We start from the raw sequence: 72089 nt of genomic DNA, 5'->3' as shown, positions 1-72089 counted from the left end.
AGTGAGTTTCCACTGTCTTCAACTGGCATTTCGTCTAGGTCACAGCAAAGTCCCTTGCACACCGTAATGTTGTGGAAGTAGCAGCATATTGTTCATAATACTGTACTAAATTAGCAAGCAATTCCTTGGACGTAGCTCTTAATAGGTGGAGCTATGTTGTGACTTGGCATGGGAATGTTTTGTGCTGGATCAGCTGCCATATTATTGTATGTAGATCCTGATGCTACATATTTCTGTAAATTTATTAGAACTCCTCTCCTGCGGATGGACTGAAAGGAAGCATTATTTGTACCTCCTGCATGTTGTAAGAGCGAGCAATCACAGAATCTGTAAGCTCTCTCTTGTCTTTTAAACCCTCAAATATATTCATGATTCCATCCCTTTCCATGTAGCAGAAAATTTTTGATATATCCTACTGTCACATAAAATAGAACATTTTTTTTGTAAATAGTGTAGATCAATGAATACAAGGGATGCATACAATTTTGTAGCTTGACATTGTTTATCATCTAAATGCAGATGACTGATTGAATGATATGTTGTGTTTTGGTGCAGTATGTAGGAACAGAGTATGTGCTATCATGTCTTGGTTTCTTCAAACACTACTCTGCCAGAGATTTGCCATCCTCTAGTAGATGCAAAAGAAGTACAAATCTCAATATTTTTCAGTGTGTGGCCCAAGGTGCCTCTTTTGACAGACTGAAAGATGTATCATATAGTAAGTTCCTTGGGAAAATACAAATGGTGTTGCTGAAAACTTTTGCAATGTCAGTGCAACGTTAAACTGCAATAAGAGAGAAAAGTATTATGTTGTACCTTGTCAGTTCCAGTCTTTCTTTCATAAATGAATGATCTTGTATTTGTGTTGTATTGAATAGTTTTCTGGCTGATGAATATTAATTGATGATTAACACTGCTGAATATAATTTCTACACAATTTTATACCTGTAACACTGTGGATAGTAGGTAGAATATAGCTCCATAAATCAAAAGGTCATGTTTCATTTCAATTTACCTTTGAATCCTACAAACTCCCTCCTTAGCATATGAGTTTCCTTTCATCATTTTGGTTCCTGTATATGGTTTTCTTTCTTACATTGTATTTATATTTTATTTCCTGCATAAGTGGCATATCTTGATACTATTGACTGTTACAGTTGGCTTAAGTAGTGTTAATGAGGACTGATGTACGAGGGGATGTTAGTGTCTATTTCTGTCATAGGTCTTAATCTGAGATAAGGATTGCCAATCCCACTCACCTTCAGGTCACTTCCTTCCTCCCTTTGTGAGTTAGCTTCCTTTTTCCTCAGCAGAAACAAACAAAAGCAGCACAGGCAAGGCCAGTCACACCGATCCTTCAAGGCTTTGTGAATGAGTAAAAATAAAATATAGCTCCATAATTGAAATAATTATTATAAGCAGCACAAGCTGGTAAGCTTCTTTTCTCCAGCAAAAAATTTATTAATAATAATAATAAAGCACAGCCCAACCTCCAGGTGTATTGTTGTTCAGAATGCAGTATTTCAGAAAAAGGTAACAGAAAGAAGGAAAGAAAGAAAACGAAATGAAAGAAAAATAGAAGAGAAAGAAAAAAAGAGAAAAAATATATTTAATATAATATTTAAGAGTGGAGGGGGGACGAGAACCTGGGGACCCTCCGCGCGCTAAACGATTCAAATCACCCGCCCGGTAATTTTAGTTCAGCCCTGTTTACACTAGAGGCGCTGGTGTGCAATTCCTGGCGATTTTTGCGCAGCCGTTGCGTTCAGAAGTGAAAAATAACGTTGAGAGTCATCTCTTACTCATTCTCTTTGACCACGTGTAAAGCCCACTAGAGCAAGACTGTATTGATAGTTGATAGTTAGAAATATAACGGGACATTGCACCCAGTGCTCTTTTCAAGAAGTGTCGTGTACTCTGGAGTTCTCACTGGTAATTCATCCTTTCCTAAATTCAGCCCGTTCTACTGACTGATACAAATCAAATCCGTTCTTTAAGTGTTTGTTTTAAGTGATTACACTGAATTAAAATATCAGGTTTTTTGTTCAGGTGTGAGGTATGTACTACATAAGACGCGTATTAGCCATTTGTACAGCCTATTCCGTTAATTTATTGTGCTGCAGATTTTCTTCATTGAGAAATTGTGATTTCTATCATTTACACTGTGTCCACAATCTCTATTGTCGGTAAGGTTCAAGTTCTATAATTTACTTTTGCGAAAATTATACATCTCAATTGGGAACAGTAAGAAGTTAATACTAATCTTTCTCAGTTTCTGCATTCTACATATTTTTAACATTTAATATTTTTAATTTTCTTAAATTTTATTTCTTCTTAAGCATTAAAACTGAATACGCATATAACTGGCATTCTTTTTGAAAACTCCTGGCCTTTGTGTCACAAGTGCCGGCAAATCTGTTCCTCGTGTGTTGTAGCAATATAACGTAACTTACCTTACCTATCAAAATTTTTTGGAGTGAAGATTTTTTCTGAAGGGCTACGCAGGTGAAGAATTGCGGATATTAGTTTCAGAAAGAAATTACAATATGTAGTGCATAATTTTAATTATTGTGTTGCTGTGTTATTTACCTATGTTTGCAATTTAATAGTGACGCTGTGAATGTTGAGTTGTTCTTTACATTGTAGGCTGCGACATATGGTAGTAGGGTTCGAAATTTTGAGAAGTTTCCGTTTAGGATATCATATGTAGAATTCTTGTTATGGTTATCAGTGTTGTTATGGAGATTGTTCTGCATAGTATCAGTCATAGAAAACTTAAGGTCCAATAGGTATGATCACAATATTAACAGTCATGTAAAATTTTGAGTCTTTTTGGTATGTTCATAATATTGACGGTCATGTAAAATTTCAAGCATAATGCTTAGTCTCTTGACAGATAACCTAAGTAGCAATGACTGCAATAAGGTATTATATTTCTCTGGGCTATGTTTCAGAGTAAAATCATTGGAAGTAATCAAGAACCCCAGTACCTTCTAACTACTTCAGTTGCAGTGTGAAATGGACCTGCAAGTAAAAATCGAAGAGGAACCAGCCTGGCTTGAAAGAACAACAAATGCATCACTTATGAGTCTCATGGCAAATAACTTTATAGAGATCAGAATTTAACCCTTAGTAGCTGAATAAGTTTGGCAGGGGCATAATTTACTATGTGCTTCCCCAATATTAACCCCAGCAGTCGCCATTTGCTACATGGGCATCTAGGAAAAGTATGTCTCTCTTTTGTTTCTTTGTCTGGGAGTGTGTGATAATGTGCTACGCAAGGCAGCCAACTCTTAGGAAGTACAAACAACAGTATTTATATACATCTATAGGTCCAACTAGTGAGTGAAACTTTGTTCATGGGGCAAGGAAAGGGGTTCTGGTGGCACATGCCCCCAGATTATGGTCGCCAAGTGGACAATTGGCCTCTCGCATTTACTAGGGAGATGGCAGTGCATGCTATGTTTGATAGTGGCAAAAAGCTGAATTAAAGTTGTGGACTTGATAGTGAAGGAACCTTGGTTACGTCCAGCTACCAATGAAGTTGTGACAGGCAGCGTTTCAAGATTGAGGCATCAGGACATTTCATGAGCTAAGTACCCATCAAATGACTGTTTATTGTTTATTGATTACCTCTGGCATTTATTGAAATGGATTTCTGTAGGCTGTATGGTTATGTTTTCATTCTCCATGCTTTGGTAATGGTATCGTTGTGGGATTGACATCATCTCCTATCATACATTATCCAATTTTAGTGCTAGTAGCTGCTGAACTGAAGGACAATTGTGGGTGCTGGATTTAATTCGGTTATGGCCAGTAGGTCTTTGAATCTCATAGTGAACATATTTTTCCTCCAAAAGAAATTCCAGGTAAGATTTGCATCATTTAAACTTCTTTACAATGTTACTAATGTTGGGTGATCTCATAGTAAAACTCTGCCTTGGCGGAGAAGCTGTGAAATAATTTTGGAGAAGTAGCGACTTATTGTCATCATCTGTCCTTGCTCTGTCTGTTGCTACTGTAAACACAGTAAATTGTAATCTTCTGAATGTGTGGCTTACAGTTCAGTCTCTCTTCATCTGATACCTTACATGGTGATATGATAACATTCTACTTTCATGTTGGCGAGTGTAATTTGGGTCCATTCTAGAGGTATTTGATGAAGCTGAATATCCCAGCACACGTCTGTAGTTATACTGGCATAAAAGTGAATTCCTGCACATCATTCTTGCACCTCAGAGTCTTTGAAAACCTTGAGAGTTGGAAGAGGGATATTCAATGAATAATTGTGACTTGACAGCAAAAATCTACTCCCAACACTGTGAACTGCTAATTTATAGATGTGATATTGTCCAGGAGTTGCTTAAAGGTGAAATTCTGCAGCTTATGCACACTGGTCTCTGAATAAATGTGTGGTGGTTGAGTTCTAAATTACAGACACTACAGAAGAGAACGGTGTCTGAACATATCTGAGATGCGAGTGCACTGCTATTCAAGATCTATACTCTTGACACTTCTTGTTATGTTCTATTCTTGGGTATATAGAAAAAAACAATAGCTGTTACCAACAACAACGGAATTCAAGAACTACAATGTGATCCTACAAATAAATTTCAAAACAAAATAAAACAAGCTATCCAGCAAACAGACTTCATTCTCACAGAACAAGAAAAAGAAAGCCTCACCATCAAAAAATCCCAAACTCCCCACAGTAAGAGCCATCCCCAAAATACACAAAAGCTCATGTCCCATTAGACCAATAGTAAATTATGATGTGCCAAGTTACAATTTAAGCTAACAACTGAAAAAATCCTAAAAGAGAAAGTCTCACATAAAGAAGACAGATAAATTAAAACCAGCCTAGAACTAATCAACCCGTTCCCGCCCGAAAGCGCCCGACTGTTCACTTTGCCTTGCGGTCCTTATTGCCCGAAAACACCCAGCTGCATTATCTGCATACGTGTGCAATCTATGCAATAGTTTTGTATTTTTTGGTGGTGAATTGTTTATTAGGCATTGATGAACATGCAGTACAATATACTAGCCTTAGGAAATAAAAGAAGAGTGAGAATTTGTCTTGAAGTTCTCTATGCAACGGTCTTGAACTTCCGCGAGTGCTGGTCAGCTGTTTAGTTCATAAACATGACGGGATTGAATACTGCGGATATTGAGACTGAGCTGAATAACGGCATAAGAAATGACACAGAATTGTTGAGCAGGGGTGGAGGTAAATTTTTAGTGAGTAAATAACATATCAACAAAGATAATTTTACTGATAACTGTGGTATAAGTGAAAACGGATATCTAGAAATCGGACCAGATGATGATGCGGCTGCAATTCAGATAACACAAACATTTTGTTTCATTATTCAATGATTTTACGGATGATGTTGAACCTATCAATAATTTCAAAAGAGTATTATGAGAAATAGGTTATATTTTTACATATGTTAGGCGGAGACAATCTATTCAGTGACATTACCGATTGTGTATATATTAATGCAGCAATCAAACAGGCGCATTTCAGTAAAATAGAAACAGAATGGGAAGACACTTGCTAGAGGAAATGAAAGTTGATATACAAGGTCACCATTACACTTCCAGAATCTCAACTTTATTGGCTTAGGGGGATTTAGACAACATTAGAATGTGACAAATACAGCCTACCTCAGTGTTGAGTATCTCCAGCACGGGTGGGGGTTTGAACCGACAAACTTATGACTCAATGAATAGAGAAATGGACATGATGGTATGTTAAATGTTGTAAATGATGGCATATTTTCTAATATTATTGAAAATGTGAATACATTGTGATCAATATTTTTTATAATATTTAACCTTTTCTGAAACGGTGTGCTCTGTTTGAATGTTTCCTAATTAATAGGTTGAAACCTGGGGATAAGCGGAGAAAAAATGTGGGTGGTAAAGGGTTAAAGATACCCTTTGACATCACTAACATGTACACCAACGTAACAATGGATGAATCCATTAAAATTATCGAAAATCTTCATAAAGAAAATACTTCACTGCAGGAAACCAGAGAAATAATTAGCCTTATTAGAACAATGCTACACCAAAATAGCTTTGCATTCACTGACAAGATGTATTGCCACAAAGAAGGGTTAGCCATGGGATCACCATTATAAGGTATAATAGCAAACATTATTTTGAATAACTTTGAAAACATCTTCTGAACGTATCAGCATTCAAAAGGAATATTATACTGGAGCAGGTATGTAGGTGACATCATGTGCATATGATAATGACTTCACTAATGCACACCAGTTATTAAACACACTAAATTATTTACAAAATTTCACTAGCTTCACAATGGAGCAAGGATCTAATAAGAAAATAACACCACAATCATCAGGAATAATGGCAACCTGTTTACAAAGTGTACAGCAAGCTCACTCAGGTGTTGCATGCTATTGATGAGTCTAACCATGCGTACACACTAAAAATAGCAGGATTGAATACAATGATACACAGAGCTGTTTCCATACCAATGAGCATAATGGATTTCTATGAAGTGGCACGAATTGTTAAACAAATCATGAAAGAAGACAACCACCCTCCAGGCACAGTAGATAAAATATTAAACAAACAAAAGAAAAGTCCCTGGAAAACCACCACACTTGGTTCTCAACTACATTAATAATAACACATAAAAAGTAGGTTATATATTTAGGAAACAGGGTTTTAATTAACCTTTAGGATGAACAACACACTGCAGAGACACATCAACAAGTGCACCTAAACAAAAAAGACCCTTTCTCAAAGTCACGATTCTATGAACTCAAGTGCCAAGAACTTAACTGCAATGCCACCTATATAGGTCAGACAAAACAAAATTTCCACACAAGATTCAAAGAACACAATAAACGATCAGATATAATCAGCATTGAGCCTTTGGGGAGCATATGTATGACAGTTCACACTATTTCACAGACATCAACACAGATCTAAAAATTTTACACATTGAAAATAAAATAAAATCTTCGAATATGAGGGAAGCAATTGAGATCTAAATCGCAAAAAGTGCTAACGTAACCAACTTAAATGACCCTACACACTTAAAAAATTCCCCGCACATCGCTCTACTCACATAATATCTGGACCATACTTACTCATTAAATTGGCATTTATCACAATAATATCCTATAGATATTCTCTATTTAATTCCATACATTATTCATCTAAAATCATTCAGTTGCATTCATCCGTCTTACATAAAAGTACATTATAACATGAAGTAGGTTAATAACCTTCTCTCCCCTCTCCAGTGTGGAAAGAGTATTCCACAGTGCTCCACGCGTTCCATCCTACTTCCCCCTCTCCTCTCCATGGTACATTGTACTAGATTTTAACATCCAGTAGGAGGGATCCACAATGTTCGGCACTCCCCTCTCATGCTTCCCTTCCCCTCTCCGTAAGGTTTGTGCTATACTCAAAACTTTCCATTTACCTCTCCATGACCACAGTCCCGAAATAGTATTTGGTGACAACAAAGTTGGCATTGGCAGTCTAGATAAGTTCAGGAGTTTTCTCGATATATTAATACTTGTAAATTTCTTATTTGTCAGTACTGGCTCATATTATCACTGAACTCTCTATCATTGACAGGTTTATGCAACGTAAACAATGCTGTACATATATGTATATTTTGTGTGATTTCATAGAATCTGAGGATGTTCTTGTAGAATGAAACATATCATTCTTTGTATAATAGAGTGTTTATTTTTTACGGGTATGTTTATAGTGTAATAATTTATGTTAAAATTGTATGTTTGACAAACTAGAAAGTTTTTTTGTTACATTTAACTAAGTCTACAATGGAAAGTATGGCTTCATCTTTAACAAACTCTCCATTTTGTGCGTCATTTTATCTTCCTTTCCTTAGTTCATCTACTGTTCGATTTCTTCTGTATTAAAAGGGATAAGTGAGTATATTCTGGAATTTTATACTTTAATTCGCTTTTATTAGTAAACTAACTTGTAATAGAATGTAAGCTTTTGATCACAGTCCCTCCTGCACCCCTGTAGTGTCAAAATGTTTCATGAATCCAAGTGAAAAATTTAAAGGTCTCGTAGTATACGAGGGCCATCCGATAAATAGGTTTCCCTATTTTACAAAAAATACAAGCAGGCTATTTACCCTTGTGCTGGCCCTGCAGTGTCGGGGTAGCATGCCTGCCTCTTACCCAGAGGCCCCGGGTTCAATTCCTGGCCAGGTCAGGGATTTTTACCTGCATCTGTGGGCTGGTTGGAGGTCTACTCAGCCTATGTGATTAAAATTGAGGAGCTATCTGACAGTGAGATGGTGGCCCTGGTCTAGGAAGTCTAGAATAACGACGGAGAGGATTGTTCGTGCTCACCACATGACACCTCGTAATCTGTAGGTCATTGGGCTGAGCAGTGTTCACTTGGTAAGCCATGGCCCTACGGGGGCTGTTGCCCCATGGTGCTTGGTTTTATTTACCTTTGAGAAATATTTAATTTTCATTCTACAACTCGTACACTACTTTTCCACATAGTCACTATTTCAGTCCAAACATTTTGTTATCTTGGCAGCAGTTTCTTGATACCTTCATCATACCGGGTTGGGTCCCATCTCTGTAGACAGCGGTGCACTTCGTCTTCCACCTCTTCATCAGTTGCAAACCGCTTACCTCCAAGGTGCAACTTGAGTTGTGGATAGAGATGGAAATCACTCGGGGCAAGTTCCGCAGAATAAGGTGGATGGGGAAAAAGGTCCCTTATGAAGTTCTGCAGCAAATCCTGCATCCTTTGAGCTGAATGGGCAATATTTTCTGAGACAAGACCAGAACGTTTTCGTTGGATTTCAACCCTGAGCTTCGTAAGGACCGTGCAGGACCTCTCATGAGTGACCACAGTGCATTGGGGCGGTCAGTCAACCAATACAACATCATTACAGTCCTAAAAGGCAGTAGCCAAAACTATGCCTACAGAAGCTGAGGTCTAACCGGGCATGTTGGCCATGCGGTTAAGGCCGCGCAGCTGTGAGCTTGCATCTGGGAGATAGTGCGTTCAAACCCCACTGTCGGCAGCCCTGAAGATGGATTTCCGTGGTTTCCCATTTTCATACCAGGTAAGTACCTTAATTAACGCCACAGCTGCTTCCTTCCCACTCCTAGGCTCTTCCTCTCCAATCGTCAACATAAGACCTATTTGTGTCGGTGCGATATAAAGTAAATTGTAAAAAAGAGTCTGAGGTCTTGGCCCTTTTTATGAGCATTTTGCCAAGTTTCTTCCATAGAATGCTTTGTGGTTTTGTTTTTAGAGTTGAATAATGCACCCTGCTTTCATCTCCAGTAACAATGCGGAAAGACATTTGATCTCCCTCTCTTTGAAGCATTTGCAGGAAAGCTCAGGCTACTGCGTTCTGTTAATGCTTGTGAGCATCAGTAAGAAAACTTGGGACCCATCTTGCACAGACTTTTCAATACTGCAAGACATTCAACAATATCATTGCAATAAAGGACTGCCCAGTTTCTGTGCCGGGAGGCAGTAGATTCATTATCTCATCAGTGCTGACGCGTTAATCTTCGTCCACCACATTCCGACCTGCAACAGTGGCTATATTGGGGCTGGCGCTGCGCTTGTCATGTACATCGTGCTGTCGTTCCAGGAATCATGAATGCCAGCATGCATTTTTCACTATAAACTCACACCAAATGACAATGAATATTGGTAGCCACTTCATTTTTTGCCGTGGAAAAGCGAATAACAGAACAGAGTTCACAAGTGGACACGCTTTCAATTGGTAGCTCCATGGCAGGTAGCGCCGTACTGGTGAACACAGAGCAAGCACGTGCGGTTGAAGATCACCTTACCCCAGCCATACGCCAGTGGAAGTTCCTACAGTACCAACTTAATTCTAAAACATGTGGTTTGCAGAGAAAAAATAGGGAAACTTATTTATTGGATGACCTTCGTAGATCATGAAAGAGCTTCTGAAACTGCAGATGTACACTCCAACACTGATGGTGTTCTCATCCCCACAGTTCTTCACAGAACACTGCATAACATCCTTGTAGTAGTAAAACATTTCATTTGTAGTTGCTTTATGTTTTATCTGCATCACATCTTTCCCTGGTCTATGACTGTGATAAGCCTGCTTCTTTCATGTTCGTTTTTAATTTTTACACTTGGATGAACAGAACTGTCTCAATGCAGTGTTTATCCCCTGTGAGCTTGGCAAAACCAGATTATAGAAAGTGATTAAAATGTTTCAAGGGATTTTGATCTGTCTGTCTAAACAAAATGTATGTTAAGAGCATAGTATTAATATTTCTTACGGTATGGCAAAAGATTTAGGACAGTTTTAATACTTGGATGTGATTCAAACAACCTCAGTGATTTGATAGACGTAATTGGATACATAAAATCAATTAATATAATTTAGTGTTTATGTCTGTTGCAGATTCCGTTCAAAATTTTGTGCGAGATGGTCCCAATTCCATCTCTGGTAGGATATCTTCTGATATGGCTAGAAAATGCTTCTCACTTTATATTTGGTTTTCAGTCTCATGCTTTCTCTGACATTAGGTTTGAACAAGGATGATAACACCATTCTCAGTGCAGCCTTTGGTTTTGAAATCCTCTCCTGGTAGAAATCTCTCTTAAACAGTAGTAAAATTTTGAAAGTAACTGTAATACTTGGAAGTAGTAAATTATCATGCTCATTTGTTGGTGACAGTATTTGAAAATGTGTGTTACGTGCATAACTTATGTATCATATTTTCCACAGGAAAATATTGAAAATGTATCAGAAATGATACCACTGAAAAAAGAAGCCAAATCAGAGTTAACAGAGCCAGGGCCAATGCAGGAAAAGTCACTTGAGGTAATGTACATAATTTGATAAGCCATTGTTAGGTACTGAAAATAGAAAATTGCTGAACAGATATCAGTGGTTGACCCTTCATTTCAATACATATAATTGATACACTTTTTTATGAGATTGACTGTTTACTTACCTAATTTTCACGTTTCCTTCATGTTCTTTAAGATCTTGCATTATGTATCACGCAGCAGTTGGGATAGATCCAAAGACCTCTACTGTGTATCATTTGGGAGGTGGTATCATTGCTACTAATATTTTTGACTTAGTGAATATTTTCAAACACGGAGTTGCTATAAGGAGCACTTTTTTGTTACTGTTCCTGGGTATTTTACTAGTTGTTCACAGGGAGTTATACAGTGTATCTAACTGACGTGTCTGTCATCATGTGTTGCTGGAAGTTTGCTTCATGCTGTTTTTCCATTGGTGGTGTTCTCTTATTTTATCCAAAATAGTGAATTTTGTTTTGTAGGTTGCATACGAGTAGAGATTGATGAGGCATAGGTTTTATCTTGTCAACTCACCTCTGCCGCATTTGTCATTTACCACTGTTTTCACTGCTGCAGTTACGGGACTGCAGTCAGCCGATTACCTGCATCAAACATGGATGGCATCATCGGTTTTAGATTGTACACTCTACACTCTTCATGGATGTTTTCGGCGTTTCTAGTGCCATGAGCCATGACTTTTCCTCTACCTCCCCTCTTCATGTCGTCTATATAAGTATTTGTCTTTACCTGTTACCTTGATGCACTCTTTGGCTGTTGGACAGATGGCAAAATCTTTGTGTTATGCTGGTGTAAATTTTCACACTGGTATGGGACTTATTCTTGACCATAAGGTATTGTAAACTGCGCTTGTTTCTCGAGTGAGCCGATGACCGTAGATGTTAGGCCCCTTTAAACAACAAGCATCGTCATCATCATCATCATCATCATCAAGACTCTTGAGTGGTAATATTTGATTATGTATCCATAAAGGTGCAGCTGCATGTCTAATTCCTTTATTTGGAATGCTTTTCGAATTTATGTGAAAATTAACTTTCTGTGTGTCAATTCTCTCAAAAATCCTGGAATTAAAAATTTGTTTACATTCCTGAACTGCATAATAGTCTTATCTTGAACTTGCTTACGCTTATATTTTCTAGTCATTTCAATTCTTACTGTATGCCCAGATTTTGTAATTGAAAATGCTGATCTTTTATTCAGTCACCTGTTCTTATTTTTTTCTATTTGTTACATAATATTCCTTTATTTCTCATTGTACAGTTGGTTAGGAAATGTCTGTTCCGTTTAATGAAACTAATTGTAAATGTTAGTGACACTCTCACTGATCTTTGTAGTATTTCCTTTGTGTTTGGTTGTGAATTACCTTTTGATTTTTTTGTGTTTTACTGTTTGTAAGTTGTTGTGCCTTGTCTTTCAATACATCTGAAGTAGCCAGTTCTTGTTCATGCACTAGTGTCCTTGTATTTTCCTGACTGCTTGTGCATTATTTATAACTTACCCATGTGTACAATCCATAGTATAACCTTTCTTGGCCAGCACGTGCATATGTCTCTTTGATGTTCACCTTTTATCTTTCTTAAGTAATTGTACTAACCTGTCCATCAGAGATTCATCTCAATTTTGTGGTTTTGGAGAACTGGTTAGTTTTTATGAGTTTGCTGATACATTATTAAGTGGTGTATGAAAATTTGAGTTTTTGGGAATAGGTCCATTTGAGGAGTACGCAAAATGGGATCAGCAAGTGTTAAGTCTCTAGGAATGTTCCAGTAGGAAATTATCATTGTTAAAATTGTGGTTCTTTTTCAGAAGCTCACTAGCCAGGGTAAAGTCGGTGATGAAATTGTCTGTAGTGACGTTTTCCCTGTTCCCTCAATATCTTTGACAAATCTCAATACCACATTCCTTCCATTGTTCACTTCTCTCTCTCTCTGTTTACTGGTGTAGCGTTGTCAACTGTAGAGGCGCACACATAAACCGTGTCCAAATCTGAGAGGAGCCATAATTTTGTTTCATATTTTCCTCTTGGTTTGGTAGATAAATACTGCTTAAAGAGGCATTTTCCCTAAAGGAAGCCAGCTGTTCATCCACAGTATTATTTTCATATGGAACAAACACTTTAGTTAGTTGTGAAACGAACATGTCATGAACTTCTCTTATTGCTGTTAACTTGCCATTACATGTATGAGCTGGTCTCTCTTCCTTATTATCGAAGCTCAAAACTGGGTTATCATTTGGGACCGTTGAAGAGATATTGTAGCTCGAAGGATAGGGTGACCGTCTGCTTCATTCCATACTTCTCGAAGTGATTTGCCCACTGATTTGTAGACTCCAGCAAAATCAAGCCTGCAAATATAGATAACTGCATGTTATTGTTGATTGTGATTATTAGCAGTTAACAAAAAAACAGAAACTGCTATTGTTTCCAAATTGTGTAAATCGTATATATCTAGAAATGCTTCAAACTCTATCAAAGAAATGGGCTTGTAGCTTTCCCTTTATCTGCAAAAACCCTCTTCATTTCAAAATTTGTTTCCCATAAAGTGGTTTCCAGCATTTTATCAATGATGAATAACTTCATTGCCAACATCTGGGATCACGTGTCCTCTGAAGAGCATATCTCGTGGGTCCAGGTGCAATTCTCATTATGTTACTCAATCTGGAATACACATAATTGAAATTTACGTTTCTGTGAAGTATTATTAATATAAACAACTAAAATATTGAAGAGCATATAGGCCTATAGATATAGGTCCATGATGTAAATGAAGCAATAGCATTGTTCATATTACAGTGCAACCCCAGTTTTGTGTGACCTCGATTTAGCATAAACCCGCATTTAATGGAAGAAATTTCAGGTCCTGAAAATTATTCCATAAGAGCTATGCAATTTTATATTCAATTTTACATAATTCTAAATACTGTAGGGCAAAACTCACATTTAGCATTAAGGAAATGTTAAAATTTTTCTATATTTCTATTCATTTTAGTTATGGGACATTAAGAACCACTGCAAAAGACGTCATAAGCTTGCTAAGGATGATTCAAGGCAGAAGAGGAATTTGGAGCATGGGCACTTAGAGCTAAAGTGAGATGTCTGACTCTGATTGACATCTGTTCGCGGACGATGTAGTAGAACAGAACCCCCGTTTTAATGACAATGTTATTATAATCTATGAAAATTCCTGTATTAATCTGTGCAATATCCTTTAGTTACAATACAATGAGAATCCTTTTACCGTTTCATCCATTATCACAGGCAAATTCAGGGATGCTAGTTTTCATCCATTACCAATATTCATACACTCTACTCCAGGGTTTATATTGAATGTGATCAATCGTCTTCTGTGTTGATTCATTGCTACGCATGAGTGAATTGATCTTGAGTGAGTCTGAGGTCTTCTCACAACACAGACTGGTGTATTAAACATCGGGATAACATATTTTTGCAATAAGTGCAATGACAGCACTTGTTAACTCTTAGAAATAAAAGCTGAAGTAAAAGATTGCTTAATTTACTATGTTCCGAAATAAAATAAGAATGTGATACTTCTCAAGATACAGTGGTGTGCATAACTAATTTCAGAGGTTAGGTTATGTACTTGCGCATCTTGTTAAATTTCAGAATGGCTGTTCCCTTGTATATTTATAGTAAAATTGTTATTATTCTACAGGGAGCTTGAAAATTATTTTTATAAAATGTGCGCGGTAAACCTATGTTACAGAGAAACAATAACAGTAAAAATTTCCACCTATTTCATACTTATATTTGCATTAAGCAAATCAATTAATCATACACAGTACATGTTTCATTCCATTTTGGAACATCTTCAGCTGTATTACATTGCTTAGGTGAAAACACTAAGTATTTATCTTTTTTAGAATATCTCAAACAGGTAACTTGTTTTTCTTAAAATCTACGTAAATTTCAAATTTGCATTAAATTAAAATGAATGTGGATGGTTGAATGGGGTCGAAGGCTTCATTAGCTGCGCTCCTCCAAGGACATAGTAGATTTTAGCAACAAGATTATGGGGAAGTAAAACAGCAATCAGCTTCAGGGATCCTGAACTAACCAAATTCAAGAGATACTTTTGTAAATTTAAAACAAATAGCAATCACCTTTGATGGAGCAAACGAAGAGAACACCTTGTAATATTCAGAACAGTGACAAAGGAAAGTTATATTTTCAAAAAACTTTTTATTAGGAGACAAGCAGAATATTTTGGTGATAAAAGTGCTGGAAACATTTTTTACAACATCTGTTCAAGTGAATAGATTTTTTAAAATAGGCTAACCATAAACAGGTCGATTTCCCTCTCATTTCACCACCCCATTCAACCATCCACATTGATTTTAATTTATTTCAAATGTCAAATTTATGTAGATTTTAAGAAAAACAAGGTACCTGTTTGAGATGTTCTTAAAAAGATAAATACTTAATGAGTTCACCTAAGCAATGTAATACAGCTGAAGATGTTTCAAAATGGAATGAAACATGTACTGTGTGTGATTAATTGATTTGCTTAATGCAAATATAAGTATCAAATAGGTGGAAATTTTTACTGTTACTGTTTCTTGGTAAATAGGATTTGATACGGGAAATGAAGCTGATTTCTTGCAATTGATACCTAGATTAGGTGATGCCGCTTGAAATGGGAAACTGGCAATGTTTGCAACAATTCTCTGGACTGCTGCTATAGCAGTTCTTAAGAAGGAAATGTAATAAGGGTGTTCAGTCTAAGGGAAATTACAAAATACATGCTAATGAGTCGGCTGCTGCTTGGAAAACATCCGCAATAATGTTTAAACAAACTGATTGCTGTTCTGTAGTAATTTTAATGGGTTTGTGTGAGTTCGTTATCTTTCCTGCCTTTTATGAAAAATCATGCATAACCTTATAAGAAAAACCTTAAACTGAAGAGATTTGCATTCACCAACAAAAAATTGCCAAAATGAAGAACAAACTGTAACTACAGTACAGTGTATAATGTAGATATCTCCTTCTTTTATTGCTGTCATTGTGTAAACAACGTATGATGGCACAATATATGTTAACCCCCATTTAACAATAAAAATTCAGGTCCCTGTAAAAACGTTAAATAGGGGTTCTGCTGAATGTGGAATGTACCTTACTCCTGATTGTCAATATGGTTGTTTTCTCCATTCCGTCCCATTTCGAGGTATGTACACTTCTTTTTGTACAGAGTCAATCTCATCTTGTAGTTTATAAACAGATACTTGGAGCTCGTCATTTTCTTCTCCCTCCAGAGAAACGTGATCGTCATCAGTTTCTTGGAAAAAACAAATTCAGGATCAGCCAATGCATCATCAGCTTCCTCTTCATGTTTACTCTCACTAATTTCATATAGATTTCTCATTAACCGCTGATGACCAGCCATATTTGATCACAGAAACAATGCAGCACTCCCTAGTCGTGGAGGTAGTCCAACATTGTTTGTGTAGTGACCGGCAGGTAGGGCAGCATTGATATTAATGGATATGTCCATTTGATCCATTCATCATATATGTAATTTTTTGAACTGGTAGAGTAGTCAGCAACTGAAAAATATTTTTAAATCATGTCAATACCTACTAAAGGAGATGAACAAATACACAAGTTTTTTGGCATATACAGTTCATATTTTGTCCGTTACAAGCAATTGAATATTAAATCTAGGTCGATGCAACCCATTCAGATTAGAAGGATTAAATGGGGGTAGAGACGAGCCTTAATGAACATGTCGAGATGCTGATAATAATGTCTAACTTCATTATAATGCTACAAATGGGGCAGAGCTTATTTGTACATTCAAGGATGTGCTTCGCATACTCCAATGCAATCAGCCTAGGGCAGTGGTAGTGGTTATGAATTTTGTTCTACAGTATGGTTATATTTGGTTCAATCATGGCAATGTTTTACTAGGGTTTTCTTTGTCTAAACTTTCAGGGACAAGGTGATATTTTGAAACTTTTGATTCCAGTTAGGCCTTAATTTCTAGTGATCTTATTTTAAAAATTGCCCTTGAAGTATAGTCACAACATTATGTCTCTGTTGAAACTTGGTAATACCAAACAATGAGTGCGTTTGCACCCTCTGTGGTCAGAAGTGCAGTTTATATCATATAACGGAATGTCCAAAAAGAGTGAAATCAATCACCGAATATAGTAGGGAAAACTCTAAAGCTTTGAACTGAGAATATAAAATATAAAAAATTGCTAATTTGTAAATGTTTTACTAGGTTAAGTAATGCCCTTTCGAGCGCACCTTAATAAATTATTTATTCCAAGGAGCTCCCACAAGGAAGGGTGAAGTATTACGATCAATTTTCCAAGAATTAGTTTACCCCTAAATAATAATAATAAGGTCCGCGACACAGGGTAGGAAAATATGCCAGCAGAGAGAGAAAAATGTCAAAATTAATTAAAAGAAAAACAGGTTAAACAACCCACAATACTAAATTCATAACAGGGAAATCAATTCGTTTCCACCAACATCCATCAACAATCAGCATCACCATCAATCAACATAATATTCCCATGGCAACGAAAATACGCTAGGTAGTTAAGGAAAATGGCCAATCATAGGCCACCAAATAACAATAGGCATGTACATATTAAGAGACAAAAGAAAAACATGACGTCGAAAAATCACGAAAATACCAAACAAATTAATTTAATAATATAACCCAGAAGTAGGAAAATTAAGATGGAAAACGAACGTTTGTTCCACATTCTTGCAGCAACTCGCTTGGTTAATAACCCTGCCAAAACATTGCATTAACCCGTACTTATTAGGGCTAGAAAGCTGCTACCAATCATTCAGTATTAAATTTACAATTTCCAAGAATAAGAATTAATAATAATTCACAGCAGGTTGAAGTCCCTGGTAAACAAAAGTAGTTTATATATAAGTTTTTTGACTCGAAAAGTGTTCAAACACCGCAGGGGTAAAACGTAGAGTTTAGTTGATGCAAAGTTACATCCTGTCGCGGTACGCACTTCACATTTTGAAATATTCAGTTCACCAGTTGGAACAAGTTAAGGATGAGTTGGAAAAACACTTACAGTGTAGTATCTTGCCATAGTCGTGAGTTCGCTTCAGCGTCATATCCTTACTTACGTATTACACCTTTCCTACCATCTTCTCTCTTGTCATCGGCACCTATCTACTCATATAACTCTCGTTGGGCGATCATAATATCATGCCTCGGCTGCAAATGACCCAGAACTAAGATAACCATCATGTACGCGGGGGTCTCTTGCATGTGTAGGTACGGTGGTCGGAGGTATACATTCGGTTCTCAGGGTAAAACATCTCATTAAACTCTCAAATTATACAAAGTCGTAGGTTCCGTTGAAGAGTAGTCATGATTCTAATCAGTTATTCAATTCCCCCGCAAGTAGGTGAAAACCTGATATGAGATTCATTACTCAGCATATCTAACCTTAAATAGCTCTAATACTATCCTATTTCTACGTATTATTAGTTACTTTGGGAAAAGAAACACATAAATAAGCCTAGATCTAATTTATTAGCATGCTAATGTTTTATAATTAAAATAGGAATTAAATTATCAGCAATAGTGAAAAGAAATTGGATTCATATTATAATATCATTCTTGAACTCGTAATCTTCATGGTAAACATAATTGAATTCATCATATTATATTCATTTAACTGAATATCATCTGGTCATATAACCATTTTCATTATTTTAATATGTTTCATTGGGTAAGAGAGGGATAATTCTTTATTTATCATGGAGGGAGTGGTATATCTTCGTGTTAGTATTATTTGGGCTAGCTTTGGGACATCCACTGGATTCTCTTTTGAAATTTTTGGTTTGGATTTTCATTATAAGTTCTTCACGACATGAGATAAGTAATATGTTTCTTAATTATGTTTTCAAAAAAAATATCAATGCAACTATAAATGTACCTATCGATACTGATATCAAGCTTATTATAATTATGTACATTCATATGTGCAAGATTAATTCAAGTATTCTTACTGTTTGTTTTTGATTTTGAAGTAAAGGAACTTGGTGCCTTCTATACTTTATTGCATTTGATATGTCTTAATGATGCGATATCACAACTTGATGACGGACATGACTGTTGCTTGCGTAACCATTTTCAACAATACAAAATCATCTGACCAATCGGTAATAGGCTTGGAAAGTGCCAACTTCAATTAATGAAATACATTTACAAAAATTAAAAGTCTCTTCATAACATCTTGCCCCCCTTGAAAGGAGTTCTTTCAACTAACTATTGTAATCTTATACCTATTGTAAAATACTTATTCTTAACATATGCGTTAATACAAAACTCTATACATCATATTTTTATGATTAAAAGAAAATAATATTGAAATTATATCTTGGATGAAAAATAACACACAGTTAGAAATATCACAGGAAATCTTGAATTCCGTTCTCCTTGTCATCCACATCAATGGGAAGAGGGCATATTTTCTTGATGCTTCGGGTGAAAGTTCCACCAGCCGTCCAAACGGTGACAACCCTCACCTCACCATCTCGTGCAGGGTGAACTTGAACTATTCTACTTCTGGGCCACTCTAGAGGAGGGACGTTGTCCTCAATTAATAGCACCAAAGAATCAACATCAATACGTCGATTGGTATCATGCCACTTGACGCGTTTTTGCAATTCCTGCAGGTGTTCTCGCTGCCATCTCTGCCACAACCACTGCCGAATTTCCTGCAAGTGCTGCCAACGTGACAAGCGGTTATCGGGTTCTCTCAACAAATCCCTTTGCACAGGTTGCACGATCGAGTCACTTAGAAGAAAATGTGCTGGTGTTAAGACTTCTAAATCATTTGGATCTTTTGGCAAGGGAGTAAGGGGACGTGAATTTAATACAGCCTCTATATCGCAAAGAATAGTGTAGGTTTCTTCGAAAGTTAGCACGCGTCTCTGTGTTTCAGTCAGCAAATGTCTTTTCATCATCTTTACAGCTGCTTCCCACAATCCCCCAAAGTGGGGTGACCGGGGAGGAATGAAACTCCACTGTATCTGCTGCTGAGCGAGTGAGGAGGTAATGGTCGTTGACCCCTTTTCCAAAAAGGACTGGATATCTTGTAGTGCGTTGGCTGCTCCAACGAAATTCTTCCCGTTATCAGAGAAAAGCTGCTTGCACAAACCTCTTCTCGCCGTAAATCGTTGCAGTGCAGCTAAGAAAGCTTCGGTCGTTAGCTCCGACACCAACTCCAAATGCACTGCCTTGGTACTGAAGCATGTAAATACAGCTACGTAACTCTTGTAAGTATGAATGAGGCCCCTTCTGTGGCCTTCTCTTACAGATATTGGACCTGCATAGTCCACTCCTGTGGTAACAAAGTGTCGAACAACTAACGTAACCCTTTCTTTTGGTAAATCTGCCATGCGTACCTCTGGAACTGTAGGATGGTAACAAAAGCACTTCAGACACCTCTTGACAATTCTTTTCGCTTCTCTTCTGCCGCTGATAGGCCAATATCGTTGTCGAGTTGCTCTGGGGGACAATGCTTCAGACGACGATGTTCATTTTCCATGATCATTCTGGTGATGTGATGATTTGCTGGTAAAAGCACAGGATGTCTCTGTTCTGATGTTAGCTCGGAATAACAAAGCCTTCCTCCAACCCTAATCAATCCGTCACTATCCAGAAACGGACTGAGTGACTTTAGAGAACTCTTCTTTGGGAGCTCTTGATTATTAATTAAGCAATGCAGTACTTGAGGGAATGCTTCTAATTGTGTCCATTTGACTACTTGTTTCTCTGCTTTACAAGTTTCTTGTATTTCTAGTGAACCCTTTTTCCTTTCTGGCGTTTTGAGTTTGCAATTATAAATGAATCTTTGACAATATGCTACGATACGGCATAATTTCGGAAATGACGAGAATTTATTCAGTAGAATGCCGGTCGATGTTGCTGTCAACGTAACTGCTGTGACCTTCAGCTCTGGTAGTTCTGTTTCAGATTCTTCTGAATTCTCTGGTTGTTGACGTTGTGTGCGAAGCCAAGAAGGTCCACTCCACCACAGCTTTTTATCTTCGAGTTCTGCTGAAGTAATTCCTCTTGAGAGAAGATCAGCTGGATTTGCAGTCGAAGGAACATGCTTCCAGGTGGTTGCATCAGTGGCTTCTTGAATCTTGGCAATCCTGTTTGCCACAAATGTCTTCAGCCGCCTTGACTCAGTGTTGATCCATCCCAAAACAATTGTACTGTCACTCCATAATCTGATCTGACCAATCTTTCCTTTCAAAGCACTGCACCGAACCCAATACGTAAAAACACGACGGGAGATTCGAGGACGTGGACTCCGATCAGGAGAGGCAGATAACAGCTTCGAACTGAAGACGTTGATTAATAATAATAATTCAAGACAAGGAAAAAGAAACTAACTACCAGCAATAAAAATCAAATAAAATTAAATGAGGGTTTATTAAGATAAAAATGTAAATGCAAGAAAGGAAGCCAGCCAAGAAAAAATGAAACATTTTTACATACGTGCTTTTGTCCTTCAGGTTAGTAGAAGCTAGCATCATAACCGTTCGAGCACAACATACCATAAACATATGGATAAACAATACCTTACGATCTGCTTACTGCTTGATTAATATATTCACAACATATTGAAAAAACCATTGACAGAGAAGATACTCACGGACTTATATTGGTCATTTCTTTCCGCGAAGTAGTTCACATTTTATTTACTAAACATTACTCAAGCCTCCATCATTATTACAGCATCAACAATGACCATCACAAGGATAAAAGATCACGCAGCCTCTCGGAGTAGAGCGAACAATGAAGGTATCGAGATGGCCGGGGGTGCAGCGTCTCTTTACCCAGGAGCACACAAAAGGCAAAGAAAATAAAGCGGGTGTGCGCATCACCCAAATTAAAATGAAACCAAAAATGGCAGCCATAAGAACGAGCGAAACGGACATAAAATAGACCAAGACAAAAATAATAAACGCCGCATTCGAAGTGAAAAAACAAGAGTACGAGGAATAAATAAAAAGGAAACATAAATTAACTGACCGATACGACATCCTTTTAGCCTCTCGCTCGCTCTCACACATACACACAAACATTCAGGTATTGTCGATATCGGGCAACAATGGGGTCAATAACCTCTTTTCAAAACAGATCGTAAACACATAGTATGACTCACCTGGCCATAAGTAAGTTCCCACACACGACGTAGAAACGTGCACACTGCAAATATGTTATAAGCAGGACGACATGGACCCACGGCCCACGTACAAGCCCACCAACACAGGCGCTAGGTACGACGTATCTCCGTGTCGACACCCAGAGCCTACTAACATTTGGTGGCAATAAAGAAGTATAATGTCATGCACATAATGACAATTCTAGTAGAGACCCAGTTACCTCGTCACCACCACCACAATAATGCCCGCAAACACACACCCATTCATATCGCGGGGCAAAGACATATATCAGTCAGTCGCGGTTACAAGGCACTTGAAACAGCCACAAGATTAACATAAAATAAAAGTGAAAACACAGCTCACATTACCTGAGGTTGAAGCTGATCAATTAAAAATCAGAATATGAATACAGGCAGAGTTTAAACCTGATAAAAACCCATCGATAATTCAAAAATGCTACTCCGAGTAGAGGCGACTCCATCTTTCTTTCTTTCCTTCAGGTCATAACATCAACAACAAAGACATCATGTCAAGGAGATAAAAGCCAAAGACTCGCGGAAGGAAGGACCATCCGTTTACAAAGCAGGGGCGCTGCCCTCTGCGGTACAGTTTGGGAAATAGTTAATAGCCAGTTTAGTGAAGTCAAACGAGAGCTAATGCAAGCTCTTAGCAATCACAGATAAACCTACATGTTATGAACATGCTAAACGAGCATGTTTCAGCACTCACTGTTGTTTTGACAAGTTGTGCAAGAAGAAGGGCTGCCTCCAATTCGAGTCTTGGCAACGAAATGGTTTTTAAAGGAGCTACTTACGTCTTCGCACAAAGTAAATTTGAAATGTAGAGACCACTTTGCGTTTGACAAACTGCATAAATGCATGCTCCAAACGCCTTCTCTGAAGCATCACTAAATCCAAACAAATCAAAAGAGCCAGAGCAATTCCCAGGATTTATGTTTCTCATAATTCTGATGTTGTTCAGTCTTTCTTCTTCTTCTTGAGGCGCCTTCTCCTAGCGGAGGTTGGCGGTCCACATAGCCAGCTCTGGACGTGATGTTGCAGCATGGAAAGCATCTTCTGAAGTGCAGTTGTGCCATCTTTGGATGTCCTTCAGCCATGAATTCTTCCTCCTGCCAACAGACCTTTTCCCCTGTATTTTACCTTCAATGATGAGTTGTAATAGCTGGTACTTCTCGCCTCTCATAATGTGACCTAGATATTGGGTTTTTCTTTTTTTAACAGTAAGTAATAGTTCTTTTTATTTCTTCATGCGATGAAGGACTTCGTCATTTGAAATTTTCAGCACCCACGGTATTCGGAGTAGGCGGCGATACAGATACATTTCAAAAGCATCAATTCTTTTTTCTAGATTTTGGTCAAGGGTCCAGCTTTCACATCCAAAGAGAAAAATGGAGAATACATAGCACCGAATCATTCGCATTCTTAATTGCACACTTAGGTCCGATTTTGTAAATAGCTGTTTCATGCTAAAAAATTGCCTCCTGGCCTGTTCTATTCTAGATTTTATCTCCCTCTTGGAATCACATTCCTCATCTAGCACAGTACCCAAGTATTTGAAGGAGGATACTTGTTCAATCTTACTGCCGTTTATTGACAGGGTTGCTGGAATTTTTCTTTTAGAGAAGACTACAACTTTGGTCTTGGAAGCGTTGACAAACAGGCCAAACTCTTCACTGCGCTGGACTAATTTGTCTATCATGTGTTGGAGCACAGGTAATTCATTTGCTATGATAACAGTATCATCTGCGTACCTGATATTGTTAATTGCCTGTCCATTTATAACTATCCCGCTGTTTTCCTCCAACAATACCTCCTTAAATATTGCCTCAGAATAAATGTTGAATAAGAGAGGTGACAGCACACAACCCTGACAAACACCTTTTCTGATTGTAGACGCTTCTGATGTTCTTTGGTCGATTTTGACATCTATGGTTTGATTCCAGTACAGTGCGCTAATAATGCGTAAATCGCATTGGTCAATACCCGTCGATCTTAATATCTCTGTCATCTTTCTAATGACGTTTAATACTCGTTCCAAATCTGAAGGTGCTCTCGAGACAATGGCTGATCCCATTCAAATCCATCTACCCATAAGTGTTGCATCAACAACTCCCTTTGATCATTACTGGACCCACGAGTCCTAGTGGATCAAAAATCTGTGTGATTTTGGAGGCGACTTCTCTTTTGGATCTTGGTGACTGCTTTGTTGGGCCGCTTTGTGTATTTTGCATATTTTAGAACGTACGCGGTTTATTATACGTTACTTCATGCTTTTGTGCATCTACCTACGTTGTTGGTTCCATTCAAAGACTGTCACTCATTCTAACAATACAAAATGAATGCAGTGCACTGAATATAGAGCTTATTGTTTGTATAGTCACCATAGTTGTAAGATTGATTTCTATTATTATCTTGTCAATAATTGGTTACCTGAACTATTCATCATGGTGTTTGAATCCGAAGCAAAGGCTGTTCAAAAACGTGGTCTACTTAAAAGGTCATTAACTCACCTTGAAAATTACTTAAAGCAAGATAACATCAATCATCACGAACTAATTTCTAGGCAAAATAGGCTGCCAGAAATTTGGAAGGAATTCAGCATTGTTATGGAGTATCTAGAATGTGAATTAGACTCAAAATCTAGCGAAACTCACTTTGGAGAGCATGATGAATTTGAAAACAGATATCATGCAATAGTTGCTAGGATTCAGGAATTGCTTTGCTCATTTGAAAGACCCACAAGTCCAAGCAATGCATCCATTATTTCTGATAACTCTACTCGGTCCAACTGTAGCTTGAAGCTCCCTCCCATTGAATTGCCTGTTTTTAAAGGAGATTTGACAAAATACTTGAGTTTCAGGAACACCTTTCAAAGCTTAGTTATTAACAATAGCCGCATTGACAATGGGCAAAGACTACACTACCTATTGTCATCTCTTCAAGGCGAACCCAGGGATTTGTTAGATAACCTATCCATATGTGCTGATAATTACACTGTTGCTTGGAATTTAATTGATGAAAGGTACAATAACAAACGCTTGATTGTTTCACAGCACGTAAAACATTTGCTCAATCTCCATAATTGTACTAGTGGATCTTCCGTTGAATATCGCAAATTGATAAACCAAGTAAAATCTAATCTTAGTGCTGTTGACAATTTGGAGGGTCAAGTTCCACTACATGAAATTTTGCTACAGGAATTGATTCTAAGTAAGATCAAGTCCAACCTTAGAAGTGAATGGGAAAACAAATTTGCCTCTACTGATATTCCCACACTAAATAATTTGATTGATTTCTTGGAAAGAAAATGTCAAACACTAGAGCTAACAGAATGCAAGAAACCTGTTATTGAGCAAAAGCGAGACTTAAAATCCAACCTAAAAGCCCTTCATATTGCCAACAATGGCACTTCCTTGAATTGTAGGTTTTGCAAACTTGATAATCACAGCATTTCTGATTGTAGAAAGTTCAAACAAGCAAACATTGATCACCGTCGCAAGTTTGTGAGGGAAAATAAACTTTGTTATCTTTGTTTTTCCACTTCTCATGTTTCTAAACAGTGTAAGCAAAACAAGTGCCCCCAGTGTAATGGGCCCCACAACTTACTGGTTCACAAGGAACAAGCAAGTCCCAATAATAACAATAATCATATGAATTCTACAAGTTCTATAATAATTGTTTCACCCACTGCTATGAAGGTTGTTTCAGGACTAGGTTCTAATGTTTTGCTGAGCACAGCGTGTGTAGGAGTAAAAAATAGCTCAGGAGAGATTATACTAGTTAAAGCTTTGTTAGACTCTGCGATTCAATTATCCTTTGTGACTTCTGATCTTGTCAAGAAGCTTGGTATCCGTACTAGGTCTTGTCGTCTACCTATTGTTGGTATAGGCAATTCGAATGTGTCTCCTGTAAGTTCCACATGTAACCTTGTTTTGTTCTCAAATGTATCAGATTATACATTGAAGTTGAACTGTGCAGTCGTAAACACGATCACAAGTCCACTCCCTGCGCAAGAAATTGATTGTTCCAATTGGGTTATTCCTGATGATATTATTTTGAGTGATAGGACATTTAATCAGCCCTCTACTATTGATATTTTGCTAGGTGCTGATGTCTACTATGAAATTGTGTCTTCTAATATTTTGCATAAGAAGGGTTATCCCGCCTTATTAGATACCGAATTTGGTTGGGTGCTCTCAGGCACTTTCCCTGAGTCGTGCATTAAGAATAATGCCAAGGCTCGTCGTGCCAATCTTGTGAAACTTGATTCTATTGACTCTAAACTTCAAAAGTTTTGGGAGCTTGAAGAACTTCATCAACCAGTTCTTACTCCTGAAGAAAGGGCTTGTGAAGAACACTTTGTGAATAGTGTTCAAAGAGATGATTCTGGTAGGTTTGTTGTCAAACTTCCTATTCGTGCGGAAGTGCCACCTGTGGCTGAGTCTAAGCATAATGCAGTTAGAAGGCTCAAACAGATGGAAAATAAATTTGCTAAGCTTCCAGACTTGAAAAGGAAGTATATAGATTTCATTCGTGAATACAGTGAAATGGGTCACATGGAAATTGCACCTCCAGAGACCTCTAACTCTTTAAGCTTTTATTTGCCCCATCATTGTGTGCTCATGGATTCTAGCACTACAACGAAGCTGAGAGTTGTTTTTGACGGAAGTTGTGTATCATCAAATGGGATAGCATTGAATTCTATGTTAATGTTTGGTCCTACTATTCAGCCTGACTTGCTGTCCATTGTTTTAAGGTTCAGAACCTATTTTTTTGCTCTTACGGCTGACATTGCTAAGATGTACAGATGTGTGCTAATTCATCCTGACCACAGAAATCTTCAGAAAATTGTCTGGCATGAATCTATTGATGAAGAAATCAAGGACTACCGTCTTACTACCGTCACATACGGTACAAGTTCCGCCCCTTTTCTTGCCATGAGATGTCTAGTTCAACTTGCTGATGAACACAAGGAATCTCACCCCACTGCATCAGAGATCATTCGCTCTTGCTTTTATGTTGACGACCTCCTGACAGGTACTAGTTCAGTTGAAGAAGCTAAGGAGCTTCAATCAGAAATTTCTTCTGTGCTTGATATTGCACATTTTCATCTTAGAAAGTGGACGTCAAATTGTCCAGAAGCTCTTGCCAATGTCTCTGTAGAGGATAGAGAAATGTTGTCACCTTGTAACCTCACTAAGGATGAAGCTATTAAAACATTAGGTATCGTGTGGCATCCTAAATGTGATGAGTTTCAGTTTCAAATAAATTTGAAGAAAGCACCTAAGGAAGTCACTAAGAGAAGCATTCTCACTATCATTGCTTCCATATTTGATCCCCTTGGATTGTTAGTATGTGCCGTAGTTAAGTGTAAACTTATCCTGCAGTCTCTTTGGCAGTTGAAAATTGATTGGGATGATGTGTTAGAACCTTCATCTGAAATTATTGAAATCTGGAATGCTATCTACAGTGAGCTCCCCTTGCTTAACGAACTCAGAGTGCAAAGAAATGTAATGCCCTTTGCTAAGAATAAGGTTATTGAAATCCATGGCTTTTCTGACGCTTGAGAAGCTGCCTATGGTGCTTGTGTGTATGTTAGGACAGTATCTGATAATGATGAGAGTAGTATAATTGGATGGTTTGGGCGCCGCCTCCTCCTCCGGGCTCCCAGGGGCCCCTCCGCCTCCCGCGGGAAATTTGATTTTTGGCGGGAAATTTGAATTTTGGCGCGAAATAGGAATTTGTAAATAAAGCCACGTGCTTTTTGACAGCTGTCATCGAGAACAACGCATTGCTAACCTCAGTACTGCCATATTGACGGGCCTAAACCTCAGTAGTACCAACGTAACCTAACTAGCGCGAGATTTGAATCGGTAAACAAATCCACGTGCTTTTTGACAGCTGACATCCGCCATCTTTTATCAACACAGCAGAGTGCTGCCCTCTTTAGCTACTTACCTTTGAAATGTGCTGGCGGATAATTTGAAAAATGCTTTCTGATAGCAGCCATCTGTAATCGACAGAGCACCGTGCTGCACTCTGGTGACAGACAATTCCACGTGACAGCAGCCATCTTTAATCAAGAGAGCACAGGGCTGCACTCTATGTGGTGGCGGCAATTTGAAAAATTTCACATGCTCTTGATTGGAAACAAAGCCACGTGCTTTTTTGACAGCTACCATCCGCCATCTTTAATCAAGAGAGCATCGTGCTGCACTCTCTAGTTGAAATGTGGTGGCGGCAATTTGAAAAATTCCACGTGCTCTTGTTTGGAAACAATGCTACATGCTTATTTGACAGCTACCATCCGTCATCTTTAATCTATAGAGCACAGTGCTGTCCTCTTTAGCTGAAATGTGGTGGCGGATAATTTGAAAAATGCTTTTTGACAACAGCCATCTTTAATCCAGAGAGCACCGTGCTGCCCCCTTCAGCTAGATACCTGTGGTGGCAGGCAATTCCACGTGACAGCAGCCATCTTTAATCGAGAGACCACCGTGCTGCCCTCTTTGTGGCGGTGGCAAATTCCACGTGCTTTACAAACTCTCATGCTTTTTTCTGACAGCTGTCATCCACCATCTTGCATCACAAACCTCAGTGCTGCACTCTTTCGCTAGATACCTTTGAAATGTGGTGGCGGCAATTTGAAAAATTCTATGTGCTCTTGTTTGGAAACAAAGCCACGTGCTTTTCTGACAGCTATCATCCACTATCTTTAATCAATAGAGCACCGTGCTGCTATCATGCGGGCAATTTCGTCAGCTGTCATCCACCATCTTTAATCTACAGAGCACCGTGCTGCCCTCTGTAGTAGCGGGCAATTTGAAAAGTTCCGCTAGCTGTCGTCCGCCATCTTTAATCAAGAGAGCACCGTGCTGCCCTCTTTAGCCTGATACCTTTGAAATGTGGTGGCGGCAAATTGAAAAATTCCACGTGCTCTTGTTTAGTAAACAAACTCACGCGCTTTTTGTCAGCTGTCATCCGCCATCTTACATCGCAAACCTCAGTGCTGCGCTCTTTAGTTGAAATATGGTGGCGGATAATTTAAAAACAAAAATTCTACAACAGCCACCTCTCGACGCTAATTGCACAAGATAGCTGCTATACATGACTCCTTAAAGTTGCTTATGCCAGATGGCCGCTATACATAGATTCTTATGAGACGCCCTTGGGATGCTTGCGCAAGATGGCGATTATAAAAGGCTCCTTATGAGAAGACCTAGGGATGCTTGCGCAAGATGGCGGTTGCTCTTATGAGGCGGCTTAAGGGACCTTGCACAAGATGGCTAGAGACCCCCTAAGGATGCTTGCGCAAGATGGCGGACACAAGATGGTTGCTATACACGACTCCTTATGAGACTCCTGAAGGGTGCTTGCGCAAGATGGCTGCTGCTCTTATGCAGAAAGCCAGCTTAAGGGCTAACGTGTCGTGCTAGTTCGATTCATTAAATTTAGGGCTTAAATGCAAAATGATAAATATCTCGAAAACGGTGCATCGTAGAGCAAAACGGACAAAATTTTTCCGCCTAGTACGTCGGTTCACAGTATGAGGAACAAGAAAAACATAGTCTAATGATGGGATCAACGGTTCGGTTCCTACTTAGGTCCTTTGGGATTTGCTCTGTATAAGCTTGTATTGAAGCGAGTCTTCGTAACATGACCAGGTCTAGCTATGGTAGAGAGTATAACGTACCATGCTGGTTCGATTCATTACATTTGGGGCTTAAATGAAAAATGTTAAATATCTCGAAAACGGCGCATCGTAGAGCAAAACGGACAAAATTTTTCCGCCTAATACTTAGGTTCGGAGTATCAGGAACAAGAGAAACATAGTCTAATAATGAGATTAACGGTTCGATTCCTACTTAAGCCCTTTGGCATTGGCAGCTATCTAATTCTACAAGATGGTGGCTGCTCTTATGAGACACAAGATGGCTTGAGACGTCCTAGGGATGCTTACGCAAGATGGTGGACACAAAATGGTGACTATACATAGCTCATTATGAGACAGCCTAGGGTTGCTCGCGCAAGATGGCGGCTAGTCTTATGAAGAAAGCTAGCTTAGAGGCTACAGCGCAAGATAACGGCTGCTGTTATGCATGCGGTGTAGGGAAATTTGAAATTCTATGTGCAAAATCAACAGAGCACCCTGCTGCCCTCTTTAGCTGAAATGTGGTGGCGGATAATTTGAAAAATTATTTTGACAGCTGTCATCTTTAAACAATGGTGACTATACATAGGCTGTTAAAGCCTTATCATTCTCCTCCTCCTTCTCTACCTCCTCCTCCGCCTCTTATGTCAAGGCATAGTTTTATATCGAACAAGTTTAAACCTGCATCGCGAAGGCAAGCGTGTGCAGCGATAACATTATTGTGCATCTTTAGACTTGCGAAACATTAGAAGAGTAGAATCAAACGCTGTACTCGATACAACATGTGATCAGAATATTGATTGATGTGTTCAGAACACAAAATAAGTGATCAAGACTATAGAATCGAACACTGTACTCAATACATCATGTGTTTAGAACATGTAAAGGAATATCCTTGTTCTAAGAAGATCAGATTAAAACATAACAAGACTAGAATCGAACACTGTAATCGATGTTGTTAACTTCAACATATGATCAGAACATTGTTTGATGTGTTCAGAGCAAAAGTACAATTTTAATGATTTGCTTAGTGTAAAATCAAAAACTATGGAAACACACTGTGCACATATCGCGTTGCTAACTCGCTCAGTAAACGATATTGAAAAACTACAACTTCAATGATCCCAGGAGTTACGTCTTATCAGAAGGGCAAAAAAGGATGAAAGGACTCTTCCGCCTCCTTACTGCACATTCCTTGGCTAAAGGGCTAATGGGCTAAAGGGCTAATAGGCAAAAGGGCTAAAGGGCTAAAGGAGCAACAACCTCATCGATCGCTATCAGCAAGAACGCTTGTACTTTGTTAAGTGTAGAAAATTAATCTTTATTTGTAAATGGTTTTATATTCGGAACAACGAATGGAACCTAGGGGTTACGTCTTACCTAATAAAATCCCCGAGGTGCGATGAGTTACGTTTTTCGAACTAGTGTTTGGAACACTGAACTTTTCAAGATGATAGCAGAGAGTTTAGCAATGTTCTGTTGTTGGATTATAAATTCCGCGGTACAACATGCATAAGGTGGCAGCCTTGAGGTTTACCGCTGTAATGATGTCAAGAGTGACGTTAGCAATGTTCCGTTGTTGGATTTTAAATTCCGCGCTATAACATTCATAAGGTGGCAGCCTTGAGGTTTACCGCCGTAAAGATGGCAGCAGTGAGTTTAGCGATGCTCTGTTGTCCTTCAAAGTGAGGTTAGGGTTCGTCATGAAGACAGCTGTCAAAAAAGCACGTGGCTATGTTTACCAAACAAGAGCACGTGGTCGTGACGTCACGGTCACGTAGTATGCTGCTTCAGCATGCGAAGTTCAATGTCTACACCTACGTAGTAAACACTCTGCTATGTTCACAAAATTTTTACTCATATCTATTTTTTATGCTTTAAGTTCGTGCACATAGGTTGTGTTAAGATAGAAGCACACGTACAAGCGATGGTCGCACGCTCGCGTAGAAGTTCTTTGTACGATAGTTGATGTATGCATTGTCAAAAGGTGATATGTACACGCTTTTAAACCTTGCTATTCTTACTGCTACTATGTTCGCAAGATTTTCAAACATCGCTATTCTTTGTGCTTTAAGTTCGTTCGCATAGGTCATGCTAAAGTAGCAGCACAAACACATGTGAACGTTGTACATTCTAGCGGGATGTGTTTAGTACGATAGTTGATGCATGCAAAATTGATAGGTGATGTGTACACGCTTTGAAACTTAACTATTCTTCGTGCTTTAAATTTGTGCACATGGGTTATAGTAAGATAGCAGTACACTCTAGCGGGAGAAGTTCAGTACTCTAGTTGATTCGTGTATAATCGGTAGGCAATGCGTACACGCTTTTAAAACATTGCTATTCTTACTGCTGCTGCTATGTTCACAAGATTTTTATACATGCTATTCTTTATGCTTTAAGTTCATGCGTATAAGTTATACTAAGTTAGCAGCATACTTATAAGGTTGTTGCACGCTCTAGTGGAAGATGCATGCAAAATCGATAGGTGATGTGTACACGCTTTGAACTCGGCTATTCTTTGTGCTTTAAGTTCGTGCACATAGGTTATGTTAAGATTACAGCACGCACAAGCAATGATCGCACGCTCTAGTAGAAGAAGTTTAGTACAAGAGTTAATGCGTGCAAAATTGACAGGTGTTGTGTACACGCTATTCTTTGTGCTTTAATTTCACGCACATAGCTAGCAGCACACAATTGCGAACGTTGTACACTCTAGCGGCAGAAGTTTAGTACGATAGTCGATGCATCCAAAATCGATAGGTGATGTGTACGCGCTTTGGAACATAGCTATTCTTTGTGCTTTAACTTTATAGACATACGTTAGCAATACACATATGCGATCGTTGTACACTCTGGCGGTAAAAATAGTCGATGCATGCAAAATCAATAGGTGATGTGTACACGCTGTTAAACATCGTTATTTTTTGTGCTTTAAGTTCGTGCGTATAGGCTATGCTAAGATAGGAGTACAATCTAGCGGAAGAAGTTTAGTGCGATATTTGATGCATGCAAAATCGATAGATGATGTGTACACGCTTTGAAACATGGCTATTCTTCGTACTTTAAGTTCATGTGTATAAATTATGCTAAGATAGCAGCACAATCTAGCGGAAGAAGTTTAGTATGATAGTCAATGCATGCAAAATCGATAAGTAATGTGTACACGCTTTGAAACATGGCTATTCTTTGTACTTTAAGGTCATGCGTATAGGTTATTCTAAGATAGCAGCACAATCTAGCGGAAGAAGTTTAGTACGAGAGTCGATGCATGCAAAATCGATAGGTAATGTGTACACGCTTTGAAACATGGCTATTCTTTATACTTGAAGTTCATATGTATAGGTTATGCTAAGATAGCAGCACGATCTAGCAGAAGAAGATTAGTGCGATATTTGATGAGTGTAAAATCGATAGGTGATGTGTACACACTTTAAAACATGGCTATTCATACTGCTGCTCTGTTCCCAAGATTTTAAACATAGTTAATCCTAATGCTGCTCTTAACGACGTAGAGCTAAGTATTGATTACGTGACCGTGACGTCACGACCACGTGCTCTTGTTTGGTAAACATAGCCACGTGCTTTTTTGACAGCTGTCTCCTTGAAGAACCCTAACCTCATTTTGAAGGACAATAGAGCGTCGCTAACCACACTGCTGCCATCGTTACGGTGGTAAACCTCAAGGCTTCCACCTTATGAATGTTGTAGCGCGGAATTTAAAATCCAACAACAGAACATTGCTAACGTCACCCTTGCCATCTTTACGGCGGTAAACCACAAGGCTGCCACCTTTTGCATGTTGTAGCGCGGAATCTATAATCCAACAACAGAACATTGCTAAACTCTCTGCCATCATCTTGAAAAGTTCAGTGTTCCAAACACTAGTTCAAAAAACGTAACTCATCGCACCTCGGGGATTTTATTAGGTAAGACGTAACCCCTAGGTTCCATTCCTTGTTCTGAACATGAAACCATTTACAAATAAAGATTAATTTTCTACACTTAACAAAGTACAAGCGTTCTTTCTGATAGCGATCGATGAGGTTGTTGCTCCTTTAGCCCTTTAGCCCTTTTGCCTATTAGCCCTTTGGCCCATTAGCCCTTTAGCCAAGGAATGTGCAGTAAGGAGGCGGAAGAGTCCTTTCATCCTTTTTTGCCCTTCTGATAAGACGTAATCCCTGGGATCATTGAAGTTGTAGTTTAGCAATATCGTTTACTGAACGAGTTAGCTACGCGATATGTGCACAGTGTGTTTTCATTGTTTTTGATTTTACACTAAGCAAATCATTAAAATTGTACTTTTGCTCTGAACACATCAAACAATGTTCTGATCATATGTTGAAGTTAACAACATCGATTACAGTGTTCGATTCTAGTCTTGTTATGTTTTAATCTGATCTTCTTAAAACAAGGGTATCCCCTGACATGTTTTAAACACATGATGTATTGAGTACAGTGTTCGATTCTAGTCTTGATCACTTATTTTGTGTTCTGAACACATCAATCAATATTCTGATCACATGTTGTATCGAGTGCAGCGTTTGATTCTACTCTTCTAATGTTTCGCAAGTCTAAAGATGCACAATAATGTTATTGCTGCACACGCTTGCCTTCGCGATGCAGGTTTAAACTTGTTCGATATAAAACTATGCCTTGATATAAGAGGCGTAGGAGGAGGTAGAGAAGGAGGAGGAGAATGATAAGGCTTTAACAGCCTATGTATAGTCACCATTGTTTAAAGATGACAGCTGTCAAAAGAATTTTTCAAATTATTCGCCACCACATTTCAGCTAAAGAAGGCAGCAGGGTGCTCTGTTGATTTTTCACATAGAATTTCAAATTGTCCTACACCGCATGCATAACAGCAGCCGTTATCTTGCGCAGTAGCCTCTAAGCTAGCTTTCTTCATAAGACTAGCCGCCATCTTGCGCGAGCACCCCTAGGCTGTCTCATAATGAGCTATGTATAGTCACCATTTTGTGTCCACCATCTTGCGTAAGCATTCCTAGGACGTCTCAAGCCATCTTGTGTCTCATAAGAGCAGCCACCATCTTGTAGAATTAGATTGCTGCCAATGCCAAAGGGCTTAAGTAGGAATCGAACCGTTGATCTCATCGTTAGACTATGTTCCTCTTGTTCCTGATACAGCGAACCTAAGTATTAGGCGGAAAAATTTTGTCCGTTTTGCTCTACGATGCACCGTTTTCGAGATATTTAACATTTTGCATTTAAGCCCCAAATTTAATGAATCGAACCAGCACGGTATGTTATATTCTCTACCATAGCTAGACCTGATCATGTTACGAAGACTTGCTTCAATACAAGCTAAAACAGAGCAAATGCCAAAGGGCCTAAGTAGGAATCGAACCGTCGATCTCATCATTAGACTATGTTTCTCTTGTTCCTGATACTGCGAACCTAGATATTAGACGGAAAAATTTTGTCCGTTTTGCTCGACGATGCACCGTTTTCGAGATATTTAACATTTTGCATTTAAGCCCCAAATTTAATGAATCGAACCAGCACGGTACGTTATACTCTCTACCATAGCTAGACCTGATCATGTTACGAAGACTCGCTTCAATACAAGCTAAAACAGAGCAAATCCCAAAGGACCTAAGTAGGAACCGAACCGTTGATCCCATCATTAGACTATGTTCTTCTTGTTCCTCATACTGTGAACCTACGTACTAGGCGGAAAAATTTTGTCTGTTTTGCTCTACGATGCACCGTTTTCGAGATATTTATCATTTTGCATTTAAGCCCTAAATTTAATGAATCGAACTAGCACGACACGTTAGCCCCTAAGCTAGCTTTCTGCATAAGAGCAGCAGCCATTTTGCGCAAGCATCCTTAGGGCGTCTCTAGCCATCTTGTGCAAGGACCCTTAAGCCGCCTCATAAGAGCAACCGCCATCTTGCGCAAGCATCCCTAGGGCTTCTCATAAGGAGCCTTTTATAACCGCCATCTTGCGCAAGCATCCCAAGGGTGTCTCATAAGAATCTATGTATAGTGGCCATCTTGCATAAGCAACTTTAAGGAGTCATGTATAGCAGCCATCTTGTGCAATTAGCTTCGAGAGATGGCTGTAGTAGATTTTTTTTAAATTATCCGCCACCATATTTCAACTAAAGAGCGCAGCACTGAGGTTTGCGATGTAGATAGATAGATAGATAGATAAATGTCTTTATTGGCGTAGTTAAGGGCATTAGGCCTTCTCTTACACTAAACCAATTTGTACATAGAATCAAAGTTAACACTACCGTAATTAATACTAAGTATAGCACAGTTAAAGACAATCTAAATATTTTATAACAGAAATAAAATTCCACCCCAGTGAGATAAACATACCTACAACAATAATAATAGGCCTAATAATAATAATAATAACAGCAACAATAATATTAATACTAATACTAATAATAATAGCTAGTAGTATTAATGTACTAACACCATCAGTAAAGGACTAGAAATGCACAGTTCATTCATATCCTGCTGTACCTCTTAACGCTCTTTTAAATGACCTGGTGGTTGGTATTCCTCTGACGTAATCCGGTAAGCGATTCCATTCTCGGGCGGCAAACACAGAAAATGAGTTATTATATGTTGCAGTTCGATGGTGAGGAATGACGAGCAGATTTGATGTTTGAGCCCGTGTACCTCTGTTATGCACATTTGAGAAATAATATAAACGCGAAGAAAGGTAAGTTGGGGAAGATGTAGTAAGGACTCGGTGGAGGAGAGACAGAGTATGATGATTACGACGAACGTGGAGTCGTGACCACTCTAGTTCTAGGAAAGATGATGACACGTGGTCATATTTTCTTAGATTGCATATATACCTCACACATGCGTTTTGAGCGCGTTGTAGCCTTAGGGACAGCAGTGGCCTCACTTCATTGGAAACAACATCGCAATAGTCCAAATGTGGCATTACAAGAGCCTCGATTAATTTCTGCTTAAGTTTTATCGGAAATATGTATTTATATTTATATAAAGAATGAAGAGCAGAGAAAACCTTCTGGCAGATATGTGAGATATGTCCAGACCAAGTCATGCGTTCGTCCATGATAACGCCGAGGTTCTTCACTTGTGGTATGAAAGGAATTGCAACATTCTGAAGGATTACTCTCGGCAATGGACGTTTATTGATACTAGCCATTTGATTTTGGTGGCCAAGAAGGATTACTTGTGACTTTGTAGGGTTCAATTGCAGGCCGTGGGCAGCAGACCATTCACTAACAGTCTGTAAGTCAATGTTTAGTAAGTCTATATTTTCCTGAAGGTCTTGTGCTGTAGAGTCTGTGTAGAGTTGAAGGTCGTCAGCGTACATGTGGTATTTGCAATGTCTTAAATTCGATGATGTGTCATTCACAAAGAGTGCGAAAAGAAGTGGTCCAAGTACAGAGCCTTGAGGGACCCCTCTATTCACGTGACGCCACGATGAAACAATTCCATTATTAACTTTCACACATTGTTGACGTCCGTGAAGATAGGAATGCATCCAAGCAATCGTACTCTGAGAAAAATGTAGAGCCTTCAGTTTTACAAGTAATATGTCTACGCTGTCGAAAGCTTTACTGTAATCTAGTAGTACTCGAACTGTGAATCGTCCTCTGTCTATTTCTTGTCGAACGTCCTCAGTCACTTTGAGTAAGGCTGTAGTTGTACTATGGCGTTGTCGGAAACCGGACTGGAAAGGATTAAGGAGATTGTGCGTTTGAAGGTACTCTGACATTTGTTTATGAACTATATATTCTAAGATTTTAGATAAAGCTGATAAAATACATATTGGACGATAGTCTCCCTCGTTCGAAGGCGTATGACTTTTCGGAAGAGGTAGCACAATAGCCTTCTTCCAGAGAGTTGGATATGTGGAGTATAGAAGAGAGAAATTGATTATATGGGTTAAAATTGGTAATATAAAATCAAGAATTAGTTTGACCATGTCAGTCCCAATGTCATCAATTCCTTTCGCTTTTGTGCTTATCCTAAGGACTGCTTTCCTGACTTGGAGGAGTGTCACGTGACTGAAATAGAATTTATCTCTGTCAGAGGTGGGGTGTGTATCGTAATGGTTGATAAGTCTCTGTTTGGCGACAGGTCGTACTGCGGAGGAACTAGCAATAAAGTACTCGTTAAGAGCCTCGAGAGGTACTGTAATTTCGTCTTTGTTTTGTTCTTACCGAGCTCGATAGTTGCAGTCGCTTAAGTGCGGCCAGTATACAGTATTCGGTAGATGGTAGGTTCGAACCCCACTGTCGGCAGCCCTGAAAATGGTTTACCGTGGTTTCCCATTTTCACACCAGGCAAATGCGTGGGCTGTACCTTAATTAAGGCCACGGCCGCTTCCTTCCCACTCCTAGACCTTCCCTGTCCCATCGTCGCCATAAGACCTCTCTGTGTCGGTGCGACGTAAAGCAACTAGCAAAAAAAAAAAAAAAAATAGTTTTTGTTCTTCGTAAGTCCAAGGTTATTAATAGATTTCCACAATGTCGTCGCTGTTCTACCGTTAGGCGTAATTAAACTATAAGCGTGCCGCAGTTTAGCATTCCGTATTTGTTGCGTTGTCTTGTTTCGTAACTTCCTATATTCGTCAAAATTTTGTACAATAGGGTCATTTTTGTATTGTCTGTGGGCGCAGTCTCTTTGTTTCATTAGTTGTCTAATGTCGTCAACTAACCACGGGGAGGGTTCTTTAGATATTCTCGCTCTCCGCTTTGGGGCATGCTTGTCCAATAATTTCGTTATTTTGCTGTTAAAGAAGGTGACCTTGTCATCTAGTTTGTTATATGTCGTTATGTTATGCCAGGGTATGTGGCTTGCGTCCTGGAAGAGTCTATCTTTATTTATATTTTTCAATGGTCGATAGGTAATAAATTTCTGGGAGCTTTTCGGTGGCCGGAGGTCATACGAGATGTATATTGCGTCATGTGCAGAAATACCAGGTACAGAGGTTTGACCAACATTGAGAACTCTGTCTGAATTGCTGATAACTATAAGATCTAACAGAGTGTGCGAATGAGATGTGGGGTGAGTTGGAGAGAGGCAAGATTCCATATTATAGGATTGAAACAATGTTTTAAGTCGCGTGGTTTCGGGAGAAGTTACGTCAATTAAGTCCGTATAATTATTGTGTGGGGTTAGTCTGGCAGCAGTTCAGTTAAGTCAGCTTCAAAGTCTTCTAAGTGGCCTATATTCGGAGGTTTGTAAACTACTCCTACAAGTGCTTTAATCCTGTTCAGTGTTATTTCTACGAACATGTATTCTGGTTTTCTCTCATACCTGCCTGGTGAATGACCTAACATTTTGGGTTTGAGGCTGGTTAAGAAATAGCCACATACCCCTGTGCCTTTGCTGGCAGGACCTAGTGTTTGCAGTGCACTATGTCTTCTGGTATGGGCTAGAGCAATTTTGTTACTTTCATTGATCTGTCTCAGCTTTATCCTTGGCTTTGACAATATGAAAGTGACTGAGGTATGAGTGATGCTAGTAATGCCATTCCTTCTGCAGCCAGTCCCTGCTATGAATGGTGTGAAAATATTGCTCATAGGGTCAGTTGGTGCTTGCATTTCAGTGGGCTTGGCAGACTGATATGTACTAGCAACTTCTGACTCGGTGAGGAAAGCAACGGGAAACTACCTCACTCCTCATTTCCCTAGTACGCCTCTTCAGTGATGCCTAGGCCATCTATGACAGCTTATGGCGGAACTGTTGAGGATCCAACCAGCCTTCGGGCTGAGGACTAAACAAACACAAAACACATACCCCTCCACCTCGCTTGTGTGTGCGGTCATTTCTCAGAAGCGAGTAGCCGTCAAGTTGACACAAAGAAGACGGGCTCCTATCTGTCAAACATGACTCAGACACTGGTAGGACATGGAAAACAACTGGGGTGAATATTTCTGTAAGCTCATCCATTTGATTGGCAGCTAATAAGCTTTGGCCGTTTATAAGACAGACGTGAAGGGCTCTAGGATGTTGCGAGACGAAGTTCTTAAGAATGTTAGCGGTACTTTGGTCAGGGTTGGAACTAGAGGGTGGGGGGAGCGGGGACAGAGGAAGGAAAGGAGAGGGTATATGGCCTGCTCGCTGCTGAGATAGACAGGTGACGTCGGTGGAATGTCCATTGTGACTCGTGACAGTAACCAACTTGGTAGAATGTAAATCACCAAAATAGACAAATAAACACTAGGGGCTAGGAGAAAATTATCGCTAACTGAAGTACAAGGGTGCAGGTAATGAATTAACTGTACATAAAATTACCTAATATTTTAAAGGACAACTAAACTAGGGGTGTCTTGTTTTAAATTAATGAAGTATATATTACTGGTAAAGTATTGTAACTATTTTTAAAATATTACATTAATAATAATCATAAAAAATAAGAACGCAAATACACGTATTTGGTTAAATTCAAAAGTTAATTAAAATTAAAAATGAAGTGTTATGAATAGGAAATGTATATACAAATATAGTAATACTGAAATTTCAAAGTTAGAGTTCAGAATAGTGGGCAACGGAGTTTCATGACTATGGAAAATAATGTTATCTTAATATTTACAATGTGATGTGTTCCATCCGTGTTGCTCCGATTTTGCTGCCGTCTGGTTTCCGAATGATGACCGTGCAGTCTTTGGTCCACACGTTACGCAGTCCGTGGAGCTCCACTGCTGCACGAAGGATGCTCAACCGGCAGGTCGTCAGATTTTTCCGGATGGTGACCCCACTCCCTTTAAGCTTCCTCTTATTATGAAACAGGCTGCTGCGACCTCTGTATGACACAAATTTAACTATTATCGGGCGAGGTTTCTGCCCCGCCTTCGGACCAACACGGTGGCTGCGCGAAATATCGGCTAACTGAATGTCAGCTCCTATTTTTCGTGCAACATCCAGTACAAGATGGTCAGTGTCTTCCCCTTCAGACTCAGGCACACCAAACACTCGCAGATTGTCTCTCCTCTGGTACTGCTCGAGGTCATCAGTCCGAGAGATAATTTCTTCTTTAGACGATGTCCTTAGCTCCTCCAAGCTTTGCCTCAATTGTTCAATTTCACTGTCCTTTAAACTGAGTTGTTTCCTAAGTTCCTCATACAAAGTCTTGAACTCGGACAGTGCCTCCTCCACTCTATCTAAAATTTTAGTTTCTATGCTGGCTGCAATCGCATCGGCTAGCACCTTCGCTACGTCCGGCTCCTGGAGTACGCGCCGAATGGTGTCCTCCACGCTAGGGTTGGCAGCACTTTCTCTGGGCTTGGATGCAGGCATGACGCTACTTCACAAAGCAATCAATAATTTAAAGATAATTATGAAACCGTAGCTTTTTCGTATGTGGTACTTAATACCAGTTAAACACGCTTTACACACGGAACACAAGCACAGTTTAAATGCACACTTCACTGTTTTACCCCTCCTATTTTTACTTTCTCCGGGAGCCTCACAACTCACGTGTTAGCCGCGCGCGAACATGAACAGGTACACAAACAATCGAAGAAGAAACACATCATTACTCAAAATTTAATTACAGAAATTTAGGATTGACTAAATTCAAAACTGGCGGAAAGAAAAGATTAATACTGCCAACCCACAAATGAAAGAACGAAATTTAGTAAAGAGAAAACTTATGAATACAAAATTTCTTCAAATAAAGTTATTTTACTTCGCACCAGGGTGCATGGTCATAGTTTCTTTTGTAGAGACATCTATAAGAGAATGTCCACACTTCTTGATCAATGGAAAACAAAACAAGTTGAAATCCACACAGTATTGACAACTTCGTAATCACAAAATTTACAGTAGTGACATCTTCTGAGAAAACTCATGAATTGATTCAGTTTTTGAAGTTCAGAGTTTCTCTTGTAGAGGAGGATTTATTGGCGCAAGATTCAAAATTGCGGCGTAGGGGTGTACCTCCCGGTACAGACCCCCCCAAATGTCCTTCCAAGGGGTGACACAGAAAAAATGTTGAAGAAAATTATTTTTTTAAATCCATGTTTTTTGTTTAACCAAAATTAATCATCACTTGAAGAAAATTTCTGCTTCCTTGCAAATAGATTTGTGGGAGGGTATGGATGAGACATTATTAATTTTCAATGTATTCTACAGGAATATTGAAGAACATTACACAACAATTTTTTGTTTGAAGTAGATAGGTAGGAGTTAGTTGAACTCCGGCTTGAGGGTCTCTTTGTTGTTGTACAATGCCAACAACATGCTGCTAATTGTGACGGCAAGTCCTGCCGCCGCTGCTGGTATCCAGTCGAGGTCGCCCGGACCCCTCAAGTACCCTGAGATACGCCTCTCCCGCTACTATGAGAGGGTAGTCGTGGTGAAGGACGCCGCGGATCAAAGATGTATGGATAGTCCCCGATTGAGCTGGCGGTTGGTGCGCAGCACTACAGCCTTTGCCGGGAGATAGACTCTGGCGCGCCATACACAGGAAGACATCACGGGAGTGGAGTGGGCCCTTATCCAACCACGGTGGCGGTAAGGCGACGAACGGCTGCGGGGCACTGAAACAGTAAGATCTCGGCGGCAGAATGGTTGTTGACATATGATTTTAGGGTACGATCTTGTTGGTGAGGTTGAGGGGCCAGCGGCGCGGAAAATTTTTAAAGCCACTGGTATGGTCTCGCAGGAGACGGGAGCTTGGTAATGGCCGAAAGGAAAAGGACAGCAGAGTATACGGGGGGGGGGGAGATCTTACATACCTATACAGAGCGGATGAGAGAACAAAGGGCAGAAGGCCCAAGATTAATATAAAATACACTGACTGACAGAGCAAATGCAACACCAAGAAGGAGTGGTTCGAAAGGGATGAAAGTTGGGGAAAAACCAGAGACGGCACGGACGAATAATTGATGTTTATTTCAAACCGATATGCAGGTTACACAATTCGCACGGCATCGACTCAGTAGGATGTAGGACCACCGCGAGCGGCGATGCACGTAGAAACACGTCGAGGTACAGAGTCAATAAGAGTGCGGATGGTGTCCTGAGGAATAGTTCTCCATTCACTGTCAACCATTTGCCACAGTTGGTCGTCCGTACGAGGCTGGGGCAGAGTTTGCAAACAGCGTCCAATGAGATCCCACACGTGTTCGATTGGTGAGAGATCCGGAGAGTACGCTGGCCACGGAAGCATCTGTACACCTCGTAGAGTCTGTTGGGAGATGCGAGCAGTGTGTGGGCGGGCATTATCCTGCTGAAACTGAGCATTGGGCAGCCCCTGAAGGTATGGGAGTGCCACCGGCCGCAGCACATGCTGGACGTAGCGGTGGGCATTTAACGTGCCTTGAATACGCACAAGAGGTGACGTGGAATCATACGCAATAGCGCCCCAAACCATGATGCCGCGTTGTCTAGCGGTAGGGCGCTCCACAGTTACTGCCGGATTTGACCTTTCTCCACGCCGACGCCACACTCGTCTGCGGTGACTATCACTGACAGAACAGAAGCGTGACTCATCGGAGAACACGACGTTCCGCCATTCCCTCATCCAAGTCGCTCTAGCCCGGCACCATGCCAGGCGTGCACGTCTATGCTGTGGAGTCAATGGTAGTCTTCTGAGCGGACGCCGGGAGTGCAGGCCTCCTTCAACCAATCGACGGGAAATTGTTCTGGTCGATATTGGAACAGCCAGGGTGTCTTGCACATGCTGAAGAATGGCGGTTGACGTGGCGTGCGGGGCTGCCACCGCTTGGCGGCGGATGCGCCGATCCTCGCGTGCTGACGTCACTCGGGCTGCGCCTGGACCCCTCGCACGTGCCACATGTCCCTGCGCCAACCATCTTCGCCACAGGCGCTGCACCGTGGACACATCCCTATGGGTATCGGCTGCGATTTGACGAAGCGACCAACCTGCCCTTCTCAGCCCGATCACCATACCCCTCGTAAAGTCGTCTGTCTGCTGGAAATGCCTCCGTTGACGGCGGCCTGGCATTCTTAGCTATACACGTGTCCTGTGGCACACGACAACACGTTCTACAATGACTGTCGGCTGAGAAATCACGGTACGAATTGGGCCATTCGCCAACGCCGTGTCCCATTTATCGTTCACTACATGCGCAGCACAGCGGCGCGTTTCACATCATGAGCATACCTCAGTGACGTCAGTCTACCCTGCAATTGGCATAAAGTTCTGACCACTCCTTCTTGGTGTTGCATTTGCTCTGTCAGTCAGTGTATAACCTTCCGAGTTTCAGCAAGGTTCAAGATATTGCACAGGTTCTATCTGTGATATATGTACCCTAATGATCCTCTCGGTAGCTGGATTGCTCACTAATAATGTAACCGGAGTTAGGAAATCCAAAACTGTGCACGGCCCATGAAATCTGCGGACAAGCTTGCCCGCGGGAACAAAGATTTTAACCATGACTTGATCTCCTAGTTTTAAATTGGTGGGCCTCCGTCCACGATCATATTTTTCCCTAACCTTTTCATGAGAAACTTTAAGATTGGCCTTAGCTTTCTTCCAAAGATCTCTAATATTATCTGGATCTGTTGTCTCAGGTAGAATATCGCTAACAAACCAAAGGTTAGAGAGCGGCGTGTTGGGTACAAACTTAAAAATCAATGAAGCTGGAGTGAACTTATGAGATTCATGAACCGCCGAATTCAAAGCGAAGGCTAACCAATGCAGGGACGTATCCCACCTAGAATGATCGTCATGATGATAGGCAATTAGAGCCGACCTCAGATTACGATTGACCCTCTCAGCCAGCGACGGTTGAAAATAATACGTTGATGTTGTTACATGTGAGATGGATAGATCAAAACAGAATCTACGGAAGAGATTGGAGGTAAAAGCTTTAGCATTATCAGAAACAAAATATTGACACGCACCAAAAGAAGAAAAATGGAATTTAAACAAGAAATAGTGGACTGTGCGGTAGACAGCTTAGTCGGAAATAAACAGGAAAATCTTGTGAAGCCATCTACACACACGAAAATGAATTTGTTGGCGTTCCCCTTTGATAGGGGGAAGGGTCCTTCGTAGTCGATATCGAGGCGTTCCATGGGGCGCGACGCTTGATGAGAAGACAAAAGCCCTTGCTTAGTGGACATGGTGGGTTTACTAAGCCAACAAGATTTACAAGCTTTAACTAGTTCACGAATTTCACCGTCCATACCTTTCCAAATGAACATCTCTCTGATCTTTTATCGAGTTTTGAAGATGCCTAAATGCCCCCCTAATTGGGTCTCATTGTAGTACTTGAAGATCATAGGTACAAGAACAACTGGAACCACAACTTTCATCTTCTCATCATGCCTCGACGGGCAACATAAAACCCCATTCCTCAACACATAAGGGACGACATGTTCCCCAGAAGAAAGGGTTTCCATAATAAGAGCCAGCACTGCAACTTCACGTTGATATTTTTTAATATCCCTAAACAACATGGGAGCATCCATTAGAATAGCATTTACACCAGGAGATATGGACTCGGGAAATGACGAGCGGTCTTCCTCTTCAAAGGGCTCTACGTCATTGGAAAACATACGGCTTAGTCTGTCCGCCACAACATTTTCAGACCCGCTGATATACCTAACATCAAACTGGAAGGCAGAAATTCTGATGGCCCAGCGGGCTATACGACCAGTACGACGCGGCCTAGCTAAGACCCAACTTAAGGCTTGGTTATCTGTTTCCAAGTCGAACTTGACATGTTCCAGATAGAAGCGGAACTTTTCTACTGCAAATAAGACTGCCAAACCTTCAAGTTCATAGATGGAATACTTGGCTTCTTGAGCCGATAATGTCCTAGATGCATAGGCGATGGGTCGCCTCCCTACTTCAGTCTCTTGAAGAAGGACTGCAGCCACCGCCGACGACGACGCGTCGGTTTGGACGATGAATTTCTTCGAGAAATCAGGCATAGCAAGGACAAGGGCGTTACAAAGAGCTAATTTGAGGTCTTCGAAAGCGGCTTATTGAGAAGGCCCCCACTCAAATTTGACGTCTTTCCTACGGAGTAAGTTCAAGGGCGCCGCTCTGTTCGCGTCGGTTGCTCTACCAATTGAGCTAAGCGAAGTTATGAAAAAATTTCCTGAAGAAATTCACCATGCCAATGAATCTGGCAATACCTTTTATGTCCTTAGGAGGTTTGAAATCACGGATGGCCTGTGTTCTAGAATGATCCACTGCGACACAATATGCCCTAGAAATGACATAGAAGGCTTAGCGAAAGCAACCTTAGATAACTTCGCGGTTAACCCTGCCTTACGAAGGCGATTAAGGACCTCTTTCAGATGATCTAGATGTTCTTCAAAGGTCTCGGAAAATACGACGACATTATCAAGATAATGGTATAAGTACTCAAATTTGATGTCGGAGAAGACCGTATCTAGCAGTCTCGTAAGCACAGCTGCTCCCGTGGGGAGGCCGAAACGCACGCGGTTGTATTCATACAAATTCCAATCCGTGGCAAAAGCAGTGAGGTGTTTAGATTCCTCTGCTAGAGGGATCTGGTTATACGCCTGATTAGGAACATAGCTTTACGGAACCATGAAAAACAAGAGTGAAGGTCGGGAAGGGGCACAGATTGTAACACCACCTTCCGATTTAAAGGCCTATAGTCAATCACAGGCCTGAAACCACCTTGGGTTTTCGGGACTAAGAAAATAGGCGATGAATATGCCGACTTAAAGGGTCGAATTATACCATCTTTTAACATTTGATCTGTGATCTCCTTCGGAGCCTTTATTTTAGGTGGAGTTAACCTATAAGGTGGAAATCGGACAGGAATCGAATCCGTAACCTCAATCTTGTATTCAATAAGGTCAGTAACACCAAGAGTATTGGAGAGAACATCTGGAAACGACTGACACAACTTTCGAATACTCTCAGCCTGCTCCTCAGGCAGATGTCTAAGGTCTAACAACATCTTATCCTGGTTAGGCGAAACAGATGAACAGGGCACTGAATTACATTTAAGCAAAGGAATTTTACAATTACAAGCAAACTTGAAAGTGCACGACTTGCTATGAGTGTCGAGCACTTGACCGGTGTGCGACATGAAATACGATCCTAGTATAATGGGGCAAGACAAGTGCTTAGCCACAAGCAGTTTAACTTTCCACGTGAATTTCGAAATACGTATTTTGGCATACAGGAAACCTAAATTTTTTAATGGAGATGAGTTAGCCGAAATGAATTGAACAGAGGACGAACTATAATCAGAAAATTTACAGACAGACCTTAATTTAGAGTACCATTCAGCCGAAATAATGGAACACACACTCCCAGAATCCAATAGAGCGGTGACGGGTTCATCATTCACTTCAATTTTGAGAAATGGTACAGGTGCGGGGGTATCCGCCGCAATCCTAAGACATTCTTTAGGGCATTCCACTGCCGGTTTAGAAGAACTTCTATCCTGTTCCAAGCTTTCGGTGGCTTTAACTTGGGCTCAGCCTTGGAAAGATGAATTTGCCTACTCAGCCGATGCCACTAGTCACTTTTGATTATTGGTGTAAGTGGAAGTTGCACCAGAAGTTGAGCAGGAGGGGGATGCTATTAGTATTCGGGCAATTCTTGGCAATATGGGAAAAAGCGCCGCAATTAAAACAGCATTGGGATGACCCTGCTCCATTCTTTGTCCCGCTAGATTTAACCAAAGGACACTTGTTCCGGAGATGACCTGTCGACCGGCAAGCGTAACATTTGCGGGTTGTGAATGTTCGGCGAGGTGGAGGCCGAAAATTACTTGAAGATGGAGGGGGCTCCTTCGCAACACGTAATATGTCCGCATATCTAACTCCTTCGGCTGAGACAGCCATAGCCTCTAACTCGGCAAAGTTTTGAAGACGCGACGCAAAACACAGATATGACCTGTAGGATGGGGAAATGCCTTCCACAATGGCCTGCACAATTTGATCTTCGGGAAAATGAAGAGCAAATTCCCTAGTGTAGAATTAAATATCTTGGATGAAGTCGGCAAGATTTTCATCCAGTCGCTGTACTCTGTAATAGTACTTCTGTATTAGAGAGGACCTTGCCCTAGCCGGAATGGAATTACCTAGCAGATGGGCATGGAAGTCTTCTATAGATGATTGTTCAGCAATTGCTCTTACTATCTTGTCAGAGAGGACGCCTATGGAGTAGGGGTAAATAATTTGAAGAATTTGAGAAGAAGAGAGGGAAAACACTAGAGCATGACCTTGAAATTCAACTAAAAACCTTAAGAATGCAATGACATCAATAGTAGAGTTAACGGAAAACTTAGAAATACCCCTGAGCAACATTGCTAAAGGTTGGGGCAAACTGCTGAAGCCGGGTGACATAACGGGTAAAGGCCTAGGGGGTGGAGAAGCTACTTCCGAGACTGCGTTATTCAAAACAAAGGGTGGAATTGATGTACGACGACCGGACTCGGTTTCTAATGGGGCTGATGCTCGTTGAGTAGCCGCAGAAGTACTAATTTCTTCCCCTTTGGAAGAACCCTCCTCGCTTACTATGTCTACCGCAGGGGCTTGGTCGGTTTTGGGAGGAACAGACCCAGTTAACAATTGATTGACCTTATTGGACATTCTAGAAAGTTTTTTAACAAGAGCGCTAGCCTCCTTACCCTGAAGGTCATTTAATTTGAGAGGCAATAAATCGCTCACCCTATTAGAAAATGGTACAATCTCGCCTGTACTCTTTTAAATTGGTTAGAAAATGGATCACTTACTTCAAAAAAACTAACTACGGATGCTAGCTCAGTAGTATTGTCAGTGATCGTGGAAAGAGCGTCGTCAATCTCTTGCTCTCCCAAAGTTGGGATGGTAATCGGCAAATCAAGGGAATCCTTAAGCTTGTTTGTGTCTACTGCAACCGAGCCTCCAGACTGAACATTTCTAATGGATAATTCATGAAATAATTCCTCCTTGCGCAAATAGCCGGGGTGAAGGGCTTCACGAGGGCCGAACATGATAACAGAAACTTTATAATTTTAGAAAATTGGAAAAATTCCAGCGACTGAGAAAATTGTTAGAGTTCAAAACAAAAGCAACGTTTAGCCCTCAAAAGGGGCTTAAATGAGACCCATTCAACCACGCTCTGATACCACTTGTTACGGGGATACCCGTGGAATGCAGAGGTGAAAGAGGGTGCGGGTTGGAATGGGTCTAACTACAGAGCCGAGAAATGAATTAAAATTTCATTAAAGGTTATATTTTCAAAATAGCAAAACTTAAAAATTTTCACATAGAATTTCCAACTTTAACCAATAACAACAAGTAACAAGGTACCAGTAACAAAATTTAAGTCTAGGAAAGACAAAATTTAGAGATAATTTAACCAGCTGGGCTTCAAGCCCCAACTTTTACAATTCCTGAGCTCTCAGCTCACAACCACATATTACTAAAAGGCAGAAAACCCCTAATTACATGGAGCATTTACTCCCACCTAGTAATGTCAAGCCTCCTAAAGGCACATTTCCAATACATGAAAAGAGCTGACCCGCTCTCAGTTTTCCAACCCTATTAAAGGCATACATTACAATCACTTGCCATCAAGGCACAAATTACACCACAGAAACGGGGGTATCTAGTATCCAATCTACTGGGCCTTCGCAGGAAGGAAAAATCAGGTTAAGTTAATGGCCCAAAGTACAAAGATGAATGGAGGCGTGTACTTGCACTCCTACATGAAAGCTTGTTCAAACCTAAGTGGCACTAGGCCGATTAAACAGGGGCTATTCCCACACTATTGAGGTGACTCGTATAAGAAAAATTTAAGACATTACAGAAGAGAAGAAAACAGTTACAAAACGTAGTCACCTCAAACCAAAAAGGAAGGGGAGCTCGAGAGGGTAAGGCACACTCTATCCCCGGTTTACAGTTAAAGATATGTGAAGTTTACAAGAACGACGGAAGATTACATGTTTGAAAGATGGGTTACATCTTAAGGTTTCGGACCTACCCCGCGGGTTAAAATGCTGAGCTAGCAAGAAAATAAAGATGTTAAACGGCCATTACCTTGTTGAAGAGCTGCTGACAGATAAAGGAGGCGCTTCCCGCCTCCTGCTACATGTCCATACACTAAGCTAGATGTTGGTGAAGTGGCGAAGAGCCATGAATATCAGCAGTTTATAAACCCTCGGGAAAGATTCGAGACCTTTCATGAATAACAAAGCCACACCTTCTTTTCTTATTGGTTGACATCAAAAGGTACACACACACAATCGAAGAAGAAACACATCATTACTCAAAATTTAATTACAGATTTTTAGGATTGACTAAATTCAAAACTGGCGGAAAGAAAAGATTAATACTGCCAACCCACAAATGAAAGAACGAAATTTAGTAAAGAGAAAACTTATGAATACAAAATTTCTTCAAATAAATTTCTTTTACTTCGCACCAGGGTGCATGGTCATAGTTTTTTTGTAGTGACATTTATAAGAGAATGTCCACACTTCTTGATCAATGGAAAACAAAACAAGTTGAAATCCACACAGTATTGACAACTTCGTTGTCACAGAATTTACAGTAGTGACATCTTCTGAGAAAACTCATGAATTGATTCAGTTTTTGAAGTTCAGAGTTTCTCCTGTAGAGAAGGATTTATTGGCGCAAGATTCAAAATTGCGGCGTAGGGTTGTACCGCCCGGTACAATAATAATAATAATAATAATAATAATAATAATAATAATAATAATAATAATAATAATAATAATAATAAAGAGTAGCAATTTAAAATATGGAATGTCTCATTCGGAAATCCCCAAACGAGATTGTTATTGGCCGTGAAATTCGCTCCGTCTAAAAAAATTAAAAGCAGAATTCGTCTGAAGATCCGCTCAGCCTCGGTGAGGAATTCTTCAGAACTACTCTCTTTAGTTACCTGGAATGGATGCTTTGTATAGACTGAGCCTAGTTTTACGGCCGGGTACCCTATTTATATGGACATATTCACTGTTGCCTGATTGTTGTGTGATGTATTGTATTTGAAGAACCCAAAATTCCGTACTCCCCGATCCGTAGTATTTATCAGCCGCGATTTAATCTCCGGCTCAGCCAATTACCGTACCAAGTACATTCTGATGCGAAGACCAGTAGGCTACGCTGATCACTTCGTGGTAGTGATTATTCTTTTAACAGAAATTACAAGTGGACAACCATTCTCTATCATCAATAATCAGAAGAGGTCCAAAAATTCGAAGAACGAAGGTATCGTCTAAAGAAAGGGAAGATCCACGAACCACTGACCATTTAGCCAAAGCGCCGGATGGGGCAACATACCTCCTTCATTAAGGTCTCGGATAAGAGAAGCTGTAATTGAGGAACAGCAGATTTGGTCCCTTATTTCTTCTCCTTCCTCATTTGTCCTTCAGTACGGCTGGTCATCCCGAGCTCACCTCAAGCTGCTTTCCCGCTTTTGCTGTACTTTGAATTTTCTATTTTGTCTCTGAGGACAGAAATACATTATATTGTGCCATGTACATAATACGTGAGTGAACTACGATGTTCCTGACAAGAAAGTCTTGTTCAGGATTTCCTACAGTTTCTCTCACAATTTCATGCATGCAGAATTACCATACCTACATATTTAATTTGTTGGACTTGTGGTCAGTCCTATGCCAAAATAAACTGAAATAATTCTCTTAGAGTAAAATAAATTGAAGCCGTCTGAATTTGAAACTCATGGCTTTTTTTACTTCTAAACGACCGTGATAACCGTTGCGGTACAGGCCCACAATGTGTGAAGTGTGAAATTTGTGGTGCTACTTAAAATGCGGACCTTCAACTTTGAGTGCATTAGGAGTTCCATTTACGTCCCACTAACAGCTCAGTATTTGATTGATAAGGGGCGTAGAGAGTAACCTCAATACAGATCCTAGGTCAATTTTCTTTAAATACTTGTTGTCCTTGTACCGGGAGGTACCTCGCAACTTCGCTTATTCAAATAAGCGCCATAATGAACTCATCTATCGACCAAAAGGTGAAACTTATACTACATGAAGTTGGAACTTTAATCGGAAGATGTCACTACTGAAATATTAAGTAATTGCGTTATTGTGAAGTTTCCTAAACTGACTGAACTTCTCCTTGTTTTGCTATACATCAAGAAGTTTGGACATTTTTTGACAGATGACACTACCAAAAACTCTGATCATGCACTCTGGTGCAAGGTGGAAGAACTTATAAATTAAAGGTTCCGTTTTTCCAGGTTTTCATAACTGAATCTAAGTTCATTTATTTTTGGGTTGGCAACACTTTTCTTTCTTTCCGCCAGTTCTGAATCTGGCCAATCATGATTTTTTGTAAATAATTTTCAAGGAATCCTGCATTTCTTCTTCTCTTTGCATTAACCGATAAAAATTGAAAGGGTGTGTCCGGATTAGTCCTGAATTCTCTCGAACCTTCCCTGAGGGTATATAAATTGGGGCTTTTCCAGTTTCCTTGCCTATTGATCGTCGTTTTTCTGGGTGTGTGTGTTAAGGTAGGAGGCAGAACATCTACCAGGTAATGGCCACGTAAAATCCACCTTTCTTGCTGTGTCCGCTTACTTATCCGAGGGGGAGGTCCGAATTTCTAACTATATAACCGTTTTAATATAAACTTCTTCCTTTTCATGTAAAAATGTCATAAAGTATTTAACTGGAAATCGGGGACAGAGAGTGAGTTACCCTCTCGAGCTCCCCTTCAGCTTGGTTTGAGGTGACTACATTTTCGCAACCTTTCGTTCCTGTAATATATTAAAGTTATTTCCATGCGAGCCACCTCAGTAGTTTGGGAATAGCCCCTGCTTCATCGGCCGAGAACCCTGTAGGTTTTTAATATTTCATTATCTGGGAGAGCAGTGTACGCCTCCCTTCAGTTTGTGTTCGGGCCATTTATTTAACCTGTTATTTTCCGCAAAGGCCCGGTAGGTTGGGTACTAGATACCCCTGTGAGAAACTATTTCCGTTTGTGATGCGTGCCTTGTGAGGCCAGAGAGTGCAATATTTCGAAGTAATGTTGCCTTGAGTGGGCGATAAGAAATCGAGAGCATGTAAGCTCTTTTCAAAGTTTTGTAATAGTGAAGGGTGCCTCGGGAAGGCTAGATATTGTAATTTTGGGAGCAAGTGCTCTTGAATTAGGGGATTTCTGCCCTCGACTATATCTTTCCTCATTTTGTGAATTTTGTAAACTTAAGCTTGTAACTCAGAAATTCGAGGGCTTGAAGCCCAAACTTGTTAAATTCCCTATTCTTGGGGTGTTCCACACTTATTTGGCATTGTACCTGAGATATTATTCTTATCCAAGTGAAAATTTATTAAGTGAAAAGTTGTTAAGTTATTAAGTTGTTGTTTTTGAAGAAATACAACCTTCAGTTCAAGTTTTAAATTGATTTTGAAATTGTAGACAGACCCATTCACCCCAGCACCTTCTTTAACTTCTTTCTGTTCCACGGGTAACCCCATAACAGTCCTTATCAGTTTTCATGCCATTACTTTGCTGGATAATTTTTTCAGTGAATAACACTCTTCTTCGAATATCATTGCAATGCAAGACTACTTACTGTCAAACACTGATAAATTATAAACAACACACCAGTTCACCAAGAATGATACAAGTGGCAATGTGCTATTGAAGAGTTGGTCACATCAAGCCGTGTGGGTAAGAAAATCACAAGCTGTCCGGTATTGGTACAATCAAGGTTGCAGTGGTAACAGAAATAGGTTTCAGACCCACTGGAGAAATATTATAAAATTGAATACGGTATGAACGTTCGTGTAGCAGGTTTGGACCAATTAAAACAGGAAGATAATGTACCGGTATTGCATTAAATTAGTTGTAATGACTTAAATGTCTTTTAAGACAACTAATATCACTGTTTATTTTAAGAAAACGCAAAATCAGACGGGCAAGGAAACTGCACAGCACGGCTAGAGCAAAACATCGAATAATTATCTTGCTTTCTTAACTTAACTCAAGGGTTGATCATTTATTTAAAATAGTTGTGTAAGTTTTGACTGGTGTCCATGTTAATACCTATTTACCACTAGTATTATCAATTAGTTATTATATATCATATTAATTTTCTACAGTATCATTAATAATAATTGTACCGGGAAGTACACCTCATCCCTGTACATTTAAATGAAGCACCTTCAGGAACGCCATCTATCATACAAAAACTTGAAACAGCTAAGTGCATGAAGTTGGGACATTGATCAGAAGATGTCACTACTAAATGACTGAGTAATATGTTACTTTAAAGTTTCCTAAACTGAATGGATTTCTTTGTTTTGTTTTGGTGTATCGCTGGTTGCAACAACAACTTTCAAGAAATTTGGACTTTTCTCCATAGATGTCTCTATGAAAGAACTGATATCATGCACTCTGCTAAGTCGAATAACTTGCTAGATGTATTCTTGGTTAAACCATGGGAAATCGTTGATAGAACTGAGGTAACTGAAGGAATAGGTGACCATAAAGCTGTAATAATGGATGTAGGACTCGTACCAAAAATGCTTAATAAGAGGGTCACACAAGACAAGAAATTATGCAGAAAAACTGAAGTTGATGAATTTGGGACTTACCTTAAATCACAATTCAGTTGTCGGGTAAGTGAAGGGAGTAATGTGGATACACTTGGTCGGTAGATGCAGAGTGGGTTGTTGTCCCATATGCTCTGTACTCTGACCGGCCAACCGAGCAGAGGAAAGTTGGCCATGTCTCTACCGTGGCTCTACGCCTCTGCATTCGGGAGACGGGCCTGGGGCACAGTGCCGGACTTCGCGCCCGGCCCCACCCGTCGGCTGTCCTGAGAATGGTTTTCCGTGGTTTTCCATTCTCCTGCACTAAGGCGAATGCCGGGACAGTTCGTAGTATAGGCCACGGCCGCCCACCCCCTCACCTTCTCCGCACATCTCCTTCACCGTAACAAATCTCCCGGCCTGAGAGACGGCGTCACCGTCTAGGAGGCACACCTCCCCCTTCAGGGGAGGAATGGAAACATTTAGTAGTAGTAGTAGTAGTAGTAGTTACACTTTGGGCTAAATTTAAAGGAATCATTTGGGAAGGAGAGAAGAGATTTGTACCTGTTAACCCTTAATCGGGCGCATAGCGGTCTAAACGACCGACCACTAAAGGTTTTGGTCAGGGAATCCGTCTGAAGGTCAGCTATGCCCCCCTCCTCCAGACTATCTCCCCCAAGGGATCATCTAGCCACCTGAGAGGGTGGCCCCTCCTCAGACACTCTGTAGACAGAAAGGTAGATATTCGAGTCCGTCTGCGGTGTTTTACACCGATGCGCCCGCTAGTGTAACTTGTGTCTCGGTCTTTGTGACCATTACGCACCCGGTTGTGTTTTACTAGATTCGTTTACTTTCGTGTGCATATACATCTCAATATGGATCCTGCTGAAGGGGAAAGGATCCGATTATTGATAGAGAGTGTTGAAAAGGAAGAAAGTGAAAGAATAACTGCATTTGTGAAAGACAGAGACAAAGCAGTAGGATGCCTACTGGAAGAAGTTGATGAGGCAGCAGAAGATATTTCCAGACAGCAGCCACAAAGTGATGATGAAGGTGAAACTGACAATCTTCAGGTTACTGACCATGATACAAATAGTGAGCTATCTGGTTATGATGGATGCGGTGCTGGTGTTTCTGAAGTGAATTTGACAGGCAAGGACGGTAAGACAGAATGATATGCGCACCCAACATTCGCAAGGACTTGTCGTGGACCAGGTCATAATATTGTAACACGCCTTAAAGGGCCTAAAGATTTAGCCAGGGATGTCAAAACTCAAATTGAAACCTGGGAGATATTTTTTCCAGACGATATTGCACAAAATATTGTCTACTATACCAATATTTGGTTAAAAACAATGACAATAATTCTTCAGTGTGTTCACATAAAGAAAATATTGCAAAATTGAACTTCATCATGAACTCAAATATATTTAAAGTATTCTACAATTCTCTCATATATATGTTTGTCACAAAGGTGGTTGTTATGCTGTAAAATTAGAAGTTTTTTTCATTTGAAATACAAACATTTCTGAAAAAAACTATTTTTTAATTTATGATTACTTATGCCGGAAATATTACAGTGTCAATGGATGAAGAAGAGGATAAATATATATCTAGTTCAAACAGCTTCCATTTTACAAACCAGAAAAAATAAATAGAACGGAGAGTTATTTTTCAAAGCTTTCAACATTTATTTGTAAATCAATTCAATTTTCAACAAGTTTTTATTTTTCTAAAACGGTCATTGAGTACGTAAAAATGTTTTAAATATTAGCTAAATAAAAGTAAACTTACTTGCAACAGTATTAAACTTCAACCTTTTTATTAGATTCCAGGCCTGCGATAAAATATGAAAATAATCGCTGCGGTCTAAAAGACCGCGCGCCCCCAAGAGTGTTCGTCAGAAGAGCGCGCCCGATTGAGGGTTAAGAAGGGTAAAATGACCTCAGATCCTGTTTATTATACAAGGGAAATAAGAAAATTAAAAAGAAAATGTAGAATAGTAAACAGGAAAATCAAAGAGGGTAGGGAGAATCGAGAAACAAGAAAACAGCTAATGAGGGAACTGAATAGAGTGAAAAAGGAAGCAAAAGAGAGTTACATGAATGGCATACTTCAAGGGAGTAATGACCACAAAGGGAAATGGAGAAAGCTATATTCACATATTAGGAATCAAAAAGGAAAAGGAATAAAAATTCCTACAATGGTGGGAGAAGGGGTGAACGCTATTTAACAGACACTGAGAAAGCAAATCTATTTAGTAGCGAATTCAGAGATTCAATAGAAGATAGTCAGGTGTTGGAAACCGTAACTGAAGATAGAGAGGGAGAGACACATAGGGAAACAAGAAGCTTTGCATTCACAAATGAAGATATTTTCAGAGAAATCCAACTGCTTCATCAAGGAAAAGCAGCAGGACGTGATCAAATTACTGGGGAGGTACGGTATTAAAGACGATAGGGTGGTACATAGTGCCTTATTTAAAATTTCTCTTTGACTATGTCATAAATAATACTGTAATACCAAAGGAATGGAAGGAATCTATAGTAATACCAATTTATAAAGGAATGGGTGATACATTGACTGACAGTAACAATGCTAAACCAAGGAGGACTGGTTCGAAAGTAATGAAAGTTGGGGAAAAAACAGAGACGGCACGGATGAATAATTGATGTTTATTTCAAACCGATATGCAGGTTACACAATGCGCACGGCATCGACTCAGTAGGATGTAGGACCACCGCGAGCGGCGATGCACGCAGAAACACGTCGAGGTACAGAGTCAATAAGAGTGCGGATGGTGTCCTGAGGGATGGTTCCCCATTCTCTGTCAACCATTTGCCACAGTTAGTCGTCCGTACGAGGCTGGGGCAGAGTTTGCAAACGGCGTCCAATGAGATCCCACACGTGTTCGATTGGTGAGAGATCCGGAGAGTACGCTCTCCACGGAAGCATCTGTAAACCTCGTAGAGCCTGTTGGGAGATGCGAGCAGTGTGTGGGCGGGCATTATCCTGCTGAAACAGAGCATTGGGAAGCCCCTGAAGGTACGGGAGTGCCACCGGCCGCAGCACATGCTGCACGTAGCGGTGGGCATTTAACGTGCCTTGAATACGCACTAGAGGTGACGTGGAATCATACGCAATAGCGCCCCAAACCATGATGCCGCGTTGTCTAGCGGTAGGGCGCTCCACAGTTACTGCCGGATTTGACCTTTCTCCACGCCGACGCCACACTCGTCTGCGGTGACTATCACTGACAGAACAGAAGCGTGACTCATCGGAGAACACGACGTTCCGCCATTCCCTCATCCAAGTCGCTCTAGCCCGGCACCATGCCAGGCGTGCACGTCTATGCTGTGGAGTCAATGGTAGTCTTCTGAGCGGACGCCGGGAGTGCAGGCCTCCTTCAACCAATCGACGGGAAATTGTTCTGGTCGATATTGGAACAGCCAGGGTGTCTTGCACATGCTGAAGAATGGCGGTTGACGTGGCGTGCGGGGCTGCCACCGCTTGGCGGCGGATGCGCCGATCCTCGCGTGCTGACGTCACTCGGGCTGCGCCTGGACCCCTCGCACGTGCCACATGTCCCTGCGCCAACCATCTTCGCCACAGGCGCTGCACCGTGGACACATCCCTATGGGTATCGGCTGCGATTTGACGAAACGACCAACCTGCCCTTCTCAGCCCGATCACCATACCCCTCGTAAAGTCGTCTGTCTGCTGGAAATGCCTCCGTTGACGGCGGCCTGGCATTCTTAGCTATACACGTGTCCTGTGGCACACGACAACACGTTCTACAATGACTGTCGGCTGAGAAATCACGGTACGAATTGGGCCATTCGCCAACGCCGTGTCCCATTTATCGTTCGCTACGTGCGCAGCACAGCGGCGCATTTCACATCATGAGCATACCTCAGTGACGTCAGTCTACCCTGCAATTGGCATAAAGTTCTGACCACTCCTTCTTGGTGTTGCATTTGCTCTGTCAGTCAGTGTAAAAGGAAACCAGAGAACTAGAGACCAATCAGCCTGACCAGCATAGGTTGTAAAATGCTGGAGATTTTTATAGCAAAGAACATCAGAGGGATATGTGATAATAAAAATTGGTTCATGAGGAGCCAGTATGGATTTAGAAAGAAATTTTCTTGTGAGGCACAACTGGTGGGATTTCAGCAGGACATATCAGATCAGTTGGATTCAGGAGGCCAGTTAGATTGCATAGCCATAGATCTTTCCAAGGCCTTTGATGGAGTGGAACATCGAATATTATTAAAGAAATTGGAGGGAATATGATTGGACGTAAGGATTATACGTTGGATAAAAACATTTCTAAATTCAAGGGTTCAGAAAGTCAAAGTAGGAAATAATATATCACAGGAAGAGAAAGTTTGGAAGGAATTGCACAGGGTAGTATAATCGGTCCATTACTTTTCTAAATATAAGCAAATGATTTAGGGAACATTATAACATTGAAAATAAGATTGTCTGCAGATGGCATAATTGTTTGTAGGGAAATAAATAACATTGAGGATTGTTCAGAATTACAAAGGGACCTTGAAAGTATCGAACAATGGGTTGAAGAAAATAATATGCAGGTTACTGGAGGCAAATCAACTGTTACAACATTTACAAAGAGGAGCTTTAAAACTGAATTTGAATATACTTTGGATGAGGTAGTTATCCCAAAACATGGCAAGTGCAAATACTTAGGTGTGAGATTTAAAAGTGATTTGCACTGGAAGGGTCATGTTGATGACATTGTTGGGAAAGCATACAGATCGTTACATGTCATAATGAGGCTACTTAAAGGATGAAACAAAGAATTAAAAGAAAAAAGTTACTTAAGTATGGTTCATCCATTATTGGAATATGCAAGCAGTGTTTGGGATCCTCACCAAGAATACCTAATAAAAAGAAATAGATAGTGTGCAGAGGAAAGCAGCAAGATTTGTAATAGGGAATTTCAGGAGAAAAGTAGTGTATCAGAAATGTTAGAGGAACTTGGGTCAGAAACTTTAAGTAATAGAAGGGAGAAAACTAGACTTATAGGATTATATAGAGCTTATACAGGAGAAGAAGCATGGGGAGAAATCCGTGAGAGACTTCAGTTGGAAAATAATTATAACAGCAGAACTGACCACAAGTATAAAATTGGAAGGAATTTTAGCAGAAGCGATTGGGATAAATTTTCATTCATTGCGAAGGGCGTGAATGAGTGGAACAGTTTACCCGGGCTAGTGTTTGATCCTTTTACAAAATCTCTACAGATATTCAAGAAAAGAAAAAACAGCAACAGAGAAAATAAATGAAATATTAGTGGGCATTCAACCAGTGCAGGTTATTGTAAACAAAAAATGTGTGTGAATACATTAATTCCATCCCCTGGTCTATGGAGTTTGGACAGCCGAAGTAGGGGACTGCCTGTAGGGGTGAAATACAGTGTTGACTTCGAGGGTCCTGGGGCCGCTACGGTAGCTGTGAAGACCCTTCAGGAACACTGAAAAGTGGTGGCAAAAGGGGCTCTGGTTAAGACGCAGCAGGTCGTTATGCTACTTAGGTTCCAAAATGGGGAAAAAGCAAATAAGGAAATAAATGCAATGTAAATTTTAATCTTATACCAGTTGTATGGTATTATTTGAAGTAATTCCACATGCTGTATATGAGTTGACTATGTTTGTGAGTACAGGAGATATTATAAGTGAAATTTTGTAAACAATATAAATTTATTAAGGATGAGCTGTGTGTTTAATAGAAAAAATTGTTAGTGTAAATTGTATAATATTGTATACTAGGAAACATGTTTTCTTCTCTTGTTAATTTAAAATTTAGTGCTTGACAATAGTGTATTTTAGTGTAACATTTGCCACCGAGGTAGACAACTCATTTGCAAATAAAGAGATTTTAATTTGATTTTGAAAGACTTTTGTGTTTGTAGATTTTCTCAATTGAATTGACTTTCATTATTTTGATACTTCAAGGTTTGCAACACTTCTTTCTCATCCCGCCAGCTTTGAGTCTGGCCAATGGCAAATTTTCTGTATTTATTTCTCAGCCAATCAAACGTTTCTTGTACCTATTTTATCTGCCAATAAAAATGAGAGGGTGTGTCCGGATTTAGTCCAGAGCCTTCTCGAAGCTTCCCCTCGGGTATAAAAACTGACGCCTTTTTGAGTTAACTTGTCTTATTGATCGTCGAATTTCTGTGTGTGTGTGTTTAGACAGGAGGCGGGGACCTCAATCTTCGGCAGGCAGAACATCAGCTAAGGTAATGGCCAACAGTTTTTCCATCTAAGTAGTTATCTCCACAAGCTGACCCGAGGGGAAGTTTCTGATCTTTAACTATATAATCACCTGTTTTCTAAAATGTAAACTTTCTTCTATCTCATGTAAAATTTCATAAAGACTTAAACTGTAAATCGGGGATAGAGAGTGCGTTACCCTCTTGAATTCCTCTTCAATTTATCTTGTGATGACTACGATTTTGTAACTGTTTTTCTGCTGTAAATCATGAATTGCCTTGTACTTCTAGTCACCTCAGTAGTTTGGGATTAGCCTCTGCATCATCGGGCTGCACGCACAAGTAGGGATTTAAACTCAGTTTTCAAGGAGTGCAAGTGTACGCCTCCATACATTTTTGAGTTTGGGCCAGTAATATAACCTGTCGTTTTTCACGAAGGCCCAGTAGAATGGGTACTAGATACCCCTGTGTAAACTAAAAGATATTGTAAATTGTAGGTTATGCCTAGAGAGGCCAGAAATTGTAAGGTATTGTGCAAAGTTGCCTTGAGTAGGCCGTAAGGATTTGGGAGCGCAGCCTCCTTGGTAGAATTAGTAGAATATGTAAGTTCATTTCTGATATTTGTGTAATATTGAGTGGTGCCTTTGGAAGGCCGTAAATTGTGACTGTTGGAGCAAGGTGCTCTTGAAAATGTGTTTAGGGAGATATCTCTCCTTACATAGCTAACTAAACCCAATATTAGTGACGCTTGTAACTTGTAATTGGGAGCTTGAAGCTTAAAACTTGTAAATTACCAATCCTTGGGTTTTCTATTTTTGAACCTACTACACGTACCTGAAATATTTTTTGTTAACATTTAATTTCTGAAAAGAAATATAACCTTTATTTTAAAGTTTCATAATATTTGATATCGTAGATAGACCCATTCCACGCCAGCATCTTCATTCACCTCTGTGATGCACGAAAACCCGGTAACAGTAATAATAGCAATTCATAAATAAGGAAAGTTTTCAAATTCACATAAAAGTTCAATTCCAAATTATCTGACCTATACTGAGCGAGTTGACCATGCGGTTAGGGGCGTGCAGCTGTGAGCTTACATGCCGATGTTATTGGGGTCGAACTCCACTCTTGGCAGCCCTCAAGATGGCTTGCCGTAGTTTCCCATTTTTACACCAGGAAAATCCTGTGGCTGTACCTTATGTATGGCCGTGGCCGTTTCCTTTATATGCGAGCCCTTTCATATCCCAATGTCGCCATAAAACATACCTTTGTCGGTGCAACGTAAAGCAACTTGTAAAAAAAAATCTCACCTCTGATGGAGTTCTTCATAACATTATACAACCGAACATAAAAGATGCACAGTCTTCGTCATGAACATTCAAACACTCACATTCATAAGAGATTCCAAAGAATCTTGTGTCTTTAATTTTCTTGCAGATGTCGCTGTCTGATTCTTGTGTCATCAGCCGTCCTATGTTTCAGCAACCATTCTTGCACGTGAGGTGTTAGTTCCCAGAAGTGGACTGGTGGCCTTAATGCGTTGATGAACATCAAACTAGATGTATTTTCAATCAACAGACAATTCCTAGATGGTATCGTGATGGCGTTCAAAGTTGATATTGCCATTTTTGCTATATTCAACTTGTCTTTCACACAATAACCACTACTGTCTATGAAATTCTTAAAGTCTTCACGAACCGTGTCGAACGGTAGGCAGACCTTTTCACATTGTTATGCAAATAGGTTCTCTTCCTCAAGCCACCGAGTATTTTACATCTACTGGCCATGTATAATGTTCCTTTTTTGGATTAGTTCAATCAGTACTTTGGTCTCTGTTGTACTGGCAGCAACACTTCGAGAAAATTGTTGTCAGCAGTCTAGATTTCAGTTTCCCAGACAGTCTATGGAGAAATATATCATGATTTTTCACCACAGAAATGGATCTTTCTTAAGTGGGACATCTTGAAAATTCCAATTTTGTACGGTAATTTCAGCTTCCCTCAAAATTTATCATAACATTCTCGCGTTTTTTGAATAGCACGCACGTTTCTATGATTTATTCTGTAGACATCAGATAGACTAGTAGAATCTTTTTGCAAATATTCTGAAATTATTCCAACTTCATCAAAATCATCAGTTAGTAGTGATAGATCAAACCCAAACTCTTATGAACAAAGAGACCTGTATACATTAAACACTTGTCAGAAGTTCGATTGTGTTCATCTGATGCCATTGAAAAATGTAACTCTTTGTAACTCTTCGCAATTGCCTCAACAGCTGTGTGAGATGAAGCTACCCAGCGCACAGACAAAATTCTCCTTACTTTTGCTATTTTCAGCCCAAGCTCATTTTCACAGGCCTGTAATTGATACTGAATTTTTTAGGGATCCATGAAAAATCTCGAATGCATTCACTGAGTTTAATGTATTACCAACACTCAGATAATGCCACTCGATAATATTAGGGTACTACAGACACAGTAATTTCAGCGTACCAGATTTTCTACCCGTCATAGAACTCGCACCATCACTACATACACCAACCGACTTTTTTTCTAAAAGTTAATGAGAGAGACCATTAGAATATAAGCTGTTAACGGGGGTATTCACCTCATTCTCAGAAGAAGCAGACCCCAGTTCCAACAATTTAAAGGAAAAATATTTGTGGTCCATCACCTCTTAGAGATGCACGGATACAAACCTGCTTTTGAGGATCTGTTGTGGATTAATCTATAAAATTCGACAATTTATAATCGGCTGCATTTATTTCCTTGCATAGCACTTTTTAAATTTGCATTTCTGAACTGATGCAGTTAATTATACTGGTGGCTTCTGAACGACTCTGGAGTCCTATACCCATATACAGTACATTGGCTGCCCGCTGATCTATTAAATCAGGGTATTTGTTATATGAAATGTATATTTGCTATATTGTCTGCTGTACGAAAAACATTATTTGTATTTGAGTGCTGTTTACTAAGTTGCTGAAAAAATTGGAATTGGTAAAGTTTTACTTTTTTATAGAATGTTCTATGTGACTGACTTTTTGTGATAAAATATGTTGTTTCTCAGTGATGTTTGCTGTTCCGCTGTTGTGCTTCCAAAATACGTAATCCCAGTGTTCACCCATTCCACTGAAACGTGGAGCACTGATTTTTCTCCAGTGCCCAAACCCATTTCTTGCTCCTTCAAACATACCTTACAGACAATTCTCTGAGCTTCTATAAACAGCCCAGCTAATGCATTCAAGAAATTTTATGATTGTTGGGCGTTCCAGCATTTTGGATATGAAGACAACTCTCACGTAGAGAAGCTAAAGTAGTAAATTCACAATTAGAACTAGTACTGGCAACTTACATTACCCACGTGGCCATCAACACTAAATTTTCTTTTGTGAGTGGATTCTCCAGACACCCCACAGTCCGTCCGTTTGTCATTTTAATTTCTGAAATACTTCTTCCAATGCAGAGGCTGCTTTGCGAAAAAAGTATACTTTCACATTAATTTTTAGAAAAGAAATAGATATACTTGAGTACTGTAACCTAACTCTAATTATTATTTCCTAGAATTATTAATTTTTAGAAAAGAAATAGATATACTTGAGTACTGTAACCTAACTCTAATTATTATTTCCTAGAATTATTAATTTTTAGAAAAGAAATAGATATACTTGAGTACTGTAACCTAACTCTAATTATTATTTCCTAGAATTATTAATGAACCCATTAATCCAAGCGGGACCAAAGTATACATTAATAAAGAAACAAGGAAACGTTACTCCTTTTAGTATTAGCTTCTTAGCCACTTGGTATATTATTTACAAATTTTCATACGTGATGGGTATCACCAAGGCGCCTCATGTTATAAATTGTCATGAACTATTCCTTGCCTATTATATGTTATTAAATATCACTTGTGTTATGTGTAAGGAAATCTCCTGTTCCTTATTATTATATAATATTTATTCTTTTCACACGACTGAAAATGACTAGTATTTTATTTTCGTTAATTTATAAATAAGATGCTCTGTCACACTTGGAAGTTTTAAGTAATAATCATTATCACACATTCCAGAGATGTATGAAGCAGTGTAGGTAGAAATACAGTTGGCAGTTCTGATTAGATAGGCTACACAAGCTGTTCATTATGGGCCTTTGAAATAATGTGGGGCATTTAAAACATCAACATCTTATAAAATGAAGAATCTTCAGCCAATCAAAAGGGAAATAGGTCTTAGATTGCGTTCCGCGTTTTCAAGTAGGTTTCAGGCTCCGTTCCGGTGTGCCTTTCGGCACCACTGCACCCCTAGATACAATAAAGATTTTGGTAAAACTAAGATAGCTAGCAGAGCACTTCCTAGTTCTTCGAATACCTTGTTTCAATGAAGAGCCTTCGCATCTCTTATTCAAAACCAAAATCCATCCACATCTTTAAAAAATGTCTTGAGGGAATACTGACTCTGCTAATGATCTCCAATGGTTGTCAATTTTAAATTTAAATTTCTTTCGGAGCAATTCTTGGAAGTCGTTTTAAAAGGACGAAAGGAATTGGCAGCCTACTTTCACTTTTTGAGAAACACACTTATGGTGTTTGTATCGAAAGTCAAACGAGCCCCTGTCATTCAAATGGAGTGACTTGAAGAATGCCATCTGATATACGAAGTTTGCAACAACTATTACAAGAAGATTCTACTGTTCTCTACAGATGTCTCTACTAAAAAAACTGATGGTATGCGCTCTGGTGAGAAGAGGAACTATTCAAATTCTAAAGTAATTTTTAATATGAAGGTTTTCTACACTGAATTGGTTATTCTTTGTTTATTGGTGTGTTAAAGTTTACAACACTTCTATCTCTGTCCGCCATCTTCAAATGTAGACCAATAGAAAATTTTGTAGATATATTTTTCAGCCAATAAGCTCTGTCTCGTATCTATTTAAATTACCCAATGAAAATGGGGGTGTGTCGGCTTTAGCCCAGAGCTTTCTAGAACCTCCCTCTCGGGTATAAAAGCTGGCACATTTTTCGTACCAGGTTGTCTTACTGATCGTTCCAGTCGACAGAGTGCGTGTTAATAAAGGAGGCCGGGGTGCCTCGTTCATCGTCGCGACGTCCATCAGCTCAAGGTAATGGCAGTCCTGGTTTAACTAACTGATAGTTTTTGAAAGCTATCTCGAGGGGAAGGTTTCCAATCTTTAATAATGTAACTTCAATGTTCTAAAACGTAAATTTAAAACGTCTACATTTCAAACCTTCATTGTAAATTTCAAACAAGCCAAAGGAACTTAAACATATCAGGGAATAGAGAGTGTGATACCCTCTCGTGTTCCCTATCAACTTGATTTTGAGGTGATTATGATTTTGTAACCTATTTCAGTTTGTAATCTCGTAACATAAAGATTTTCTGCCTCTGGTCACCTCGGCAGTATAGGCTTAGCCTCTGTAACTTCGGGCCGAAGCCCAAATAGGTTTTGAGCTTTTCATTGTAAATTTCAAGGAGCGCAAGTGTCCGCCTCCACACCAAATTAATTTTTGGGTCAGTTACTTTAACCAATTGTTTTCCGCTAAGGCCCGGTAGAATGGGTATTCAATACTCCTGTAAAATTCGAATTCATTCTTTTATGTTAAGTGGTTAGGCTGTTGAGCATCTAAGGCAAGGAATACTTTTTGAATTGTAAAATGTAGGTTGTGCCCTTGATAGGCCTGAACCTTTCTGGAACTAGGTTTCCAAGTGTAAAATTTTAATAGGGCAAAGATGCTCCTTCTATGTAATGGTTAAATGGTGCCTTTGGAAGGCTGGCATGATAAGTAGTCTCCTAGATAATTTTGTGGACCAAAAGGTGATCTTGGAACATTGTATATTTTGAATACTCTGTCTCCTTGTGATGTAAAAGAAATTGGGAGATCCGTCACCTTGTCTGTATTTAGAAGGAGCCGAAGCACTCTTGGAGAATGTATAATTATCGTGCTTCAAGCTCAAAGATGTTGTTATTTAATTTTCTAAAATTGTTACCCAATCTTACGAACTTTTGTACCTAAATTATAAAGTTTGCCTTTGAAAAAAAACAAACAAATATAACCGAGAAAAGAAATATAACTCAAATTTTAAAAATTTTAATTAATCTTTCGATTGTCTTAGGTAGACCCATTCATGCCCGCACCTTCTTTCAACTATGTGATCCACAGAAACACGGTAACAGTATTAAACTCATAAAAACAATACTTCCAAAGTCATATTGTTTCTTAATCCCACAACGACATACATTTAAGAATTCTTGTACATGACACTATAAGTCTGCAACTTTAACTTTATTAGAAAAGATGCCACGTTAACTAATAAACTGCATTACACTTAGTCCCAAATACATCTGAGAGGAAGGTACAACATGAGGGTCAACATCGGCTCCTTGTACCTCACTTTCTGAGCTAGAGAACGTCGCTAACCTCACAGCTGTCATCTTGACAGGTCCTAACCTTACTTTTTGCGAACAAGTGAACGTGGCTAACCTCACAGCTGTTATCTTGAAATGGACTTAGCCACGTGCAAGCGCAAAAGTTTGGAATAGAGAACGACTGGGTGACCTAACTACACAGAATCTACATTTACGGCCAGATTCCTTTCCCGACACCATCTTACAGGGGCCTAACATCAGACGGCGCTAGATTTAAGGCTAGCTGCCCCTTCTCAACACCACCTTGGATGGCCTAACCTCATAGGGCCTTAGTTTTAAGGCTAGACGCCCTTCCCGTAGCCATCTTGCCAGATGCCCTTCTCGACACCATTTTGGAGTCGTCAAACCTCACAGGGTCCTAGTTTAAGGCTAGATGCCCTTCCCGACACCAGCATGGAGAGGCCTAACCTCATAGGGTCCTAGTTTTAAGGCTAGACGCCCTTCCCATCGCCATCTTACCAGATGCCTTTCTCGACACCATCTTGGAGTGGTCAAACCACACAGGGTCCTAGTTTTAAGGCTAGATGCCCTTCCCAACACCATCTTGGAGAGGCCTAACCTCAGAGGAAACAGTTTTTCTCAACAAGCTCCTTCCCGGCACAGCCTTAGAGGGGCCTAACCTTACTGGACGCTAGTTTTAAGGTTACTAGCTCTTCTCGACACCATCTTGCCAGATACCCCTACCCGACACTACATTGAAGGGGTCTAAGGTCCCTAGTTTTAAGGCTAATTGCCCTTCTAGACATGCCCCTTCCCGACACTATCTTAGAGGAGCCTAACCTCGGAGGATCCAAGTTTTAAGGCTTGCTGCCCTTCTCGACATGTACCTTCCCAATACCATCTTAGAGGGGCCTAACCTCGGAGGATCGAAGTTTAAAGGTTAGCTGCTCTTCTGGACATGCCCCTTCCCGACACCATCTTAGAGGAGACTAACTTCAGAGGATCCAAGTTTTAAGGCTAGCTGCCCTTCTCGATATGCCCCTGCCGACACCATCTTAGAGGGGCCTAACCTCAGAGGATTCAGTTTTAAGGCTAGTTGCCCTTCTCGTCGTGCCCCTTCCCGTCACAGTCTTAGAGGGACCTAACCTCACAGGGTGGACAGATGCCGCTTCCCAACATCATCTTGCCAGATCCCCACTTCCGGATGCCACCTTTGAGGGGTCTAAACTTACATAGCGAGATGTCCTTCCCGACGTCATCTTGTGAGAGTCAGCATCATGCGTAAGGCTTTACGTCTCCATCCGACGACGTCATAGCGTAACCTCCCTCTCCTTATCGAACAAAGCACAAGCAATCTCTACATGTTCAATCCTGTTACAGAGGAACGAAAATGCGTTGTGCTTTGCCCTCTACTAAGAGCAGGATGGCAACAATGTTGTGTTTAGAACATACATATTCTGTTGTTATATTACCTTACTTATAAATTACACATATACGTGTAATAAATAGTTACATGCTTGGATTCCAACACTAAAACTGAACAGCAAACTACCTCTCCCCTTATTTTGCGAGCTCACAAACACATAGTCACTGTAAAAAAATTAAGAAAAATCTCTGTTATAGTTATGGATTCGATCTCTGTTCTCTCTGTTAATTGCCAAAATAAAAAAAATCTCTGTTACATGCAACACGTTGTCACCGTAACAGAAAAATATATCTATTACAGACGCGGGATTTGAACCCTGATATCTTTGTTTAACGTTAGAATAAAAAATCTCAGAAACTACCTTACTCATTTCGCGAGCTGTGTACACATGATTCATTGCACAAGCACATAGTTAGCGTAACAGAGAAGAAATACAAAATTAGTATTACATGCATTGAATAGAACACCAAAACTCACTGTTGTGTAGTAGAAAACAATGTGTAAGATTCTCACGACACAGTAAAATTAAGGGCAAAAGTGTTAGCACGACCTGGGATAATAACAAGCAGAATAATAAATAATAAATAACCAGTACACATACCAGATATCCCAAAGAAAAGGCCGTCGCGATCTGCAGAAGCTAGGGCACAAGAGGCCAGGTGAATCAATTAAAACTAAGTTTAATTAACTAATTGGCTGAAATAATAATTCCTCAATTAAATTTGAAAGAAAGCTTTAATTAGCCAAAATCATTTAAAAGAACTTCCAACCTCCCCAAAACTACAATTCAATTTCTGAATAATTAATAAATGAAAGATCAATTCAAAATTAAAATCTTGAAATCAAATCAAGCCAAAATCATTTAAAAGAACTTCCGACCTCCCAAAACTACAATTCAATTTCTGAGCAATTAATAAATGGGAGATCAATTCAAAATTAAAATCTTGAAATCAACTATTACAGTATGAACGCTGAAAACTTCTTTAATGGACTATCTCGGTTACCCAAATGGTGCATGAAAACTGTCATAACCCACAAACACACGCTACTTCAGTAATCAGGCAGAAATAATCCAATGAACATGCAAAAAATCCACAAGTAGCACAAATAATCAAATATCCCACAAGGAACTGTAACTTCAATTACCGTAAGTGATTAACTCAACACAGCAGAAAAGTCATCAGCACGCACGAACAAGCATTCCCAAAATCAGATGACTGTCAAGACATCAATAATTAGCTGATACTCATATGTCAGATTCAACAGAGCAACGCCCCCCTTACGTTTGCATTCTATTACACGGTTGTGTAACAGATGACCACCACCATAATTAAAACAGCCACTCGAAAGTACCGATGAATTCATTAGAAAACTTTCATCTAAACCTTTTTTTTTACTTGCTCGAAACGGCTTGAAAATATTTAAATAATAAAATGATTTATTATGATAAATAAGAGAAAATGAAATTAAACCAACATCTAGGTTATACAGAGACTTCGTACATAATAGCTTAGTTAGGAGCTCCGCAACATAAATTATCCTTTTACGTGCATGCAACTTTAAATAACTGTATCAAGAAGGAAAAATTAGTATCATCATTACAATTTAAAATTGAAACTCCAAAAAGTATGAACATTACATAGATATGATGAAGACCGGTATTTTAAATGTTTATTTTTCTAAAACCTCGAATGTCCGAAAAATCAGATGTAGAATTTCTCACATATCGTAGTCCTTAAGGGTCTCCATGTCTCTTAACACCATAAAATAGTAGTTTTCGTTGGCTAAGTTAACCCAGTACTGAAATGCTTGAGGCCTACTTACGAGGTCGGAGGATAGAAACGATCAAATCATTAAAAAAAACCAAATCTTCGGGCCTTATGCCCAGATGGAAAATCCATCAACCGGGATCAAGTCCCATCACCATCTTCCTTTCTTGAGTGATAATTTTATCCTTAAAGCACAACCAGGAGCGTAGCTTCCAAAAGCGTCTTCTTCAATTTAAGAATCAAGAATCGAAACGACTGCTTCACAGTTACAATTCTCGAGCCACGGTTCACGGCCTAGCAAGCTTATCTTCTCGCGGCCAGAGAGCAGCACCAACAAGCAGCCCTGTAAATCAGTTACTCATTTTTTTAATGTCACTTATACCGTTATGGTTTCCATCTATTCAATTAACAATAATAATAAGAAATATTTAAACTTCCAGCAATTGATCACCGAATGTTAATTCCATAGATATACCATATTTTAACAGGATGAAACCATTTAATACAGTCTTACTTATACTTCGCCACTTCAATAATATTCATACCTCACCAGAGATGAAAACCATCAAGACACTAGACACAGGTTTCCAACATTCATACGGACAGGACAAGTTCCGCACTTCCATCACCCAGTTTAATCAAACAATTGCCACACTAATTACCACCAGCTTCCGGTAAGATTTTGAACTCAACCCAAAGACACACAATACATCAAGCCGCTTTCACTTGGGATAAATGTACTCTCCGAATTCTTTTAGCCACAGGATCACTGACAAGCATAGATACAGGGCTCAAAAACTGCAATATCGTACAAGGTCCCTGGAATCTAGGAGCTAATTTTGAAGAAAATGTATTTATAGCCTTGCTGACAGGACAACATTTTACGAAGACTTGGTCTCCAACACTTAACTTGGTGGGTTTTCGGCACATGCCATAGTTTTTTCGTACCTTTTCATACGACACAGCCAACCTTGTTTTGGCCTCATCCCACACTTTCTGCACATCACGAGGAGTAGATACTTCAGGTAGCAGTTCCTCGATTGGAAGGAGATTTGATAGAGGGGAAAATGGAAACAAAACTGAACATTAATTCCATGGGAGTTTTGCTATGAAACTCATGGGTAGTAGTATTAAAGGCATATGACAACCAATGAAGACAGGTGTCCCACTTGGTGTGATTCGAGTGGTGGTAAGCTATGAGAGCAGACTTTAAATTCCTATTCATTCTCTCAGAATAGGACAGGTTGGGATAATACGGAGTAGTTGTCACATGGGAGATACACAAGTCAAACAAGTACTTCCTGAACAAGTGACTTGTAAACCCAGCAGCATTATCAGAGACTAAAAACTTAGGTGTTCCAAAGGAGGCAAAAATAGAATTTAAACAGGAAATAGTGGACTGCGAATTAGTTGACCTAGTCGGGAAGATCCAGCGAAACCTGGTAAAGGCATCAATGCACACCAATGCATGAGTATTTCCTCGACTGGAACGTGGGAAAGGTCCAACATGATCAATAAACAATCGCTCCATAGCTCTGGAAGCTTGAGTGGATGACAACAACCTACACGTTTGTTTAGATTAGGTTTACTAATAGCGCAACTCTTGCAAGACTTAACCATGGATGTGATGTCCGGATCCATGTTCTTCAAAATAAAGAACTCCCTTATTTTTGACCTAGTTTTGAAGTTTCCCAAGTGTCCACCAACGGGACTATCATGATAATATTGAAATATAACAGGAATTAAAACTTGCGGACAACCATCTTTATCCTTTTATCATGGCGAGATTGACAACAGAGTACGCCTTTTACTAAGGAATAGGGTCTGATAATTTCACCAGAGTTAATTCTTTCCAGAATTTCCTTCAACTGGGGATCATCGTTTTGATGCAGACCAATATCTTGATACAGCATGGGAAGATAAGTCAAGGTAGTATTCACAGTTACCAAACCAACATGAGATATACACTTCACTTCCAAGTTTTCACCACCCTCCTCTCCATCAAACATGCGAATAAGCCCATCAGCGATTACATTCTCAGTTCCACGAACGTGCCGAACATTAAAATTGGAAGCAGAA

This window comes from Anabrus simplex, chromosome X, assembly GCF_040414725.1.
Source record: "Anabrus simplex isolate iqAnaSimp1 chromosome X, ASM4041472v1, whole genome shotgun sequence".
NCBI classification, from domain to species: Eukaryota; Metazoa; Arthropoda; class Insecta; order Orthoptera; family Tettigoniidae; genus Anabrus; species Anabrus simplex.
Note: the sequence above shows the minus strand (reverse complement) of the source record.